This window comes from Camponotus floridanus, unplaced genomic scaffold (assembly GCF_003227725.1).
Source record: "Camponotus floridanus strain SB8 unplaced genomic scaffold, Cflo_v7.5 scaffold228, whole genome shotgun sequence".
NCBI classification, from domain to species: Eukaryota; Metazoa; Arthropoda; class Insecta; order Hymenoptera; family Formicidae; genus Camponotus; species Camponotus floridanus.
The window spans coordinates 118,689-190,777 of record NW_020229357.1 but is presented as its reverse complement, the minus strand read 5'-3'; the positions used below and the strand labels follow the sequence as shown (position 1 = coordinate 190,777).

Genomic DNA, 72,089 nt, shown 5'->3' with positions numbered 1-72,089 from the left:
TTTCCCAGTTGATAGTAATCATGCATACGTCTACAGGTTTGGCGGGTTATTAGTTCAATGTAAGAATATTTCCCATTATGTACATCCATAGTGTGGGAGAACATTCCACATTTTTTAATTAATCTGTCGATCTCAACTTTGCATTGTATGATTCGGGTTGATTTAAAATCATTAATTTGCAATAATTGCACGTAAATTGAGCTAGAATTAATTTGTTTTTGAGGTATGTCGCATTCTTCTATATTTAATAAAGATAAGGTCGTTAGATTCGCTGATGATGATCCACAATCGTATCCTATTATTCCGAACGTTCGAAGAAACTGCATTATTAGGAGTATTATTATTGCAATTAGTCTTCTGGCTCTGGGATCCATCTGAAATTGTATTTAATTATTGTTTAGTTATTGGCTTTTCGATGGCTTGATGTGTGAAATTCGTAAGCGATTAGGATGTACTATTCGATTATTTTTTCTTTATTTTAATTTTTATATTATTTTTGTTAAGAAGTTCTAAAACCTCGTGCGGTCCGGTATATTGATCTCCGAATTTACCAGGTTTAGGACCTTTTAATAAAAATACTTGGTGTCCAGGCTTGAAGGTCTGTGGATTTATTTTCTTGTCATAATGATCTTTTGATTTAATTTTTGCTTGAATAACATTATCGCGAACATTTGTCTGAATGGCATGAAGTTGTGTAACGAGATTTACTAAGTATTCGTTGTAGCTTGCTAGTTTATCTTCTGAAGTAAGAAGTTCGTTGGATGGAATTCTAGCTATTTTATCGAAAACTAATTCGTATGGAGTATGTTTAGTTGCTTCATGTACGCTAGTGTTGTAATTGAACATTGCAAGACCAACCCATGTGTCCTACTGTTTTTGTTCGTTCGCATATTGTTTTAAATCTCCTAATGCATGATGAGATTCAAGGATCCGTTTGATTGAGGGTGGAAAGCTGTTGTTCGAAACTTGCGAATTTTAAATAGTTTAGCAATCTTTTTTAGTAATTCGCTAATAAAGTTTCGTCCTTGATCCGTTAATATCGCTTTTGGTGCTCCGAGCACGCAAATGAATCGATCTACGAAAGCTTCTGCGATGGTCTCGGAAGTCTGATTCGGTAGCGATATTCTCATACAATATTTCGTTAATTGATCTTGTAGCGTTAAAATATATTCGTTGCCTCTCTCGGTTTTCGGTAATGGTCCTATGATATTCATAGCGACCTTGTCGAAAGAAGATCCTCGTGTGTCTGTAATTATCATAGGCTGTTTAGTTTTGACTCGAACGAGTTTTTTGAGTTGACATTGTAAACATTGTTGGATGTATCTTTGAACGTCTGCTTTCAAATTCCCCCAATAATAATTATGTTTTATTCTGTTGTAAGTCTTCGTAACGCTACGGTGTCCTCCTGTGGGTAAGCAGTTCATCTCTCCAATAATGACAGTTCGTAGATCTTTAGGTGGATATTTGACTAATCCGTTGCATATAATCAATTTAATGGGTATGTTAACGAATGTTGACAGAAGTCGTGATTTAACATTATTCCATGGTACATTATTTATTGTTTCCGTTTTTGCAATACTAATTGTTTTTCATTTTAAATCTTGAATTATGTCGCGTAGATTATTTATGGTAATTGATATTTGGTTTAAAGTCATTGTAGGACCTTCCTGTTGTCCTTCTATAATAGGCAGAGCTATGTGGAAGTAGTTTTTATATTTTATGGCCTTAGGTTTGCATAGAATAAAGGACCCAAGATTTGGCAGACTATTCCGCTCAAAGAGTTTTTGTGAGCCTGAGTTTAAAGGTTTTCCGTTGGTGTCAACAAAATACGTTATCTTTTCGTAAGAATAATAATTCGCGACTTTCTATGACATTACTTTTGTTTTTGATAGATCTTGTTCTTGCTTTCCGTAAATTTAGATTGATAATTTCGTCTTCGTCTTTTTCTTCTTCCTCTTCTTTTTCTCTATCTTCGTCTTTGTCTGATGGGTTTGTTCTTCTTTCGATATCTTGAAAATTTTTATTTTGTTCCTTTTGGTTTATAGTTTGGCTTCGGGTTTGTTGTATTCGATCTCGTTTAGGTGGTGGTGATTCGTTTTCTTCGGTAGATGATGTGGCATTAGTATGGTCATAAAACGGTTCATCTGTTTCAGTGTCTGAAAGATATAAATGAAAATCGTCGTCTTCGCTTTCTTCCTCGTCGTCAGATTCTTCTAACATTCTAGAAATTTTTTCTGCATCTTGCGAATTATTAGGATTCAGTGGCTTATCTTTTATAATATTACATTTTGTTTCCGTAAGATTTATGGGATTCCGTGATAATGCATCTGCATTTACATTAATCTTTCCAGCTTTATATACAACATCATAATCGTATTCTGCTAGTTTCAGTCTCCAGCGTATTCGCATGTTTGCGTCTCGTGCATTCTTGAACGTTAAAGGTTTATGATCAGTAATTAAAGTAAATTTTCTTCCGTATAAGTATGATCTAAAATGTTTTACACAATAAACTATGGCTAGGGCTTCTTTTTCATAAGTGTCATATTTTACTTCCTTGTCTGTTAGGATACGTGAAGCGTATGCGATCGGTCGAGCTCGGTTTATCTCTCCTTGTGATAGAATTCCGCCTATGGCTATTCCTGAAGCATCTGTAGTCAATATGAATGGTTTCGAAAAATCAGGATATTGCAATACAGGTTCTTCGCATAACTCTTGTTTCAAGATTTGAAACGATTCTTCTTGTTCGGATGTCCATTCGAAATTTGTGTTATTTTTTAATAACGAATGTTAATGGTTTGGCAAATTTAGAGAAATTAGGTATAAAACGTCTGTAGTATCCAGCAAGTCCTAGAAATTGTTTAATGTTTTTTGGCGTTTTCGGCCTTGGAAATAATTTTACCGCTTCTAATTTTTTTGGATCTGGTTTTACTCCATCTTTGCTAATTACGTGTCCTAAATATGTTACTTTCGATTTCAGAAATTCGCATTTGTCAGGCTGTAGTTTTAAATTAGCTCTTCGAAGACGTTCTTTTAAAGCGTTGTATTTTCTTTCATGTTCTTCTAATGACTTGGCATAAATAACTATGTCATCCATATATACAAATAATTCTTCGCCTTGTAGTCCTGTTAATACTAAATCCATTAAGCGTTGAAAAGTAGCCGGAGCGTTTTTTAAACCGAAAGGCATTCTATCGAATTCGTAATGTCCGAAAGGAGTGGTAAAAGCGGTTTTGTGACTGTCGGCAGGATCCATTTTTATTTGATGAAATCCGAATGCGAGATCGCATATGGAAAAATATTGCGCTCCCTCTAATTGATCTAATATATCAACGATATTAGGTAGTGGGTAAGCGTCTCCAATAGTTTTTTCATTTAAGGTTCGAAAATCGAGAACCATTCTCCATCGTTTATTTCCTTTAGAATCGTCTTTCTTAGGCACGATCCATATAGGCGTATTGTAAGGCGACTGCGAATGTTTCACTATGCCTCCTTGTAGGAGGTCCTCTACCTGCTTGTTTATTTCTTCTTTATGTACTTGCGGAAATCTATATTGTCGAGTATTTATCGGGTGAGTGATACATCGGTAGTCGTTATTTAATGTTGCAAAACGTGAGTTGCAGTTAAATTTTCTCCGGGAATGTGGAAACGATCTTGACTATTTGCTATTAATTTTATTATGTTTTCCTGTTTTGCTTTATTTAAATGCTCTAATCGCAATAAGTCGATAATTTTAGAGAGTCGATCTTCCTTAGTTTCCTCAGAAAGTACCAAGCAATTATGCGACTCAGAGGTTGTAATGTCAATCTCGTGTTTGGACTTATGTTTTTGCGTAAATTTATCTATTATTTCTTGAGGTTTATTACATAAGGACGTAGAAAGTTTCGAAGACGGCTTATTCTTGCGATTAATTTTTCGAGAATTTTCGGTATTTTTAATGTTCGAATTATGTTCTTGAACCTCTCGGATGAGGTCTTTTATTGTAACATGGGAGGTTTTCAATTCATATTTGTCGTTTTTTTCTGTAAATAATCCATCTTTTGGAGATGTAAAGTCCAGAGAGAATAAATAACTTCTTTCCTTTTTAAGGATAAGGTGTCGATTTTTGTAGTGAGGTTTGGTAACTTCCCTCCGAAATTCCAGAATTATTTTTTTCTAAAGAGGTTTAGTAATTTCCCTCCTTGCAATCGACGGGGCTGGAATTTTCTGACGAGGTTTGGAAACTTCCCTCCGAAATTCCAGAATTATTTTTTCCTAAAGAGGTTTGGTAATTTCCCTCTCCAAGAATGGTTGGATTATTAAAATTTTCAGAAGAGATTTGGTAACTTCTCTCTTCAGGGATTGTTAAATTATTAGAATTTTTATTTGGATAAGTTTTATCTCCTCCTTTAACTTTGATTCTTTTATTTTGATCTATCCTTTTTGGATTTTATTACCGATTTCGGCATCTTCATTAAGAATAATATTATCATTGATTTTGAAAGCATCTTCATTTATGAGATTAACTTGAGCTTCGTTGATTTTTCTGGAATCTTCCAATGATTTTGTTGATTTCTCCTTGTCGAATATTTCAATGTTCGAATTATGATCATCGAATAATTCGTCTAATGGTTTTAAATGTAATTTTGGCACACGAACTTCCACCTCTTCATCTAAAGTGCTTATGATATTCAAATAAGCCTTTCCACAAACGTTTTCCACTATTGTATCCCCTAGATAAATTCCATGCTCTACCTTTAACTTCGGTATGTATCCTATTTTTATTTCAGGATTGACTATTCTTACGTAAAATAATAACTCGGATCTTGGTTGCACTGTAATAGTTTTGGGGGAGAAGAAAGGCACATTAATTCCAGAAATGTCTAGATGTCCCTCTGCGTAATCTATTTTTGAAGAAGTTTGCTTGAAGAAATCATTTCCAAGTATTCCGGATTGTGGAATCGGAAAGTCGTCGGATACAATGTGAAAAGATACAGATATTCCGAAAAGCGTTAACATAATTTCTCCGAGTGTGTAAACAGGGTAGTTATTTATTCCATTTAATTTCAAAATATTATCGAATTTTATATTAATATTTATAGGTGTGAAATGAATAGGTGTGAATTTTTCTTTAATTATATTCGGTCCGGATCCTGTATCTAGCATGAGAGTTATATGAGCGGATCCTTTGGTGAGCTGGACCTGAACAGTAGGCACGCGACTGTCTTTAGCAAGGGTCACTGTCACAGGTCGTACATCTGGGTTTCGTCGATTTATTTGGCGTCCTGCTGAGTGGACGGGTGTGAAGCTCTCTCGGGTCCCTGTCGCACACCCGACGTCGAGGGCCCATTGTAGTTTCCCTAGTCTTTTTCTTTCCGACAATTATTACTCGCGATCCGTAATTGACAGTTTTCAAGAAAATGACCTTGTTCCATACAAAATCGACAAAAAGAGTTGGTTATAGGTGTTAAATTTGTTCTTGTGCGGCAATCCTTAGCGACGTGTCCGATTTTGTTGCAAATTTGACAAGTAGTGGTAGTTTTATTTGTCGAATTGCGTTGTTCATTTTGTTTCTTCCAACAATTATTAGCGGAATGACCAGGTTTATCGCAGCATTGACAAATTACAGAAGTTTTGTTGGCTTGATTATTGTTGTTGTTTTGACGACGATAGTTTCGCGTCATGTCCGTTTTTAGAACATAATTGACAAGTTATAATTCGCTGCTGGATTACATCTACTAGTTGGCAATATTGAGGATCGCGCAAGCGACATTTATCTGCACCGTGTCCGCGTTTTTTACAAATTTTTTTTTTTTTTACAAATCAGAATTTCGGTTCCTAAGGTTCCTGAATTTGACCAAAGAGGATGACTGCGTGAGCTTCCTGCAGTTGCTAGCCACGTGTCCTTTCTTATAACAGATCTGGCAAGTTTCTCGTATTCGCGGTTTGTTTTGACCTGAGTTAGTGTCTTGTCCCTGCCGTAAATCTGTCATTACTCGAGGCTCTCTTTCTATCCTTAAAGCATCAGCGATGGTTCCATGCACGTCTAAGTCTCTCGCAATTCTTTGTTCTATTTCGGGTTTGAGCCCTCGGATAAAACATTTGCACATGTCTCCTTCTAATGATGTTTTTATATTTTGGTCGTGTAAGGAACGACTAGTACTGCGGTATGCTTCTAAAATTTGTTTTCCCAGCAATTTTACTCGATTTGCATACGTGACTACATCTTCTTCATTTTTTTGGTAAACGCGTCCTAATTCTCCTTATAGTATATATACATTTTTAGAAGGTCCGTAAATTTGTTTTAAATATGAAGTTAAATTGGATACTGTGTCAAAATCTTGGATGGTTCGTCGGGCTTCGCCGACTATTCGGGTTCTTATAACTTTGGTAAACTGTGCTTCAGCTTCTTTAGGTAACATGGATTTAGCTTCTTCACATCCTTCAATAAAATAACTTAGCGGAATGTTTTTACCATCAAAAAAAGGAACGGCTTCAACCGCGTATTTTAAGGTAGCAAATGAATTTTGGTGAGTCATGGTTTTGGACCTATCAAAATCTTTTTCTGCTTTATAAATAAGAATATTAGTAAGTGTGTAATATTCTTGGCAAGTTATATCGCCGGAATTGTCAGAATTTGGCTCGGGCGTGTCGGCTGTTAGAATAGTATTGTGTATGCTTGTGTCTGTGTTCTCTAAAGAAAGATCAAAATGTCTTGGTATAGATCCTACGGTTCCTTTTGGAGTAGATGTATGAGGTAAACCAGAAGTAGATGATGTAATTTCAATTTTAGGTTTAGATTTTTTCTCTTCCAAAGCGAGTTTATAGAATTTTTCTACTTCCTTTTTATCGGCTTTGCCTCGAGTCCCGTCACTCATTCCCGTTTCCTTGAATCGCACATATCAATCTCGGACGAGCCCCCAAAATTTACGTATGTTACGTCCAGGCCCGAGGGAGCATGGGCCAAAGGAAGGGCGTAACACTTGTATCCCGAAAACAGATGCCTTAAGAGCAAGTGTCTCGGGTCGAGCGAACCTGCGGGTGAGCCAAAGATAGGTCAACGACCACCAGGGGTCGATTTTACGCTATTTCTGGTCCAAATGCCCGCTCGTCGGTCCCCTTTTTGGTAAAGGAACTTAATCCTTTTTATCCGGGACAGGACCAAGTGCGATTCAGGAGCGTGGGTGATGAGGGGGAATAGATTGAATTGAATGCGAGGAGATAAATTTAATTGAATTTATTATACATGAAAAAAAAGAAATTATTTAAACATTTTGATTATAATTGTTTATGCTCAAATACAATATTAAGTGTGAGTTTGTGTGTGTGCGTGGGTGTATGTGTGCGCGAGACGGAGGGAATCTGGTCAGAATCGGGAGGTTATCTTTCTCGGAAAAATTCTATGGGAAGGACGATGGGGTAAGTGGTGAAAGGAGTAAGGCAGGGGATAGCAATAGCGGGAGGGGCGGTGCGGAGAAAGGCCTTAAGGGTTGGAATATGTATAGGGCCAGGGCCCAAGGTGAATTGATCAGGGCGGATGGAGTACAGGTATGGAGCGTAAGTTGAGGCAAGAATTACAGCTACGTTCCGATTGCTAAGATCGATATCGGAGAAGATAGGGGGAAGAAGAGCGGGAGGAGAGAAGAGATGAGAATCTGGGACCGGTGCGGGGGATGGAGAAGGAAAGGATGATAACGACGGGAAATCAGGGGGATGGTTAGGTTGAGTGTCATATACAGGAGAATAACTGGGAGGAAGGGTTCCAGGAAGCAGATACGGGGAATAATTAGGGGGAGAAGTTTGAGGGGACGGATATGAGGAGTCTCGCGTATCTCCTTGGATGCTATTTAAGAATATTCGGGTGATCGGAAGATTTGTGTTAATTTCATCTAAATCAAGTATAAATGAAGGGTCGGCCACAGCCCGAGCTAGTAATCGGCAGGTACGGCGATTGCGGCAGTATCGGAGCCGCTTGGCTTGGGTTCTAGCGGATTTCCTCGAAGCGGGTTCCACTAGAGAAGCGATTACAATAAATAAAGGAAGTAGATGGGGGGAGGAGTTCGTAAATAAAAGAAAAAAAACTTACTATTTTATGAGAACGAGAATAAGTCGATTGTAATTGTTGCTGGGCCCCCTTGGCGTCGAAGATAACGAAATATTTGCGCTGACTCGATACTATAGAATACGAGTAACTGCTGCAGGGCTTCGAAAATGACAAGATACTTGCACTGACTCAATATTGTTAATGATGATAGCAAGGAATATCACGGAGGGTTGAAGAATATTTTTACAAGTGTCGATTTGTCCGAAGTTCGGGCTTATATATCGTTTTGGATTACCCTCTCCTAGCGTGAGGAATGAGGGTAGTTGACGAATAGAAACCCTTGTTAGATTTCCATGGTCTCCTCCCTGCCCCTACTTATGCATTTTAGAACAAATATAACAAGTCAGAATTTTATTACATTATTTCGCGAATAGGAGAGCATCTTCCAAAACGGGGGACTTAGGATTCTCAGTATCGGAGATGGTAGTAATTTATGCTTTGCAGGATGCGTCTGCTAAAGACAAAGGGATGATTTTTACTACCCCCTTGAGATAAAATTGGGTACGTGTCGCGACATCCGGTCACTCGCGTTTTATGAATAGTTTTTTTTATTTTTTATAGCTTCTTTAGATTTTATGAGTTTTTTCAAGTGATCAGAAAACATCAAATTCATCTGGCTGACTGCCGCCTTAGCTAACCGGATGCTACTCTTTATAGCCCGTTAATATCTGACTGTTATTTTGGAGCATTTACTTAGGATCCCACTTCAATTTAACTATCATTAACGATTTTGGAAGCCGTGCACGTGTGCACCAGATACGGGAAAGAAAAGAATTGTTAGCTCCTCTGGACGTAACACTACATATTTTATAATTTATGCAAAATTAAGAAATTATTTCAAGCTCCATAACTCAAAAAGTACTCAAGGAAAAAATAATTTATGACAGTGTTTTGAAAAGCTTTGAAGGTAAGCTACAAGAATATGTACAGGAAAACAAGTTTCCTTTTAATAAATTAAAGGTGACCTTTATGTGACTTTGAGAATACTTTTCAGGGTAATAATAATATGCAATTTGCTATATGAAACCCTACAACTTTGATATTTTTTTACGTATGAAACATTTTTTTCCAAAATCTCGTTTTCAAGATATTTCAGTCCGGTATTTTTTACGCACCTTGTATATTGACGCGATGTATCGCGGAGCAAGTCGACTCATGTTCGCATGCAGTGATGCCAGAATAGATACGCTGGCATCACTATTCACATGCGTGCGTCTGTCTATTGCACAGATACTCGGTGTTGCGCGGTGCAGGACGTACGTAACGAGAAAAGCGCGCGCGACTGTTATAACACGTTACTGTTATAACCTGATCGTATCGATAAAAATATAGATATAGTAAAAATATAAAGTATAGATATAGTGAAAAACTAATAAAAGAAGTTTTGATTTGTGTAGTTTATTTGTAGTGTTATAGTTTTTAGTGTATTATAGTGTGTCTACATAATGGGACGAAAGGATGACGAAATACATTTGCCTCTGACTCGGCGCAGAGCTTCCTTCAAGAAAGGCTGGGTTATAAGGTGAGCATATTTCCATTGATACATATATGTGCATACATATACGAGGGTAGGGTGAAATGTTTCAGGCCTTACATAGAAATGATGTTATTATGCTTATTTTTTTGGCGGCGTTGCATGATTTCATATTTCATCAAATTACTCCGAAAGTTTCAAGTCGATGCGCTACTTAGTTTAATCAGTCAAAACTAAATGAAGTAACGCATCAACTTGAAACTTTTGTGATAACTTGATGAAGGATGAAACCATGCAACGCCACCAAAAAAATAAACATAGTACGCCATGTCTATGTGAAGCTCCAAACTTTTCACCCTATCCTTATATACATACATACATACATACATACATGCATACATACATGCGTGCATAAATAAAATATGTCCATAAATTTTAAAAATAATTATAAATTTTCAATGAGAAATATTTATAAAATATATAAATATATTTTAAATAATATAATAGATGTTTTTTAAAAATTTTAACAATGCTGCAGAATGTAAGAAATAAAATAGTAATTAAATCGAAAAAATATATATAAAATTATATAACATTATATAACATTATATAAATATTTTATACATATTTAAAATATTATGTTTTGAAAATTTATTCTACTTTATATAAAAGTTTAAATTTTTTTCATAAAGATTAAATTTAAATTAATTTCATAAAGATATTATTACAAAGAAGATTAATTTTAAAAAATGTAAGAAAAATAATATTTAAATAAATTTGGAATTACTGCTACATGATATTGAATATTTATAAAATGTTCGTGTGCTGGTAATTTTTATAAATACTTTTATAAATACTTTTATAAATACTTTGCTCCAGATACGGTATACATGTGCGTTCTGAAAAAAAATCCAGAGGCGATCTATTCGTGTGCTGGTAATTTTTATAAATACTTTACTTCAGATACGGTATGCATGTGCGTTCTGAAAAAAATCCAGAGGCAATCTATTCGTGTGCTGGTAATTTTTATAAATACTTTACTTCAGATACGGTATGCATGTGCGTTCTGAAAAAAATCCAGAGGTGATCTATTCGTGTGCTGGTAATTTTTATAAATACTTTACTTCAGATACGGTATGCATGCGCGTTCTGAAAAAAATCCAGAGGCGATCTATTCGTGTGCTGGTAATTTTTATAAATACTTTGCTCCAGATACGGTTTGTATGTGCGTTTTGCAAAAAATCCAGAGGTGATCTATTCGTGTTCTGGTAATTTTTATAAATACTTTGCTTCAGATACGATATGCATGTGCGTTCTGAAAAAATCCAGAGGCGATCTATTCGTGTGCTGGTAATTTTTATAAATACTTTGCTTCAGATACGGTATGCGTGTGCGTTCTGAAAAAAATCCAGAGGCGATCTATTCGTGTGCTGGTAATTTTTATAAATACTTTGCTTCAGATACGATATGCATGTGCGTTCTGAAAAAATCCAGAGGCGATCTATTCGTGTGCTGGTAATTTTTATAAATACTTTGCTCCAGATACGGTATACATGTGAGTTCTGAAAAAAATCCAGAGGCGATCTATTCGTGTGCTGATAATTTTTATAAATACTTTGCTTCAGATACGGTATGCATGTGCGTTCTGAAAACAATCCAGAGGCGATCTATTCGTGTGCTGGTAATTTTTATAAATACTTTGCTCCAGATACGATATGCATGTGCGTTCTGAAAAAAATCCAGAGGCGATCTATTCGTGTGCTGGTAATTTTTATAAATACTTTGCTTCAGATACGGTATGCGTGTGCGTTCTGAAAAAAATTCAGAGGCGATCTATTCGTGTGCTGGTAATTTTTATAAATACTTTGCTTCAGATACGATATGCATGTGCGTTCTGAAAAAATCCAGAGGCGATCTATTCGTGTGCTGGTAATTTTTATAAATACTTTGCTCCAGATACGGTATACATGTGAGTTCTGAAAAAAATCCAGAGGCGATCTATTCGTGTGCTGATAATTTTTATAAATACTTTGCTTCAGATACGGTATGCATGTGCGTTCTGAAAAAAATCCAGAGGCAATCTATTCGTGTGCTGGTAATTTTTATAAATACTTTACTTCAGATACGGTATGCATGTGCGTTCTGAAAAAAATCCAGAGGTGATCTATTCGTGTGCTGGTAATTTTTATAAATACTTTACTTCAGATACGGTATGCATGCGCGTTCTGAAAAAAATCCAGAGGCGATCTATTCGTGTGCTGGTAATTTTTATAAATACTTTGCTCCAGATACGGTTTGTATGTGCGTTTTGCAAAAAATCCAGAGGTGATCTATTCGTGTTCTGGTAATTTTTATAAATACTTTGCTTCAGATACGATATGCATGTGCGTTCTGAAAAAATCCAGAGGCGATCTATTCGTGTGCTGGTAATTTTTATAAATACTTTGCTTCAGATACGGTATGCGTGTGCGTTCTGAAAAAAATCCAGAGGCGATCTATTCGTGTGCTGGTAATTTTTATAAATACTTTGCTTCAGATACGATATGCATGTGCGTTCTGAAAAAATCCAGAGGCGATCTATTCGTGTGCTGGTAATTTTTATAAATACTTTGCTCCAGATACGGTATACATGTGAGTTCTGAAAAAAATCCAGAGGCGATCTATTCGTGTGCTGATAATTTTTATAAATACTTTGCTTCAGATACGGTATGCATGTGCGTTCTGAAAACAATCCAGAGGCGATCTATTCGTGTGCTGGTAATTTTTATAAATACTTTGCTCCAGATACGATATGCATGTGCGTTCTGAAAAAAATCCAGAGGCGATCTATTCGTGTGCTGGTAATTTTTATAAATACTTTGCTTCAGATACGGTATGCGTGTGCGTTCTGAAAAAAATTCAGAGGCGATCTATTCGTGTGCTGGTAATTTTTATAAATACTTTGCTTCAGATACGATATGCATGTGCGTTCTGAAAAAATCCAGAGGCGATCTATTCGTGTGCTGGTAATTTTTATAAATACTTTGCTCCAGATACGGTATACATGTGAGTTCTGAAAAAAATCCAGAGGCGATCTATTCGTGTGCTGATAATTTTTATAAATACTTTGCTTCAGATACGGTATGCATGTGCGTTCTGAAAACAATCCAGAGGCGATCTATTCGTGTGCTGGTAATTTTTATAAATACTTTGCTCCAGATACGGTTTGCATGTGCGTTTTTATAAAATTATTATAAAATATTTCAAGCATTTTTGTTCATAAAAATTATGTACTGTATTATAAATAATTTTTGTAGCTATTCGATCAAAACTAATCAAAAGCACTTATTTTTCAGAGATTAAACGTTCATATATTTTTCAACTTTTTATTATTTTTTAATATTTTACAAATACTAATGCATTAATTTTTCTTTGCAGGCGGCAGTTATTGAGGCAAATCGAAAAAGAAATAAACTCTAGGAATGCTTGCGTTAGTAAGGGTACTAACAATGAATCCATTGATTTTAAGAAATCGGTGGAATTACTTCCCGATATGATGGATTCGAAAGTTAGTGCCCAAAGTATTCAATGCCTAGAGTCAACTTCAAAGTCAGGTATGTATTATGATAATGTTAACAACTGCAACGATAACAATACACTTGTTATCAATAATAAAGACCTTCTAGATCCTTTTTGTATCGAGGAAAATTTGCCCGAAGGCCGTCGCATTATCGATATTTCTTTTATGTGGAATGAAATCCATAGAACTTTCGATAATCATGCACGAGGAATAGAGTGCCAATTTAAAGATTGGAAACTCATAAATTCTTATCGTCGTGGGCTCATGACGCAATTGTTCTTCAAATGCCAAATGTGTCATTATGAAGCTAACATCTGGTCAGAACCCACAAATCCAAAAACATTGGACATAAATACGGCTGCTGTAGCAGGAACTATCACAGTTGGAATTGGTTTTGCCCAATTGGAAGAACTGTGTGCAGCTATAAACATTCCATGTATGTCCGAAAAAACTTAAATGAAATATCGAGAAAATGTAATCGATGATTTTGAGACAACAGCTATGGAAAATATGAAAATAGCTGGCGAAGTTGAAAAGCAACTCGCTCTCGAAAGAAAAGAAACAATAAATGGTATTCCGTATATAACTGTTATAGCGGATAGTAGTTGGATGAAGAGATCATATGGCAACGCCTACGATTCTCTTTTCGGCGTTGGTGCAATAATTAGTTACCGCACAAAAAATATTCATTTTGTCGGTGTCCGCAATAAATTTTGCACATGTGATATAGCGGAAAGAAATAGAATCGAACTAAAACACCATAAATGTTACAAAAATTTTGAACGCAAGCTCCACAAGTATGGAGAGCGATGCCATAGCAAAAGGCTTTAAAAGTAGCCTGGATATACATGAAATGATCTATAGAACAATTATTGCCGATGGTGATAGCAGCGTATATCAGACCATCATTAATAGCAGACCATATCGCGAACAAATGATCACTGTGAAAAAAATTGAATGTACAAATCATTTGCTTCGCAATCTCTGCAGAAAGTTGAGGATTGTAGCAGAAACAATTCAGCAAAAAATGCAAAGAAAGCGTGGTTTCGTTTATCTACGAAATATTGTAAAAAACAACATTTTAAAGATACGAAAAGAAGTGATAAAAGCAATCGATTTACGAGGAAAAGAAGAGCAACCTGACCATTATAAGGCTATGGAATTGCAAAAAGATATATTAAATATTCCTAGCCATATATTTGGTGAACATAAACGCTGTAAAGAACGCGGTCGTATTTGTGACTGTGCTGACGAAATGAAGAAAAATTATGTACCGTTTCTCAAGTTGCACGGTCTTTATCAAAAAATAGAGAGTGCTATGATATATATTTAAGCTCTTATTCTGACAGCTTATTGCTGAAATTAACGAATAATCCTGCAGAATCATTCAACTCGATAATCTGCAAAGAAATTGGTGGAAAGCGCATCAATTTTGATAATCGAGGCTCCTATAATGCTAGAATTGCGGGGGCAGTTGTGCAATATAATACACAACAAGTTCTCACGCAAATGCATCAAAATATATGTAAAAGTGTTCCTCCCATTATCGAGACTTTGGAAAAGCAACGACAAGCAAAAGTTGCAAGAACCAGAGAATCTCGAGAAATAAATGGAAGGCAAAAAAAGTTTAAGCGGGAATCAGGAACAGATTGCTATTATGGTCCGCAATTACAAAAACCGGATCTCTCACTTGATGTTTTTAAGCAACTTCGACAAAATCATTTGGAAAAGTTGCTTGAAAATGCCAAAAATTGGAAATAAATTGAACGTAATACAATGGAGCAAAATGAATCTGATTTGTAGTACTCATTGAGACAGGAAATGTTGACGGCGTCTAATTTTGGAATCGTATTTCGTATGAGACCGACAACGTCTTGCACCTCAATTGTAAAAAATATTTTATTTCCTCCTTCAATCGATACCGCGGCAATGAAATATGATCGCGAGAAAGAAAATATTGCGAAAACAGAATTGGCCATAACATTAAAAAAAGAGATTAAAATTACTTATGGATTATTCATTGACATTGAAAATCTATGCTTAGGTGCTTCTCCTGGATGGACCTCATTGATAAAGATGGTCTGATAGAAATAAAATGTCCTCTGTCAGCTGAGCATTTAACAGCGAAAGAGGCCATAAAAACGCTGCCTCAATTAAAAGGCATCTTTGATAAGAAAAATTCAAATAAGATGAATCAGAATCATCGATTTTTCTATCAAATTCAAGGGCAGTTAAATATAACGCAGCGAGATTATTGTATTTTCGCTGTATGGACGCCAAAAAGCATGAAAAGTATGTGTTCATAGAGACAATGTATTTTGGAATAATAAAATGCTGCCCTTTTTAACACGTTTCTATTATGATTGCATGCTTGCAGAAATCTTTGATAGTCGGCATAATAGGCATATGCCAATTAGAAATCCAAAATACATAATTGAAGCTCAACAAGAAGCAGCGAAAAAAATAATTAATCGAAAAAGTCTTCGACAATGTAATTTAGAAGACGAAAACATTATCCAAAAAGATGAATGTTTCGAATCTGAAATAAATGTTTCGAATATTTTACCAATGGAAGCAACTATTGTTACTCCTCCGAGTGCAGAACAAGACGATTGCATCGTTGTTAGTTACTCCAAAAATAGAGAACTAATTGAAGACGATATAGCAAAGCAAAGAGAATGTTTAGATAATTCAATTGTTCCTTTATATATAGTAAAGGATAATGTTTTACCTATAGAGAGCAAAATAAATGATGAATCTTTAAACCTACTTTTACGCATTATAAGAGATGATTCTCATTTTGAAACACAAGTGTGCTATATTTGGAATATCCTCATATAATTGTAGCAAGTCGTAGCGACAAAAGCTTACAAATTATTGGAAGAAATTGTAGTGATCATTGGCGATGTATTTTTTTGACGGCACCAAACTTCGAGTGTAACTTACGATAGTTTACTTGGTTGTACATACGATAAATTATGCCTAAAGAAAAAAATTATATTCATCGCCGTTATCCACAAATAAATAAAAATAATATAATATTTAAAAAGGTTCAAGCACAACCTGATGGTATATCCTGTGAAATTTATGCTGCAGCTTTCGGTACAACTATAGCCTTAAGAGGAAATCCTTGTAAAGAGAAATATTCCACTAATGTGAAATATATGAGGCAACATTTTTTAAAAATTGTAGCAGAAAATAGACTGTCGCCTTTTCCAAAATGAATATCGTTGGAAAAATACATCTCAATGCAAATATCTCGTTTGCATATATCGGAGAGACGAAAAAAATACATATATTAATGGTTGCGTCTCACAGGAATGGGCGATGGAGGGGCCCATTCTATTCTCGATATAAATGTATTATTTCGAGGCAACAAATATATTGTGAATATTTGTATTTGTAAAAAATAGTATTTGTAAATTTTACAAATATACAATATTACTTCAAATAACTTGCACAACACATTTAATATTATTAGCTTTTGATTATATCGATTAGTAAACGAGCTGTACATAATTTGTAATTTGTTAAAAAAATTATACGCAAATATCCTTTTTATTGTATATACAGAATGTCGCAGCGCATTATAAATAAGCGCTTGTAGAGCGCAATAAATTGAACAACAGTCCCATATCATTTTGCACGATTTTTGCAATAATAACAGAAATATTGAATAAAATCGGACGAATGTGTGTGTGTGTGTGTGTGTTTGAGAGAGAGAAAGAGAGAGAGAGAGAAACGTTCGGCCACTCGTGCTATAGCATGGGCCAGACATTTTGTCGATACGCGGCAAGAGGACGGTCAGCGGTGTGCAGTTGCCATTGGTTACACCGCTATTGCCGGCCGCGCTAACCGTCCCTTTGCCGCGTGCCGATTTTATTCAATATTTCTGTTATTATTACGATAATCGCGTAAAATGATATGGGACTGTTATTCAATTTACTGCGCTCTACAAAGCGCTTATTTATAATATGCTGCGACATTCTGTATATACAATAAAATGGATATTTGCGTATAACTTTTTTAACAAATTACAAATTATGCACGACTGGTTTACTAATGATATAATCAAAAGCTAATAATATTAAATATATTGTGCACGTTATTTGAAGTAATATTGTATATTTGTAAAATTTACAAATAATATTTATAAATATATTCACAATATGATTTTATTATACATATCAGTATTTTGACAATATATATATATTTTATATATATATTTTTCATATATTTTTATACACTTTATATATTGTCATATACACTACTCAAAAGAAAATAGGGAACATTTTTTGTATACTGAAAAATGGCTATATTCAAACGATTGTAACTCAGCGAAAAAGGATCGTACAAAAATTAAAAAAAAAGCGTTTTGAAGCTCAAAGTTTCAACTTTAACGTACAATTGATAGTTTTTAAAGATCTTTTTATGTTTCCACTACTATGCCCTAAAAAAGGACACACCGTTTTTTTCCTTAAAATTACGTATTTTTGACGCTCTATAGCTAGATAAGAAAAATTCACTCGATAAATCCAACTCAATTTCCAAAAAGCATGACATATTCTCTACAAAATGTTCTTTTTAAAACTTTCCTACGATTTTTTTGGATGAGTTACATGATTTTGAAGCTAAACCTGTATTTTTCAGAGCAATTGTCGTTACTCGGCGAAAAATCATCGTACAACATTTTTAAAAATAGCATTTTCAAGCATGAAGCTTCAGCTTTAACGCGCTATAGATAGTTTTAAAAAATTTCTTCATCTTTTTAGTCCTGTGTCCTAAGAAAGAAACACTGTTTTTTCCTTAAAATTACACATTTTCGACATTCTGCAGTTGCTGTAAAAAATTTTTTCTCAAAAAATTTAGATCAATCTCCCTAAAAACAACTTTTTTTCTACAAAATTCTTTTCTTAAAAACTTATTTATGATTTTTTTCGGCCGAGTTACATGTCTTTAAAACAACCTTAAATTTTATTAAAAAATGACGTTTACCGTCGGTATTAGCGTTACTCAATGTGCACCACGTGGAAGTTGCCGGTCGGGTTTTGCACATCGTGTGTGTGTGTATGTATGTGTGTGTGTGTGTGTGTGTGCGTGCGCGCGTGTCTCACACAGCAGAGATAAGGACCCAGTTCGTCACTTTTGCAGTATTTAACGACTCCAAACCCTCTCTACTGTATGTATGTGTGTGTGTGTGTGTGTGTGTGTGTGTGTGTGTGTGTGTTTAGTATTGTGTATTGTCCCCTCTCTGCTCAATTACAGCTTGTAATCGCTCTCGCATGTTTATGCATCTCCGAATTAATTCCTGCGGAATTCCGTTCCAAATTTGTTTCAAAATTTCCCCTAAGTCATTGAAATTTTGCGTCCATATTGTCATTCCATATATGCTCGATTGGATTTAAGTTCAGGCTGTTTGCGGGATGGTCCAGCAACGTAATGTTGATAATCCTGCCACCTCCAGCAATAACGAGTGTGCGATACGTAAATGATGTTTTACGTCCTCACGTTTTGCCTCTCCATCATCGAAATTTCATCTTCATGCATGACAACGCTCGTCCTCATACGGCGAACATAATTCGCCATTTTTTTCAAGAACACAACATTACGTTGCTGGACCATCCCGCAAAGCCCGGACTTAAATCCAATGGAGCATATATGGGACGAGATGGAACGACGATTAAGACGTCGAGAACAACAGCCGCAAAATTTCAATGACTTAGCGGAAATTTTGAAACAAATTTGGAACGAAATTCCGCAGAAATTAATTCGGAGATGCATAAACATGCGAGAGCGATTATAAGCTGTAATTGAACAGAGAGGAGGCAATACACAATACTAAACACACACACACACACACACACACACACACACACACACACACATACATACAGTAGAGAGGGTTTGGAGTCATTAAATACTGCAGAACTGACGAACTGCAGGGTCCTTATCTCAGCTGTGTGACACACGCGCGCGCGCGCGCACACACACACACACACACACACACACGATGTGCAAAACCCAACCGGCAACCTCCATGTAGTGCACATTGGATAACGATAATGACGGCGGTAAACATCATTTTTTAATAAAATTTAAGATTGTTCTTAAAGACATGTAACTCGGCCGAAAAAAATCGTAAATAAGTTTTTAAAAAAAGAATTTTGTAGAAAAAAAGTTGTTTTTAGGGAGATTGATCTAAATTTTTTAAGAAAAAATTTTTTATAGCAACTGCAGAATGTCGAAAATATGTAATTTTAAGGAAAAAATAGTGTTTCTTTCTTAGGGCATAGAACTAAAGATAAAGAAATTTTTTAAAACTATCGATAGCGCGTTAAAGCTAAAGCTTCATGCTTGAAAATGCTGTTTTTAAAAATGTCGTACGATGATTTTTCGCCGAGTAACGACAATTGCTCTGAAAAATACAGGTTTAGCTTCAAAATCATGTAACTCAGCCAAAAAAAATCGTAGAAAAGTTTTAAAAAAAACATTTTGTAGAGAAAAAATGTCATGCTTTTTGGAAATTGAGTTGGATTTATCGAGAGAATTTTTCTTATCTAGCTATAGAGCGTCAAAAATACGTAATTTTAAGGAAAAAAACGGTGTGTCCTTTTTTAGGGCATAGTAGTGGAAACATAAAAAGATCTTTAAAAACTATCGATTGTACGTTAGAACTGAAACTTTGAGTTTCAAAACGCTTTTTCTAAAATGTTTGTACGATTATTTTTCGCTGAGTTACAAATAGCCCATTGTTTGCAAATAGCCCATTTTTCGATATACAAAAAGTGTACCCTATTTTCTTTTGAGTAGTGTACGAGGTGTGTTCAAAAAAAAGGTGACTTTTTATTTTTCTCGAAAAATATATATTTATTCATCAATATCTATTTTGTCCCCTTCAAAGTAATCCTCCTCAGATATTATACACTTGTGCCAGCGCTTTTTCCAATGTCGATGTCGGCATATCAGTTGGCTCATGCCATGCAATTTTTTCGGATGTTTTCGGCATGCAACGTGTGGCGGCGAAGTTTGTTCCGAAATTGCTGAATTTCGACCGAAAACACGTCGTTGTTTGTTCGTGATTTTTTGGCCAAAGTCAACACCGTAACCATGCCTGAGCCACCGTATTCACCGGACTTGGCTCCCTGCGACTTTTTCCTGTTCCCAAAACTGAAAAGACCCATGAAAGGACGGAGATTTGCCACGATTGAGGAGATAAAGACCGCATCGCTGGAAGAGCTTGAGACCATAATAAAAAGCGCATATCAAAAGTGCTTCGAGGATTGGAAAAAGCGCTGGCACAAGTGTATAATATCTGAGAGGGATTACTTTGAAGGGGACAAAATAGTTATTGATGAATAAATAAATATTTTTCGAGAAAAATAAAAAGTCACCATTTTTTTTAACACACCTCGTATATATATACATATATATAAAGACATAACTAATGAGAGCAACATTAAAATTGTGCAAATGTATGCAATAAAGATAGATCTGTGCTCTACAATCGTTGCTTGTACGAAACGATACATCAGTGAAAATGCAACATTTTTTGTTCCAATAAACACAATTAACCACAATGTAACGAAAAGCTTTGGCATTGCTTTTTCTAAAATATGCATGACTTTTTATTCTAAACAATTCTGTCGGTAACATAACTATAAGTGTTGATAATGTACCGACACTTTTAGTTATGTTAAAATGAGAGCGCCTACCCGTCGGAGTTCGGCTGCGACTCCGGCATCCTCTTAAAGGTTGTTTTGATTCTTATTATTTCTTTGTAAAGGAAAATTCGTATTTTCGCATTTGGAGAATTGTGAGAATTGTAATGGTTGGGCAATCCTCGAAGAATTTTGGGAGGGACTCCCAAATTCATTTTGTTTAGGGAATGGTTTTACATCCGAGACCCGAAAAGAAAGTTTGGATAGAAAATAGTTTGGAGCCCGTGATAGATAGGGATAAAGATAGAGGTTAATTATCTTAGTTACTGCTCTTTCTTTTTATTTTACTCAACAGGAGTGTTTTCTGAATTGAAGACCTGACCGAGTCTAAGAACAACGGAGATTGAACAACAGAAATTTCAAAGAGAAGACTGCCTCGCCCACGGTTTTTGAGCCAAAGAGGTGGTTTTCCCGGCTGGTGGGCCGGAGGGCGAATGCTGAGGCAGGGACTTGGGGAGTCCTTTTAGGACGGTCCACGATAGATATCCCCCTCTTGTCCGAAGTCACGGGAGGATAAGCACTGGAAAAGACTCGCGCCGGGAACAAGAAAGAAGATAGCTAGAATAGGAGGCTGTCCTGAAGTCGATTCTTGAGAGCCTGGCCAGCTCTCTGGAAGGAATCGATTGGAAGCCTACTCAGTGGATTGGGGCCTGGTCGGAACGATGTTCGGTAACCGGAAGCAGCAGCTCAGGGAGAGCAGGATATCGTTCGGGGTCCCTGGAAGTCCACGAAGATTGGTCATCGAGCCCCTCGCTGATTGTCGAGACGACAATCTTGAAAAGGAGGGACAGTGTTAGGCGCGCGCCCGAGTCGTTACGGCCCTGCCGTTGTCCGGATCCCGTTGATAAGAAGATTGTTTGTCAACAACAATAGTCAGTGAGTTTGGAGCCAGCTGTCAAGGTGTGCGAACGCGTTTTCTTTCGAGCCGATTCTTTGCGCTATTTGTGCTATTATCCTGTGTTATTAACGTTATCGTTTGTGTTATTGAGTTGCATTAAAGTTCTTTTGCTTTCCAGAAAGTGCTTATTTATTTCACGCGCAAGCGGTCGATTTATTAGTGCGCGCCTTCGATATTTGTCGAAGTCCTCGCCGCGGGCGTAACAATATACATATATCAAAATAAAAAAAAATTGTCAAAAACATTTACCATTATCTGTAACTGTTCGTTGTAATGCTTCAATATTTTCTTTTTCATTATGCATTTCATAACGCGTTAATACAATTCGCGGTATCATATCTTGAAATGGTAAAAACACAATGATAAATTTCTATGTTCTCTGATAAATTTATATAATGTACAATATACGAAACACACGTACACACAAAATCTCTTTATTCATTTTACAAATAAGATGTTTTAAATAAAATTTCATTTTAAAAATTCATTTTACAAATAAGATGTTTTAAATAAAAATAAATAAAATACAACATAACCTAACATAATTTCCGGATAATTTCTTACTGGCTAATGCCATGGTATTTTTTGCTCTTTTTTCGCATTTCGTGTCCTTAATGAATACATTTTAATTCATCAAAAGATTTATTTGTATAGCTATTCGATTATCATTGATACAAACTTATGGCGACTAATTCTATAATAGTATATTGTGATACAAGTGAGGAAAGTTGGCAATTGCACACGAGCGCAAAGTAACGCACGAGCCGAAGGCGAGTAGAACACTAACTCCCGGGAGAGAGAAATGATCGACACTCATCTTACTTATAAATATATTTAACAATTATTGTACATGGATAAAGTATATAACAGAGACGATAAGAATATAATAGAAGAGATTAAATGTAGAATATACACAAATAACAGAGCTTGATAATAGATATAAATCTCAAAGAAAGGACAAAAGTAATATGATCTCTATACAAATAACACAAAGGTCGATTATAATCGATACGGAAACAGACACATATATAATAATACATATGACTAAGAGATAATTATGAGATCAGAACGACAACGAATATAATGGATTACGAACAGCGATGAGTAAAGTCAATCGGTAATTTACAGAGAAGTAAAATATAACGACAAAATATAAGAATACGTATATGATTTCAGAGATCGCCAAGAGGCACGAGCTTCATAAAAGATCGCGATATAACTCGAATCGAACTTCATATAATAGTCAGTAACCTGCGGTAATCAATTCAAATGTAACGACGGTTATTATTAACGGTAATTTCCTATCAGCAGATACGAGTATTGCTCGCAATATTTATCAGTATCTTCCCGACCTTTCGTACTCGGCTAAAACAAATTCAACTCTCAAGTAATATCAAACAGCACGAACGTTAACGGACATAAATTTCGCGAATGATTCAATTTTTGCTGAGTGGATTTCGGATATATAACAACTCTCACTAACAGGTAACAACTCTCACTCGTAAAGAACGATCTCGCGCAAATCCCACTATTCTCTACGTAATACGACAGTGCCGGAATTTCGTGACCATACTAAGATTCACAATTCGATACTCCACGTAACGATATAACACGATACGAAACGAAACGATACGATACGATACGGTACGATACTAACGATATGGTAAATTGACTGTCGGTGACGATCCCCCTGAGAGGGACATATCCGCGATACCCGGGACCAGCTGACGTCACGGTAACGGAAAGCTAGGAAAGCACGAAGGCTTCCTACAGTAATTCGGTATCTAAATCGACATCGCTCTGCGACGGTAACGAAAAGTACGATACCAGCTGTATCCGGGAATATACTACGGCTACCTGAGCGTCGGCTTACAATAACGTTGCGATGCTCAAGTCCTGGATAAGTCGTCTCCTCGCTGGGAACGTGTTAGCTCTAGCGTAGTTCACCGAACAGTGACTCGAGATTAACGCTCCGCGAAGTCCTCGAGTCCCGTACCGATTTTCCGTGCATCCCCTCGATTTTCGGCAGGAAGGGGTCGATACTCTCCGCCCCTTCGAATCTCGTTCTGCTGGACGGCGGGTAGCTCTCTTGCGGACGCTAACTCCGACTTTGACGATATTCAGGACGGTATTTTCTTTTCAGTAAATCGTGCAGTAAACGTGGCGGGCTGGCCAAGCCGTATCCTCGTCCGTTTCCAGATGTACCTCCTCCCCCCCAGTCTGCAGCCTGTTCGCTATTTCTTCGTCCGGATTTTTCCGTCGTCGTTTCTCTAAAAATAGCGGATATTAACACAATATTCATATACGGATAGCGGCGGAGCGGGATCTTGATACATGACCTTCCTGTGGAGCGCAGGCATTGGTTCGCTACTCTCTTCTTCCTCTCTTCGGTAATTGCATCCTCCGGGATCTTGCTGCACATCATTTCCCTATCCGCTCGCTCAGATTTACGCGCTCTATTCACTAAATCGGATAACGAGGTCTCCTTCAGATGCGAGGGACGACTCTCTGCACACTTCTCCCCCTCCCCCCCCCCCCGGCAGGGTCATTGTGACGGAGCTCAAAAGACGTCATGTTATAGTTAGTATATTATAGATTTTTAGTATTAGAATGAATTTCGAAACGTAGCCCAAAATTAATTAACTATGATCAATTATTCTAAGAATATTCAACTGTGATTGATCAATTTGTTTACGATTAATGTAACCGACTTATTTGGTACGTTCCATTTAACGCTCCAACACACTCATGACCATTATTTATCTTTATTTAACTTTCGATCAACAAGGATGAAATAATACTACGAACATTACCGTTAAATAGTACATATTGCAAAACAGGCTTTAGACTACATTCCACTTGATGATCGCAACACTCGCAAGCATAATGTGTCTTTGTTTTGTTTTTAGCGAACAATAAGGATGAGATAATTCCGCCAGCGTTGCGATTAAATGGAACGTAACCTAAATCGTAATATATATTGCAATAAGATCAAAATAACGCCAATAATATGTCAATTTTTAGGACCATTTTTAGGGAACACAGATATTTGCATAAGGCATAATGTATAATATCCTCATAAAAATGAAAGGCTGATTGGTTGATTCGCTTATGTATTATAATGTATGCAAAGGCCTATGTTTTTAGAGCTATTATACATATGCAAATCGACATAGCTACATATGTGTAGCATAAGATGGACCAATGAGCATTAAGTCGTCATCTATTAAATTTTTATAATTTTTAGTCAATTTTTACAATATTTCTACCGTTATATAACGCACGTTATGCTCAATTTCTGCTGTGTTGTTCGAAATTAGCTGAAATGGCTTATTCTGCTAGAATATTGATAAAAGTGTGCCACAATATAAAGCACAAAAATAAATTGCAAAACGTGCTCTAATTTTGCTATCTGAGTATTTTAGCTTTATATTCGTTTTTCATTTTTACTAGCGTTAAAATAAATAAAAAAAATATTAAATCAAACGTTGCGACACCAGATACATAAAAAAACAAAAATCTGAATCCGATCGATTGATAATCACTGTGTTCAACGCGACGTTACTAACAGGCCCAGTTCCACATTTTATTCTAATCGAAGTTTAGCTCGTTAAAAGAGCATTTACGTTGCGTCCCAAAGTCCGAAACCCATTGTATCCAATCGGACGTCATACATCGGACATTGAACACAATGTAAATTCTCCTTTAACGAGTTAAACTTCGGTTAAAGTAAGTTGATCTGGGCCTAAGTAGCTTATCCAAAATTCCCTGTAAAGTAAACTTTCTGTTAAGATATTTAATAAACTAAAGTCGTAATCATACAAAAATTTAACGGCATTTTTTTGTATAATATGAATATAAGCTTTTGATTGCAATTAGTTTGAATAAAATCGGTGTAGTTATCCTAAGAAATGACGATCGAATATTAGAATTGTGACATTTTTCGTTTTTATCCTCCTTTTCTCAGTTCTGATTCACGTATATATGCTCGTACGCACACATAAAACGCACACGTAAAACGAGTTCGTTCCTTAAATGTCGTTCATACCGTGCATATACGATCATTGCTTCAGTGTGTCATAATGCTTTAAGAGACAAAATTATATTGTGTATATGCGTGCATATGTGTGACTTTTAACTATTTTTCCCATATTCTCTGCTAAAAATACTATTGGAATTTATTTTTATGACGCCAAAGATATGGGAATCTAACCATATTTTTTAATTATTATTAGCAAATTAAAAATTATTGTCAAATGAATTAAAAATAGCTAATTTAAAAAAAGAAGAATATAAAAAGGTATTGTATTATAAATTTCGTTTTGTATTTAAAAATTTACTAGTACGTCCTCAAAATTTACCAACTGTGAATTTTTTAAATAATATATTTTTTTCTTTTTCTTTGTTTTCATCGATATATATGAATTTTAGTTGTATACTGCAGCATTATGTGCTTATAGAAATAATCAATTTTTAATTAGTGTAAAGAAATTGTTCTCATATTTAATGTGAAAAATGAAGGATTTTTGAGAAGAAATTGTAATAATTTATGAAAAGACACGCAGAATATAATTTGAAGACATATGATAGTAACTTAAAATGCGATTTGCAATATAATTTTACTTTTTCGTATTCTTCTTTTATTAATTATTTTCAGAAACATCCATTTAATGTGAGAAAGATAAAATGAGTTTAACTAAAATTAGAAAGATAAATAAAATGAATTTAACTAAAATTAACAAATGTATATGATTGGTCTATTTTAAGCATATATATTAATAAACTGAAACGAGTTGTGTAATACAATATCTCTTTTATTTTTCTTGCAGTGCCTCTTATATTTAATATTCTGATATATTAATAGTATTGAGAAACGAAGATAAAGAAAATTGTTTTAAAGTGCTGTAGCTAAAAATTTCTTTTAGAACTGTAACAATAAATTAAAATAAAGATTGTAATATAATATAATTTCAAGTCATATAACTCGAAAAGTATTTAAGAAATACTTTATTATAATATTTTGGAACGTTCTCGAGATAAGCTACAAGAACATACAGTGAAAAATAGGGAGTTTCATTTAAAAAAACAAAATTAAACTCTATATGAGTTGAGCTCCCTTGATTCGCTCACTCAAATTAATATCAAAATCAGATATCTTCCTCCGAATCCTATAACTTTTGTTTAAAACATTTTTTCATCTGATCAGTTTTTGCGACGTTAATCAAGATGCACAATTAAAATGGGACAATGGGTCATTATGAAAACATATATATGTATATACATATATATATATACATATATATATATATATATATATATATATATATATATTACGTATGGGCCTATTTATGGGGGCATGAATGTATAAAATTGATTTTTTATATTTTTCAATGCAATTTGACCTTAACAATATCATCTTATAACTATATATATATATATACAGAGTGTGTCATTTTAAGTGATGTAACTGAATATCTCAAAACCATGGCGGTTTTGGTGTAAATATTTTTGTGACGACGAGGCCGTCACTAAGTGCGCTGCGCCAATTTGGCACCAGCGCCGCCGATTGAACACCTCGACCGAGGCAAGAGCCGCGGATTGAGGATCGCGGCCTACTCCACCGCTATGCGCATGATCGCGTGGGGATATCGTGTAGGGGTAACCAGGGTATATAAGGTGGCCGCTCCGGCAGATCGCTACCTATTCCTGTCTCGACTCTTGAGATGCTCGAAACCACAGGGCACCCTGGGCACTCGAAGCTTACCGAGCTCCTATCCTCGCTTTCTGGTTCAGAACACTCTACCGTGCCCGGTCGGGTGTACTCGACAACCAGGAGCTCCCGTCGAGCCACGGACGATCCGGTCTAGGATACGGGCGCTCCCGTACTCTGTCGGTTGCAACCGACGCCCGGACTGTCCAGGTTCCAACCTCGCAACCCGAACACGGCTCCTGAACGAGCAGCCGTTCTCACGGCTCCTGGACAATAGCCGTTTTCACGGCTCCTGGACGAGCGTCATATCAACGGTCCTAGAGGACAGCCGCTTCCGCAGTTCCCAGACGACAGCCGTTCCCACGGCTCCAGGACGACTGCCGTATCCACGGCACTAGAGGACCACCGTTTCCCCGGTTTCTGGACGCCGACCACCCACTCTTGGAATACTAGCCGTTTTTCACGACTCTTAGACTAATAACCTGTTGTAAATAAAGATTGGTCTCCGCTATCCTAGATTCCTAGCCGACTCTCCTTCTCGCGGCTGTCAACGAATCGCTTCACCGTCTTCAAACCGCGCCAGCCCGCGAGCTTTACTTTGGGGGCCCTGATTAACTTCCCTAGTTTAGGTTGCTACCGGGCCCGGTCGGTTGCTACCGATGTTCAGTATCCCGGCGTACTACAGGGCACCCATGTACGCCACCCTGAGGGCGGGTGCTCCCGTCCTCGGCCGACTTCGATTGGCAGACCCTGCTGGGTTCCATGTCCGTGCCTTGTTGCACGCGACCACTCATTAGGTCTTCCGCGTCGCGAGCTTTACTTTGGGGGCCCTGATTAACTTCCCTAGTTTAGAGCCCGATTGCTACCGGGCCCAGTCGGTTGCTACCGATGTCCAGTATCCCGGCGTACTACAGGGCATCCGTGTACACCACCCTGAGGACGGGTGCTCCCGTCCTCGGCCGACTTCGGTTGGCAGACCTTGCTGGGTTTCGTGTCCGTGCCTTGTTGCACGCGACCACTCATTAGGTCTTCCGCGTCGCGAGACATACTTTGGGGGTCCTGATTTAACTTCCCTGGTCTAGAGCCCGGTTGCTATCGGGCCCGGTCGGTTGCTACCGGCGTCCAGTATCCCGGCGTACTACAGGGCACCCGTGTACGCCACCCTAAGGACGGATGCTCCCGTCCTCGGCCGACTTCGGTTGGCAGACCCTGCTAGGTTCCATGTCCGTGCCTTGTTGCGCGCGATCACCTGTTCGGGCTTTCGCGTCCGCGAGGAGATCTTACGCGCTACGCGGCGGGTAAGCACCAACCGCTTTGTAATTACCAGATTAAGGCGTGTTCCGTTGCACAGTTAGTGCGCGAGTCCTTGTAAATAATTAGGATAAGGTGTGTTCGTAATTCCGTTGCATAACTAAGGCGCGATTTGTTGTGATTAATTAGTAAGCTTAAGGTGTGCGTTTTTAATTTCCGCGCGGGCTCATTACCCAGAGCATGCCTGTCTGTCTAATTGTAATTAACCTGATTTTTGAATAAAATTGGTATTAAACCGTACACGTGTGATTTTGCGAGCCTGAGCCTCCCTTTCTCCCGAACCCTGACTCCGACGAGCCGATCCGCAGCGTCGGGAAAAGTGCTCCGTTACATTTTAAAAATTGTATGACAACACAATAAGAAACTAGCAAATAAGAGCCACCACCGCGGATGGTAGTGCGTAAAATTTTTCTTATATTATTCGCGAAAATTTAAACGTGCACAAGGCATATACATATATTTTACTTGGTGCATTTACCAAGATATAGATTCTCATAGTTTTATTAACATTAGACGAGAGAAATGTGGGTGTGGGGCTGAATAGCTCAGTGGTAAGAGCAGTCACTCGGCAAGTGAAAGACTCGGGTTCGATTCCCGATTCAGCGACTTCACCTCGATATTTTTCTCGTCTCTACAGGGGGGTAAAGAGATGGTTTATGGAATTCTCAAAAATGAGAATCTATATCTTGGTAAGTGCACCAAGTAAAAAAAAAATATATATATATATATGCCTTGTGCACGTTTAAATTTTCGTGAATAATTTAAGAAAAATTTTACGCACTACCATCCGCAGTGACTCTTAGGGTGCGAACCCATGCAGCGGAATGGCGTAACGCGGAACGAGAGCGGAACCAATCACAAGCGTTCAGTGGTTTTCATCGTTTTTGTCGATTTTCCGCTGTTTTCAACGGCTTTTAGCGGAATGGATTTTAGCGGAACGGTGCTAACTGTATGTACATTTAACCTCAAAGTGTGCAATCAATGCAATCAGTGCAATACATGTGATATAATATATATTAAGATAGAGAATAATATATTTACCATGAGTACGAATACGAAATTATCACAATTAGTAAGTAATTATCACAATTAGTAAAAAAATATTTAAGTTTAATTATTCTTGTATGCACGTACGTATTTGGATTTGTGTTACAATTTTTACATTACAACTTTTCTATCTTTTTCTATTTTAAAGCAATAATCTGTACTAAATGTATTTACAATTAATCTGTGCAGAGCAAGAAATGTGGATATTGTGGATGGATTTTAACAAATAACATGGATGTACTTCAACATGCACCATGTTTTTCTGATTATGATGAAGCTATTAACACAATAATTATTGATGAAAATAACATTGTGACTATAGGTAAGTTAATTTTTATTTTTTTAATAAATTTTGAACATTATTTTCTTTTTTCTTTTTTTTTCATGTCTTGTTCTTATTTTTTCTCTTTTTTTATCCTTCTCGCATTATAGCCAGATCTATTTACAACTACTAACAATAAGTAGAGAATAATGCCTGTATTATTGCAACATATGTATATTTTTCAGGATATAGACCTGGTATTGAAGTCAATTGTTCTAATTCACAAGATACAGATGAAATGTTGATAGCATGTGTTTCTCAGAAACCTGCTTTATATGATCATCGATTACCAGTTTCTGAGCGAACAAATTTGAAAAAAAATGCCTTGTGGCAAGAAGTTTGCAATATGATGGGAGGTATGCATAACTATTATTTTTAATTTTTATTGATCAATGTTATTATTTTTTACACATAATTAACATAACACAATTAAAACAATTAACATATACAGATCAACTGTTTTAATATAATGTTAAGATCATTATTTTAAATCTTTAACTGACTACTTTAACTGACTCATGTATTATATATAAATAATATTGTATGTAAAAAAGTATTATCTCTTATAATATTTTTAATATGACAGACATCATGGACGTTACCGCTGCCAAAAAGAGATGGAAATATTTAAAGGACTGTTATGCAAAGGATAGAAAGAAAAGCAACGAGTACATACCAAGTGGATCAGCAGCTCCTAAAGCACGGAAAAATACTTTCCGTTTTTACGAGGCCATGAGCTTTTTAAACGATTGTATGGAAACAAGACAGTATGTATCACTCTCTTTAGGTTATTGCACGTAAAATGATTTTATTGTAACATTTTATTTAGTTTAGTTTTTTCATTTCTTATTTATTGAGAATTTCTAACATTGAAATAGCAGTGAAGCTGCTCTTACCATATATTATTAACAATAAATTGTTAATTAATTTTTTGACTTTTATTTTTTTATTTTATTAGAACAGTAAGCACTCTGCCCAGAAATTCATCAGTCTCAAACAATCCATCTGTATCAATATCACAGGCATTGACACTACGGGCATCATCAATAGCATCGACTTTTAATATGTCGGAGAATGGGAACACTGCATCATCTGAGAATGCAGAAGAATGTGCTACATTAAGTTCTAATTCCTATTCATCGAAAAGTATGTACAATTATTAATATTATGTTTAATAATATAAAATTTGCTTTAAATGTTTATTACAACTTGTTTTTCTTATACACAAACGTAAATTCGTATTATTATGCAGTTTTAGATTTTATCCAGCTTAGACTTATACCAGCTTAGACTTTATCAAAATTTATTTAAAAAATAAAAATATAAAAGAAATAAAATGTATATTTCACAAATTCTTATAATTTTATGAAATATACATTTGGTTTATTTTATATTTTAATTTTTTAAATAATTTTTGATAAAATAATCTAAATCTACATAATGATACGAATTGGCATATTATGAATTATAAAAGAAAAAAAATATTTATTTTTAATTTTTAAATTTACAAAAAATTTGAATTTAAAATCAAATATTTCAAAAAAATTCCGTTTTTCTTGGATAAACATATTTATTTTTATTATTATAACTTTTTATCATAATTGTATACATTACTTGTTTCTTTTTTTTTTAGAAAAAAAATCAAAAAGAGATTCTAACAGTTTAGATGAAGTTTTTTTAACAACACTAATGGCCGAACCAGCGGCACAAAATGATCCAACCTCTAACTATGCACTGAGTTTAGCTGATGGGCTTCGCCGACTTCCTTACAATGAAAGAGCAAAATTGCAGATAGAGTTTCTGAGCAGGGTAATGGAAGTTCAAAACAGATTAGGTAATTACACATACATAATAGTATATATGTATGTAATAATAAGCATAATAAGTATGCATGTATAGGACTTATATGTACATTTTTATTGTTTTACATTTATTTATTTACATTTATTCTATTTTTATGATATATATAATATTTTTATTTCAGATTCAGAAATGTGTCCACCCTAACGCTACGATATATTTGCTAATAAGTGATTAAGTGATATTACATTATAAAATATAGTATATAAGCGATAAAATATCAGATGTTTTATAATTTTATTAAGTTTAATAAAGTTTAACAAAGTTTTATTTTATTCACTATAAAATATGTGTACAAATTCAAGAATAGAAAAAAATAACATTTATATTTAAAAATCATTGCTTAACACCTTATCCCACTGCCAATCGACTGCACCAGTGTTCATAAAAAAATCGGTATAATGCTCTCGCACTTGTACAGCATATTGACTTTGTGCATATTGACTGTTTTCTCTGAGTGACTCTGTTTCTGTAAATGCACCTGCATAAATCAAATTTGTATTTTCTTCTTGGTTATTTCTGCAGTAAGTTCTTTCTGCTAAAGGTAGTGACGCTTCAAATTGGATTATAAAATTATGCAAAGCTGTTGTAGCTTGCACAATTTTTATCGCTGTTGTTAAAGAGGTATTTATTGGTTTACGATAAATTCTCCAACGAGCTGCGAGCAATCCAAAAGCGCTTTCGACTACTCGTCTCGCTCTACTTAAGCGATAATTAAATACCTTCTTTCTTAGATCAAGATGTGTATTTCGGGGAAAAGATCGCATTATATATGGTGTTAAGGCAAAAGCCTCATCTGCCACTAATATATATGGAAGTTCCGGTTTATTCATTTCTAGTTGAGTTGGTTTGGGTAAATTCATATTTCCATTTTCAAAACGGATACCAATCTCACTCTTTCGAAATACACCTCCATCGCTTTGTCGACCTTCAGCACCAATGTCCAACAGCAAGAAAGAATATTTAGCGTCGCTAATCGCCATTAAATTTATACTGTGGTCTCCTTTATAATTGTAATACGTGGATCCACTATTCGGTGGGGCCTGCAAACCAATTAATTAATAGCGTTTTTCATTGGCAGAATTAGTGCGCACTGAGTGTCGTTCTAACTTTTTTTAATTCCAGTGAACAATAAAGATAGAACGACAACCAGTGCGCACTAATTCTGCCAATGAAAAACGCTATAAAATTCATATTCAAAAATTGCATTACATACAAACACACACACACACACACACACACACACATAATACGTATATAATATATATTTTTATAATATGTACAAAAATAGTATATTTACCTCAACTTTAACATGTTTACCGTCAAGTGCTCCAATACAGTTAGGATAGTTCCATTGTTCTTCAAAGTCTTTAGCTACCATCTGCCAATTTTCTGCTGTTGGATTGAGAAAAACTTTTTCTTGTAATTCATCCCAAATACATTGACACGTTTCAGATATAATTTTTGATGTGGTATTATTTCCTACACGGAACGCATACGACACGGATGCCATGCTGTCTCCACTGCTTAAATACCTTAAAGTAAATCAATTCTCAAGGAAATCGGCTTTGGAGCCATCGCGGTTGTTCGTGGGAAATAATAATTTTTAAAGTACTCTTCTCTACGCGGAGAAGAAAATATTTCAATGAATGTACACCGATCTCTTTTGGAGATACTTAGAAGTGTACATTGTTCTTAAATTGAGAAATAAAATGTACAGATCATACCTTAAAGTAAGTTCCAGTCGTGTACGTGGTGGAATTGGCTCTCGAACTGCATACTGTTTCTGAATTTTTGGTCCAACAATCTCCAATAGTTTTTCAAATAATATCGGTGACAACCTCAAGAAATTACAATACTTTGGGTCATTGGAGTTTAACATTTCTACAATTAAATTATCACTGGCGCCTTGTAAAAATCTTCTTTCAGGCTTGAAAATAGGACGCACCCAAAACTTTCTTTTTTGTTTTTCTTTTATATTCTCACGTTCTTTTATTTTTTTATATATTACATATAACTTGAGTAGCTTTCTTTGGACCGCTTTTTGATCTACTGCAACTTGTAATCTTGATTTCTTCCAATATTGATATATGCAGAATAATGCAGTTTTAGAATTCATTGTAACCTATAGATCCTAGTCAACATATATAAATTAACATAAAATTACAATATTTATTTTAAGAGTATACAGAAGTCAGAAGCGAGTGTAGTGAAATAGTCTAGTAGACAATCTACATTTTTACTTTTTATAAATGTTGTAGGACAAAATTGCAAAATCTGACTTTGTAGTGACCTGTGAAACTATACAAGGAATAATATGAAAAAAAACCTGAAAAAATATTACTTTTTCGAGTCAGAAAATGGAATATACGGAAGTGCACTGTCTGATTTCCATTTTCTCAAAAAAGTTATATTTTCTCATAAATTTTTAAAAATATAGTTCTTGTATAGTTTTGCAGATCACTACAAAGCCGGATTTTGCAATTTCGTCCTATAAAATTTATAAAATAAAGAAATGCAGATTGTCTACTACACTTTACTACATTTATTTCTGATTTTTGTATATATCTATTTAATATTTTATTATAAAATATATATTGCCCCGGTTACAAAATTATATAATTATACATTTCTATTATCTTTAATTCTTTAACAATAATTTATTAATTTCTATTCTATACTACCTTGTTTTCACACGCTGCACCGAATTTTAATGTATGTATATACGGTTCCGTCACTTCTGTTACGCAGATTCCAAATTCCTACATCCCCATGGAGCGGAATGAACGTAACCGAAAAAAGCAGAACGTCCTTAAAACGAGTTATAAATATTGCTTTTGCCATTTGTTTGTATTATTATGTGCATAAATATTGAATTAGATATATTTTTCATTAAATTGATTAACCAAAATGTTAAAATTTGTCAAATGAACTTCAACGTGTTTTTACTCTTTTTGAAATAACAACTCGTGATTGGCCTGCGATATTTTCATTCCGCTCCATGGGGATGTAGGGGATGTTGAAAACAGCGGAAAATCGACAAAAACGATGAAAACCACTGAACGCTTGTGATTGGTTCCGCTCTCGTTCCGCGTTACGCCATTCCGCTGCATGGGTTCGCACCCTTATTTGCCAGTTTCTTATCGTGTTGTTTAATACATATAAAGCTTAATTCTCTGATTTATTAAAAGTTATATGGTTTTAAGGGGCCATAAGATGGTGTCATTGGTTTTACCTTGAAAAGTCGTTTGAAGGTCACGTAAAGGTTACCTTCAATTTCTTAAATGGAACACCCCATTTTTTATTATTTATTCTTGTAGCTTATTTCTAGAGCTTTCCAAAACACTATAATAAAGTATTTCTTCATTGAGTACTTTTTGAGTTATGAGGCTTGAAATAATTTTTTTAATTTTATATAGACTATAAAATATCTAGTAAAATATTCATTTTTCGATTATCTTATCTTAATACTTTTATATACAAAATAATGAGAGGAATTAATTGATGAAAAGAAGAAACATAGTTGTTTCGAAGAAAAAATATGTAATTTAGAATTAACAATAATGTAAATGCAGCTTTCGGATTTAATTTTAGTCTCGATTTCGAGCACCGGTTCGTGTTTGCGAAGCGCGAGACGGCGTGTGTTTTTGCGGCGCTTTTTCCGCGAGAAATTCTGATGTTCCTAGAATGCTCGGGTTCTCGAAATCGACGGTCGCTTTCGCGGAAATATTTATTTCTCGACGCCGCGATTTAAAATTCGCGTTCGGTCTATTACAATCGATGCGCTTTAATAACGACGGCGGATGTCGTGATATTAAAATACGCAGTGGCGTTTAAATATTTATTTCTTGATACCGCGATTTAAAGTCCACGGATGTCGTAATACTAAGATACGCAGTGGCGTTTAAAACGACGATGACGGTGATAGCCGGAAAAAATGTATGCGCTTGACGGTGGTAACGCGTGGTATAGGATTGCGTCGCGAAGAATGTAATACGCGGTGCAGCTGGATCTAAAACACTCGATCAGGGGCAGTTCAGAGCTCCACCTTCCGTGAGGGTTCAGCTGCGGATCAGGTAGATTGCACTTGTACGTCGGAATCGAGATCACTCGTTTAAGATGGACTCGCTCCACCTTTTTGTTCTCGATAAACTCGTGCTTTGTAGGATTTTCTGGATTTTGCTGCTGAAGCGTATTGTGGAGAGCGGATCAGAAAAATGTAATGATAATCCGAAATGTGGCTCTTTTTATACGGGCTAATTGCCCGCGTCGGCGCGCGGCGGTATAACCCCTTCCGAACGGGTTTTCGGAAAACGGTGCGGTCGGGCCCGCTTGGAGAGGTTCGGGTGTGCGCCGAACGCGGGCTTTTGCCGGTCGGCGGTTCGGGTCACGTCGGGTATAATCGGCGATGTTCGGCCGAATTTGAGTTAACGACTTCGCATTTAACAAAGTAATCTTAAAAAGGTGGGCGCACTGCGCCCCTGCCTCTGCTCGGCGGATGTTCTGCCGGGCGGCAACTTCCGGCGGGTATTATGCCGGGAATCGTAACGATGCACCGAGATGCATCATTACACGTCTTTGAGCTTATTTCGTAACAATTATCGTGGGTTGAATGTGTCGCGGTGCGAGAAATTCAGCTATTATCGAAATTTTAGTCGATTGCGCTAAGAGCAGCGTGAGTAAAGAGCTGAGAAGTACAGCGCGAGCTGCGTAATCTGCGTCCGATGGCTATCGATAATCGATTGTAGTAACAGTGCCCGTCGCAAGCGAGATCAATCGTTTTCGCAAAATCTGTAATTATTCTCGCTCAATTATTAGGCAAGCTGTCGAACCTTTTGCTTGGAATGGCGAGCTAAGAAATTACGAAGAAAAAGACCGGTACGATAAGACGACGATTTAGGTGCCGAAATTTCATTCCATTCTGGGAAATATTATTCGGTCTGGCAAACTCATGCCATAAAAACGGACTCGAATAAATAACAGAAATGCTTTAGCGCTCTCTTATGTTGTCGATTTCGAGCAAACATTCGATCCGATTGAATATTATTAATAATTATAAATAATTATAAATAATAAGCTCACAGTAAAAATTAACAAAGAGGTAAGAATAAAGGCTTGAGAGCTTTTAATGGAACTATTAAAAATTATATATTAATCGTAAATACTTAAATCACATAATACAGAATAAAAAATAAGTGTAATACAAAATTATATATAAACATGCTTAAATAATGAACGTGTGCGGACTTTTCGACTTGTTTTCAAGTCATCTTCAGCGCAAGAAATAGAAATGAGATTTAACATGAATGTGTGTTATTAACAGTGAAACGGATAATAAAAAAGCAATATAAATTCTTTGTCCAGTGCGATAAACTTAAAGTTGTTGTTAAAGTAAGGTGGTCCATCACTAGTTGGCAAATTAGGAGGCCCACAATTAATATGATTCAATATTAGTCTCATGTTTGTATGGAAGTTAATTCAGGTCATGTAAAATAAGCTTGTTAAACTCTAGTAATTGGAAAAGTCAAATTATATGTCAATTATTAAAAGAACAAAAAATTATGAATTATTATTGTTACTACCGCTATCGATTTGACCGATTATGTATTTGGTTTTCTCATCTTTTCGAATTAATTGTGAATATCCGTTCTTACTTTGATTTATTATTTAATTTATTTTTATATTATTTTCTTATTAATAAATTTGTTATATAATATTTCTTTATTAAGTCCGCGTAATTTATTTGAGTGTGAGTCTCTCGTGATTGTCAATTTCCTTCTTGTCTGTTGAATGTCGAATTAGCTAAGTCTCGCATAATCAATTGACTTTTTCCAAGACCCTATCCCTCTATCGTTAAGCGAGCCCATGGCGAAATAGACTAACGTTTTTCGCGTTCTTTGGCGTTTAGCGAAAATTGATGCATGAAAGACCGCATCTGACTTAATTTCGAGGTATCGAGACGGCCTTCGCTTCGTCGCGGCTCGCGCGCGAACACCCTCCATTCCTGTTTCTCCGAGCGCGAATTTTCTATCTTCGTTCAATATTTTTTTTACGACGTCTCTGCTCCCCGTCACGATCTCCTTCCTCTAACATCCCGAGGAGGAATTCATAATAATAAATTGAAAAAGCAACGACGCAATATACAGAGTGTCTCACTCTGTATATTTAAGTGTCCACCCCAAATATCTCTCTCATTTTTGATTTTAGAAAAAAATGGTTTAAATTGATTTTAGAAAAAAATGGTTCATGTTTTATATGGTTTCAAGGGAGCCATAAGATGATACCATTGATTTGATCTTGAAGAGTCATTTGAAGGTCACGTGAAGGTTACCTCAATTTTTTTAAATAGCACCCCTTACTTTTTATTACATATTCTTGTAGCTGACCTCGAGAGCTTTCCAAGACACTATAATTAAATGTTTTTTCGTAAAGTACTTTTCAAGTTATAAAGCTCCAAATTTGCAAAATTGTGATAAAAATACAAAATATTTCGTAAAACATTCACTTTCCGAGAGTCTTATCTTACATGATCCAGCCAGTCAAGGTCAGATCCGAGCATGATCCAGCCAGTTAAGGCAAGATCCGAGCATGATCCAGCCAGTCAAAGCGAGATCCTGTATTACCTGATAATCAATGAACTGTAATAATTGTGAAAGTGCAATTGTCAATTTTTGGTATTTTGGCGCTTTTTTTCTTTATAATTACGGCTGCTTATCCACCTGCTTATCCAAATGAAATTGTGGACATGATTCGTATTTTGGGTGAGGCCAGGAATAATTACTCGGCAGCAGAAAGGCTTTATGCTGAAAGATTTCCAGACAGACGCCATCCTGATAGGAAAGTAATAAAAAGATTCTGCGACAGAGCTGAATAGGGTTTTCTTAGAAGAAACCGGCGAAAATCGAACCCTGATGAAGTCACATCATTGACTGTTATAGGTGCCGTTGGTTTGAATCCTCAAATCTCTACGAGACAAATTGACAGGCAACACGGTATATCTAAATCAACAGCCAATCGTGTGCTCAAGTTCAACAAGTTTCACCCATATCACATTTATCTAACTCAGCAATTGGAAGAGAGGGACTACCAACGCCGTGTATGTTTTTGTAACTGGGCTCGAGATCAAATCCAACAAAATCCAAATCAAATTATTTTTCTTCCAAGACTTGACCAAATCGTTGATCTTATTGATCAATTTGTTTAACGGATCCTTATTCAAAACTTTGTAAGTGGCTTGATCACTCAGCAGCAGATCCATCTTATTAAAATAATCTTTCTTATCCATAGCGACGGTAATTTGGCCCTTGTCAGCGCGTGTGACCATGATATCCTTATCATTATCCCGTATGAATTTTTTTACACAATACCAAAAAAACTAAATAATCTGATTAGACGCGGTAAAGACAGATTACATAATAACGACAAGACAAGCGTTGTATACAAATTAAATTGCAAAGATTGCAACATATCATACAGGTCAAACAAAAAGACATCTACGTACACGAGTGAGGGAACATTGTAATAATATAAAGTTACATGTTTCTAATCACTCTGTGATTACCAAACACAGATTGGAATCTGGACACGAATTTGATTGGTTGAAACCCGAAATCTTACATAGCGAAATGTATGTTCGAAAAAGAGAGATTGCTGAGATGTTTTTTATTAAGAGATCGGATAATCTCATCAACTTACAGACAGACACAGACAATCTAAATAATATTTATGATAAAATAATAAAAGTCACTTAGTTGTGTCTCTCCCTCGAGATTCGTTTAGTTTTTCGACGAAGTCTCATACGGACGCATCAGTCTCTCTCGTTTTTTGAATTTAATTAGATAACGTTTTATAATTTTGACTCGTGATGGTTTTTACAAGTGCTATGTTTGCGTCTTGATTATTATATTTCATCGGTAATTTTGTTTTACTCTTTATTCTGTTTGTGCTTTTATGTATTCAAACCGTTAATTTAATGTATTTTAAATCCTTCCAGTATATACTTGATAAGGACCACAACCATATGGTCGAAACGTCGTACTAAATAAAGAAAATTTCTGGCTAGTTTGGTCGAATATATTTTTTCAATAATCCTTTGATTATTTGACTAGCGATTATACCTTTTCTACATTTTATATATATATACAGGGTGTCCCTAAATTCGCTCCCACGGAGTACAAGGCGTGATACTTTAGGCTAAAAGAAATAACTTTTTCCTTTAGCAAAATTGCGTGCGATAAGTAGTTTTTGAAGGAGAGCAGGTTGAAGTAAACCAATAGGCATTCTGGTGTAAGTGGCGCTCAGGGTCGACGCGCGCGCTTCGTTCACTTGTATCAAATTCTTGACTAGTATTTACAAGTAATGTTAAAACATTAATGCTTTGTTATAATTAGTTTACTATGAATTTATTTTTATCTTAATTATGATTTTATTTTAATCATACATATAATTAGTTAGATTATACTTAAGACTCAAATAATAAGAATCAACTTGAATACTGAACCGTGATCTTTTTCCATATTGTATTCTTTTATTCACGGTTCAGTATTCAAGTTGATTCTTATTATTTGAGTCTTAAGTATAATCTAACTAATTATATGTATGATTAAAATAAAATCATAATTAAGATAAAAATAAATTCATAGTAAACTAATTATAACAAAGCATTAATGTTTTAACATTACTTGTAAATACTAGTCAAGAATTTGATACAAGTGAGCGAAGCGCGCGCGCCGGCCCTGAGCGCCACTTACACCAGAACGCCTATTGGTTTATTTCAACCTGCTCTCCTTCAAAAACTACTTATCGCACGCAATTTTGCTAAAGGAAAAAGTTATTTCTTTTAGCCTAAAGTATCACGCCTTGTACTCCGTGGGCGCGAATTTAGGGACACCCTGTATATACAGGGTGTTCAAAAAGTCCCGGTACGGGGGAATAACTCGAAAAGTAAGGGTCGGACAAAGAAACTTTTCCGACAAAAGTTGTAAGGCTTACTCCGAGCTTTTATCTCGTGACCTTGAGTTTGACCTTGAGCTTGACCTTCAAGATTATTTGAAGGTCAAAGTGTTTTTTTTAAATGGGAACCCCTATTTTTGATTGTATATTCTTATAGCTGACCTCGAGAGCTTTCCAAAACACTATAATAAAATATTTTTCCCTCAAGCATTTATCGAGTTATGAGGCTTCAAATCATTTCTTAATTTTACATAAACCGTAAAATATCTTGTAAAATATTCACTTTTCGATTATTTTACCTAAATACTTTTATGTACAAAATAATGAGAGGAATCAATTGGTGTAAAGAAAACATATAGTTGTTTTTAAGAAAAAATATGTAATTTGCAATTAACAATTCCATATTTTTTCTTAAAAACAACTATATGTTTTCTTTACACCAATTGATTCCTCTCATTATTTTGTACATAAAAGTATTTAGGTAAAATAATCGAAAAGTGAATATTTTACAAGATATTTTACGGTTTATGTAAAATTAAGAAATGCATTGAAGCCTCATAACTCGATAAATGCTTGAGAGAAAAATATTTTATTATAGTGTTTTGGAAAGCTCTCGAGATCAGCTATAAGAATATACAATCAAAAATAGGGGTTCCCATTTAAAAAAAACACTTTGACCTTCAAATAACCTTGAAGGTCAAGCTCAAGGTCAAACTCAAGGTCACTCTTAGATGCACCGTTTGATTTCCCGAAACTTTTGTTATTGACGTTTTTTTCTAGCACGCTTATTTTCCAAGAAAATCAGGTGTGTCCATACTTTTGGGACACGCTGTATATACAGGGACCATTTTAATCTATAATGGAAAATATCTCGGAATGTTGGTGAGATACAACAAAATGTTTCAGACAAAAGTTGTATGGTTTCTAGGGGGACATAAGATGGTACCATTGGTTTGACCTTGAAGAGTTATTTGAAGATCACATGAAGGTCACCTTCAATTTCTTAAATGGAAACCTACATTTTCTCATTACATATTCTTGTAGCTTATCTCAAGAGCTTTCCAAAACACTATAATAAAATATTTTTTTATTGAGCACTTTTCGAGTTATGAGGCTTGAAATCATTTCTTAATTTAACATAAACCGTAATATATCTAGTAAAATATTCATTTTCCGATTATCTTGCTTTAATACTTTTATGTACAAAATAATGAGAGAAATCAATTGATGTAAAAAAAACACATAGTTGTTTCAAAGAAAAAATATGTAATTGTTAATTGCAAATTACATATTTTTTCTTAAAAATAACTATGTGTTTTCTTTACACCAATTGATTCCTCTCATTATTGTGTACATAAAAGTATTAAAGCAAGATAATCGAAAAATGAATATTTTACTAGATATATTACGGTTTATGTTAAATTAAGAAATGATTTCAAGCCTCATAACTCGAAAAGTACTCAATAAAAAAATATTTTATTATAGTGTTTTGGAAAGCTCTCGAGATAAGCTACAAGAATATGTTATGAGAAAATGTAGATTCCATTTAAGAAATTGAAGGTGACCTTCATGTGACCTTCAAATAACTCTTCAAGGTCAAACCAATGGTACCATCTTATGTCCCCCTAGAAGCCATACAACATTTGTCTGAAACATTTTGATGTATCTCACCAACATTCCGAGATATTTTCCATTATAGATTAAAATGGTCCACCCTGTATATACATATATACAGGGTTGGGCAAAAGTCCGGAAACGGTCAAATATCTCGAAAAGGATCAACTATAGCGAAAAATTGTAAATAGCAAAGTTGTAGGGCTTAAAAAAATGTACCTAATGATGACTAAAAATTTTACTTTGAGTGGAGGACGAAGATCATATAAAAGTCAAATTGAATTTTTTAAATGGAACCCCCTATTTTTCATTACATATTCTTGTAGCTTATCTCGAGAGCTTTCGAAAACACTATAATTAAGTACCTTTTTATTAAGTACTTTTTGAGTTATAAGGCTTGAAATAATTTCTTAATTTTACATAAACCATAAAATATCTAGTAAACCATTCATTTTTCGATTATCTTACACCTTCATACTTTTATGTACAAAATAATGAGAGGAATCAATTGGTGTAAAGAAAACACATAGTTGTTTCTAAGAAAATATATGTAATTTGCAATTAACAATTCCATGCAACAACTATGTGTTTTCTTTACACCAATTGATTCCTCTCATTATTTTGTACATAAAAGTATGAAGGTAAAATAATCGAAAAATGAATATTTCACAAGATATTTTATGGTTTATGTAAAATTAAAAAATGATTTCAAGCCTCATAACTTGGAAAGTACTTAATGAAAACTAACTTAATTATAGTGTTTTGGAAAGCTCTTGAGATGAGCTACAAGAATGCAAAAGCATATAGGGTGTCCCATTTAAAAAGTTGGAGCTGACCTTCGCGTGTCCTTCAGGTGGCTCTTCAAGATCAAACTAATGACACCATCTTATGTCCTCCTTGAAACCATACAACTTTTGTCTAAATCATTTTTCTCTATCTTGCTTAGGTTCCGAAAAATTTAGGTGGTCGGATTAAAATGAAACACCCTGTATAATAATATGTAATAATATTTTTTTTCAGTATTTCATTATCTTTTTTAATCTATCTATATTATTATCCATGCATAATACTTTACATATAATATTGACGAATTATTAGCTTTTTTTTGTTGTTGCAAATATCAATATTTTTAATAATTAATAATTTCACAATTGTCAAAAAAAAATTGCGCGTTTTCGCTTTTATATTTATCCAGGAATGGAGAAATCAACGTGCACGGTAGTTCAGTTTTCAACAGATAACAGATAACTGTTGAAGCAATACCATCGAGCTGGATTGAACACAACAAATGTTATTGGCCTCCATTTAAATTTGAACAGATTATCACAGCAATTCGGAAAAACATGGAACAAAATACATGTTGGCCATGTTACGATATTATAACGTTTCGAAACAGCACTTATGGTGAGTAATATTTTATTATTTTTTTTATTTGTAAAAAATATTTAAATTAATATTATTTTTCTAAAATTAAAGTAATATATATTATGGCTATTGCTCATTATAATGTAATATTAATTTGCATAATTTTAGATGATTACAATGTAACGAGATTAAAAACCAAAAAAGCCGAATACACATCTGCATCTGATTTAAATTCAGAGATTGAGGGCATGAAAAGAAAAAGAATAATAAATCGTCTGTACGTAGCAGCGATGACGATTGCGATAAAAATAACAACTCTTCAACAAAACAAAAACAAATAAAAAGTTTGTTTCAATAAACAAACATTTTCTCTACTTATTGTGTAAATATTAATGTTTTTATACATATTAGTATACTCTTTGTCAAATACATCATATACAGGGTGGGGCAAAAGTTCCGGAACGGTCAATTATCTCAGGAAATATTGGTTTATTAAAAAAATGTTTCGAACAAAAGTTGTATGGTTCAAAAAAATCTATCTACTGATCTTATTAGTTTGACCTTGGGTGGCGTTGCCAAGGTCAGGTCAAGGTCACGTCAATTTTTTTAAATTAAACATACCATTTTTGATTCAAGAATCTAATAGCTGATGTCAAGAGCTTTTCAAAACCCTATAATAAAGTATTTTTTCGTTAAGCACATCACAAGTTATGAAGCTTAAAAGTTATAGTACCGCCGGCATTAGCATTACCCAAGATATACCACGCGGAGGTTGCACGGTCGGATTTATATCTTTTTTGTTTTGTGATATGTGCGTGTGTGCGTGTATGTGCGTGTACGTGTGTGTGCGTGTGTATGCGTGTACGTGTGTGTGCGTGTGTGTGCGTGTGCGTGCGTGCGTGCGTGCGTGCGTGCATACGCGCGCGCGCGTGCTCTCTTATGTGTTTCTAAATAAATGTTCATTAATTTATTAAGTGTTCAAATTGATGTCCTCCTGCTTCTTGGCAATATCCTAAGCGAAAATAAAATGTATCTGTGACGTTTCTTAAAGTTTCCGGTGTTATTAAATTTGAAATGTTTAATATTCTTTCCCTTAAATCGTTCACGTTGGTAGGTTTCGTTTCATAGACTCTACTTTTCAAATATCCCCAGTAGAAAAAGTCTAACGGGTTTAGATCGGGAGATCTCGGTGGCCATTCTATCGTGCCTCTTCTACCAATCCATCGACCAATAAAAGTTTCGTTTAGAAAATTGCGTACACGCAATGCGAAATGAGCTGGAGCCCCATCATGCACGCACGCACGCACGCACGCACGCACACGCACACACACGCACACACACGTACACGCATACACACGCACACACACGTACACGCACACACACGCACACACGCACATATCACAAAACAAAAAAGATATAAATCCGACCGTGCAACCTCCGCGTGGTATATCTTGGGTAATGCTAATGCCGGCGGTACTATAACTTTCAAGCTTCATAACTTGTGATGTACTTAACGAAAAAATACTTTATTATAGGGTTTTGAAAAGCTCTTGACATCAGCTATTAGATTCTTGAATCAAAAATGGTATGTTTAATTTAAAAAAATTGACGTGACCTTGACCTGACCTTGGCAACGCCACCCAAGGTCAAACTAATAAGATCAGTAGATAGATTTTTTTGAACCATACAACTTTTGTTCGAAACATTTTTTTAATAAACCAATATTTCCTGAGATAATTGACCGTTCCGGAACTTTTGCCCCACCCTGTATGTATTATATTATAGTGTATTTGACAGAGTATATACTAATTCATACTTAAAATTATTTTCTCAGAGAACGAAATGGTTAAAAAAAAGACCAGAAGAGCTATATATTCCGAACACTCTGAAGACTCTGAAGAGTCTAATAGCATTCTTCCAAAACATCCGCAAATGACAGGTAGATAGATAAAATAAGTATTCAGTTCGTTATTTAATTAGATTATACAGGGTGTCCCTGAACATGTGCTCACTCATTTGTAAAAAGGTAGAGCACAATAAATTAAATAAAAAAATCCTATTATATGTAACGATTTTTGTAATAACAATCGAAATGATACAAACAATCATATCCATATACTCTTGAGCCGCATAATTCATTTTGCACCTTACTAATACGTAAAAAAAACGTACAAGACAATAAGTGCAACAAACGAGAAAACAATTAAAAATCGGAAATTCTGCCCATGGTGTCCTCATAATAAAGTATCTCAATTAATCATCGCTCGATCCTGGTCGATAAATGTATGGGCAGGGAGTAATGGCAAACAGAGTGGTAAATAATCTTGTATATTAAGAAATCTTTTTTCTCCCGCACTACTCTCATAATAGTTATTGCCGATTTTTAGATCGGCCCATATTTTTTTCTGCCACGTCTCGATGGACAAACGTACGCGGAATTTATTGAAAATGAATTGCCAAATCTGCTACAAGACGTTCCACTCTGCGATCGAGAAACAATGATGTTTCAGCACGATGGAGCTCCTGCACATTATCGCCGACAAGTACGGGAAATTTTAAACGCGCGCTTTCCGGATAAATGGATAGGTCGAGGTGGCCCAATCATTTGCCCGGCACGGGGGGGATCTCCAGATTTAAACGTATTAGATTAATTTGTTTGGGGCTACAACATTAGCAGGCTAAAAACATTAGCAGAACACACGCGTGATAGAAATGAAAATGAGGCAGGCGAAGCGATTATAGCGGCCTTTAATGATATTACGCCAGATATGGCACACCGAGCGACGCAACAAATAGTAGAAGAGCTGAACTCTGCTTACAAGTACGAGGAAAGCACTTTGAGCATTTGTTGCATTAAATGATGAGAGTGGATTAGGCCTATTGGGGAAACCACTAAAAAAAAACACGCCAGCTATCTACCTCTGGTGTGGAAACGATAGTATGTTTCCTTGCTACGAAATAATTTTATTTGAAAAATGATATGAATGAAGCACGATTCTTTTTTCACACGATTACAAATTATATTTGTTATGTCATATATCGAAAAGTATAATACGGAAAATGCTTCTTGTATCATTTTTATATTAATGGATGGTTTATTTTGATATAATATGATGTTCGAATATTTTCATACGAATATTTGTTGTAGCCCTGACAAAAGAAGCAAAAGAAATCGATAAAAAAAGCTGTTATCTATTAATTGTAAATAATACATTAATCAAAAACTCATAAATTCACGATTCAGATTCCTTACATTTCTTTCCTTTTCCTATCTTATTTATAGCATCTAAATCTAATTCAGCTTCGTCTTTTTATTGTATTATACATATCTCTTATCATACATAAATTAATTATAATCGCAAACAATGCCAGAAATGAGACGCGAGATATGAATCTTGACGCGATGCAGTGAAACGTGAAAATGGCGATAGCGGTAACCATGGGTAGCGGCGCGCTGTCCCTCCTCCCGCCGCGTGCCGGCAGACAATGTCTGACACGGTGGACCGTGCTATAGCTCGAGCGCTCGAACGCTTCTCTCATTCGTCCGATTTCAATAATTAATATTTCGATTGTTATTACAAAAATCGTTACATATAATAGGATTTCTTTATTTAATTTACTGCGCTCTACCTTTTTACAAATGAGTGAGCACATGCTCAGGAACACCCTGTATATAGGTGCATTTAATTAGAATATATATATATATATATATATATATATATATATATATATTGCGACGTTTCTTCAATTCAATTTAATTGATTCGCCACACTCCTCGAGGTGTTGGAGGGGAGCGTGCGCGGGGGAGCGAAAACGCCGACAAAAAAAAATAACGAAATTAATACACTCGCGTTCTGAGGAACAGGGATGGAGGACGTTCTCGCGCGAGCCGCGGCGGAACGGAGGCCGTTTCGATATCTCGATAAGTTGGGCGCCTGATGCGGTCTTTCACGCATCAGTTTTTCCACGAAACTCCAAAGAACGCGAAAGATAATAGTCTGCTTCGCCACGGGCCGATTAGCTCACCTAACGGCAGAGGGGAGGGGTTTTGGAAGAAAATCAATTGATTATGCGAGACTTCACTAATTCAAAATGCGACACAGGCACAAAACGGGTATCGACAACCACGAGAAACTAACACTCAAATAAATTACGCGATTTTAACAAAAAAATATAACAAATTTATTAATAGAGAAATGATATAAAAGAAAAATGTAAAAATGAACACGAATAACAGATCAGTTTGGAAACGTCGGTTCACAATAGATTCCAACGAAATACGAAAGCGAGATACACAAATTAATTCTAGCACGAATAATAAGACGTTATTCAAAGCAAATGTTCGCTTGAAATCGACAACCGAAAACGAGAGCGCTAACACATTCCTGTTGTTTATCCGAGCCCGTTTTTAGGGCCGGAGTTCGCTGAACGATACCTTTCAGAATACAAAAGATTTTCGACACGGAAATATTCGCGGGTAATATTCATCCAAAACGTATCATAATTTCGGCAGCCAAATCGACGACTTATCGCTACAGACCCTTCCTCACAATTTACCAGTTCGCAATTCTAAACGACAGCTTAATAATTCGACAGCATAATTAACCATAGATCGGAAATTATTAATACTTTTGCAAAGACGGATCTCGTATGCGATAGGAAAACGATAATTTCAATATTCGATAGCCGACGGCAGCCGGAGATTTTTCTCGGCCAGCGTTTCGCCTCTTTCTTCCGTGCAAGCAGCTCAGATTTTACTCTCGGTCGTACTTTGGCGATTATTTCGCACCGCGACCAATTCGACAGATACAAATTATCATTTATTACGTTCTATTCGACGGCGTAATAAGCGCGACGAAGACGCAAATACTCTATTACTATTTATTACGCTCTATTCGACGGCGTAATAAGCGCGACAAAGACGCAAATACTCTAACGCACACAATACAATAAAATACAATATACGCTCACACACACCCTTTAACAACCGACGACGACATACACGCAATCAGACATCAAAAATCGCTTTGAGATAATTTACGGAATATTCCACGCGGCAACGACAGCGGTATGACAACACGGGCGGTATACGCTTTCGCGATCCTTCGCGCACGCGGTCGATATTCGGCGGTCGATAGCTAGGCGTAATGAACACCCGAAACCCGGAGAGAGACGAACGTTGTCTTATCAATTTAATGCCTACGACGCGAGTGTCCGCTTTTCCTCGGTCGCTTGCCTCCGATCGCCCGAAAATTCACCAAATATCGACGGCTCGATACCGAGCCGGAACGATCGCGAAACACGAAAATGGCGACGGCGGCAGAACGGCCGACCCGCGGACCGAATCGCGTATGTGGCTCACAAATAAAAGATGGGCAACCTCACCGATACTTCTCCTCGCGCTGGGGATGGTCCTCGGCCTCGTCCTCTGGGATATCTCGTCAATGGCGACAACGACTTTCACTTAACGACAACGATACGACAATCTAACTAACTAGGACGAGCTCCCGCACCAGAATGATCCCTGGATCTCTGCAGCTAGGGTCGATAGCGTCAATGACCGCGTAGAGGGGTGCGCAGCCCCGCATCTAATCAGGTCGCGGCACGCGAGTGATCCCGGCGCCTCGCGAGGTGCGAGATATTGAGGCGCCTGGCGCGAAACGGCCTCAAATCAAAATTACGTTGTCGCGGGCCCCTTTCTCAATGGCCCGATGGAGGCTCGGCTGTCGTTCTCGCCTCTGCGGGGAAGGTAGCGCCAATCAGCCCTTTGCCCGGTCCTGTCAGAAAGGGGCGAGGTTGCCCCCTTGGCGTCTGGTTGCTTGATCTTCCGGGCGCTATTTCTTCCGCTGTCGGTCGCTGTTAGGCGCCATGTCGCCGGTCGCCCGTAATCCCTCGCTGCCCTCTCGCCCTCCGAATCTTCTCCGGTGGGTTGCCCGAATTTTGCTCGTTACAAAAAATGATACTTAAAATTAGTAAAAACATAATGATCTGGGTCGTCTCTCCAGGGATCTACTTCTGGGAAGTCCACCTAAAGAAAGATCTCAATCCGAAGCTGACTTCGCTTCGAGCCTTAGAGGCAAATTAGATAGAATCCATTTCGAAGTTAGAGGGCGGATGGACATAAAATCTTCCCGAATGAAGAGCTGGTATGACCGCAATGCCAGACAAATTCTTTTTCAAGAGGGAGAGAAGGTGTGGTTCTTTAATCCTCGAAGAATTAAGGGAAGAGCTCCCAAACTTCAATCTAATTGGGAAGGCCCTTTTGTAGTAGTGAAGAAGTTAAGCGATGTGGTGTTTTGCATACAAAAATCCGTTAAGCATAAGAAGAAGATCGTCCATGCGGATAGATTAGCTCCTTTTTCTGAGAGACGATAGGGTAGATTAGATAGGGAATAGCTTGGAGCCCGTAATAGAAATTAAGATAGGAATTAAGTTTCTATTTTCCAGTTATTGCGCTTTCTTGTTATTTCTTTTAACAGGCGAAGTGTTTTCTGAATGGAAAAGGAGAAGGAAAGCTGATGAGTCGTAAAATGGAGATTTAATAACGTAAACTCCCAAAGAGAAGACTGCCTCGCCCATGGTTTTTGAGCCGTGGTTTTCCCGTGGGCCGGAGGGCGAATGCCGAGGCAGGGACTTGGGGAGTCCTTTTGGGAGGACGGGTCCACGGTAGATACCCCCCTCTTGTCCGAAGAAAGTCACGGGAGGAGAAGGACCAAAAAGGACTCGCGCCGGGAACAGGAAGATGGCTGGAATGGGAGGCTGCCCTGGAGTCGGTTCTTGAGAGCCTGGCCAGCTCTCTGGAAGGGATCGGTTGGGAGCCTGCCCGGTGGATTGGAGCCTGATCGGAACGATGCTCGGAAACCGGGAGCAGCAGCTCAGGGAGAGCAGGATCGTTCGGGGTTCCTGGAAGTCCACGATGGTCATTGAGCCCCTTGCTGATTGTCAGGACGACAATCTTGAAGAGGAGGGGCAGTGTTACGCGCGCGCCCGAGTCGTCACGGCCCTGCTGTTGTCTGGATCCCGTCGGCAAGAAGATTATTTACAAACAACGACTGTCAGCTGAGTTCGGTTCCAGCTGTCTGGCTGCGCGGACGCGAATTTGCATCGAGCCGCTAATTCTGTGTTGAATCGTTTTGTGTTATCGTTTGTGTTGCCCTGTGTTGGGAATTAAAGCTCTTAGTTACTTTTAAAAGTGTTTATTTATTTCGCGAGCGAGCGGCCGATCTTTTCGTGCGCGGCTTCGATATTTATCGAAGTCCTCGCCGCGGGCGTAACAATATATATAAAAAAATAATTAATTTTACATTTCAAACTTTTATTACTCATTAATCTCATCTTATAAAGTTTTAATCCTATAAAGTTTTAAATATTTATTTCAACAATAATTATAATGGTAAGGGCACTGAAAATGACAACCATTTTAGATCCTTTTTTGGATTGTTTTTTGGACATCCGAAGTAGTGAATAACCGACGTCTTATGGACGTCCAATGGATATTCGTCGGACTTAATTCAGACATCTTATGGACGTCCAAATGTCCAAACTCGAATGTCCATTGAACGTCCATAGGAGTTCCATGTGCTATCTAAGAACCTATAGCTTATTTATATATATGTCCTCGAAATAGACCATACATATTAAATCATTTATAGTTTTGAGAAAGACGATATAAATAATTACCAAAAATAACTATATCGACTAAATAATAATCACTTCTAACTATATGCATATACATAGGATCCATAAAATGTCCTCAAATTATATCAAAGACATATATATATATATATATATATATATATATATATATTATATATAAGCTTTATATAAAGATTGTAAAACGATAAATTGTAATAGCATCATCAATAATGTAGTAACTCTATTTCCCGACCATTCAACGTTACCGACTTCACATTACTTATTCACTATCATATAATTTACACTACACTTATTGATTTTATATATTTATAGAATCAACACATTTATTAATTTAACACAGTGCTGGGATTTACTTGCAATTTTCGGCCAGATTTTTTAGCTTACGTCTACTGTTCCCTTCTTACCGCTCGCGCCGCTCGTAATTAAAGAGCGCTCAGGAATGTGCACGTCACAAATGTAAATGTGCAATCTATCTATCTAAGTTCTCTTTATAATAATTATGTTTTGAAACAAATATTTTAAATTGTTACAGAATATATACGTAATTAATAATAGAATAATTATGTTTATCATTAATAAACAATAAAGAAAACTTAGATAGATTGCCACATTACATTTGTGACGCGCACGTTCCTAAGTGCTCCTCAGATACGAGCGTTCGGCGGTGCGGTCGCAAAGGCGCGAGCGGTAAGAAGGAAACAGTAGGCGTAATTTAAGAAATCTGGCCGAAAGTTGCAAGTAAATCCCAGCATTTTCTTAATATGTTTATGTAAATTATTGTAAAGCGATGGTACCTAGTTCAATTGAGGAAGCGATAAAAAGCAGTGAAAGTAAAAATTGGCAAAAGGCTCTGGATGTAGATGGAAAGTTTGAATAAAAATAAAACTTGGGAACTTGTAGAAAAACTTAAAGATAAGAAAATTATTGAATGGATATATAAAAAGAAAAATGAGAATGTTTATAAAGCTAGATTAGTAGTTAGAGGGTTTCAATAGGAGGAATATGTAGACAACATTTATTCGCCAGTAGTTAAAATGCAAATACTTAAAATATTATTAACTTTCTGTTGTCAAAATGATTTTATAATAGAACAAATGGATGTAGAAACGGCTTTTTTAAATGGAAAAATAATGTCTGAAGTTTATGTTAATCAGGTTATGGGGATAGTACAGGTAAAGTCTTTAAATTATTTAAAGCATTGTATGGTTTAAGAGAAAGTCCTAAAATGTGATATGAATGTTTTAACAAATTTATGGATGATTTAAATTTTAAAAGAAGTAACTATGATTATTGTTTATATGTAAAATTTAAAAATAACGAATACATTTATATTCTACTGTTTGTTGATGATATGCTAATTTGTAGTAAAAATCAGGAAAGAATTCATGAAATTAAAGAAAGGCTATCAAAAAGATTTAAAATGAAAGATATGGGTAAAGTAAGAAATTATATAGGAATTGATATTGAATATGATGTAAAAAATGTGATGAAGCTAAGCCAAACTAAATATATTGAATCGTTAGCAGAAAAATATAATTCAGAAAATGCAAAGTTATATAATACACCAATGGAAATAAATTTAAAGTTAGAACCTGCAGAAGCAGTAAACATGAATATTCAATATAGAAAAGTGATAGGTGAACTTTTATATATTAGCACAGGTACTAGACCAGATGTTGCATATAGTGTAAAACTATTTAAGTAGATTTCATAATTGTTATGATGATACTCATTTTAAATATGCACTTAAAATGTTAAAGTATTTATATTTGACCAAAGATTTAAAAATGACTTATAATAAAAATGAAAAGTGTGACACAATTGACTGTTTTGTCGATGCAGATTGGGCAGGTGATACTGTCGATAAAAAGTCTATGTCAGAATACGTTATAAGATTGTTCGGAAATGTAATTTATTGAAAATCAGAGTTCAGTTGTTAAATCGTCAACATCTGCTGCGTATGTTGCTTTATCTGAAGCTGTAACTGATGTAAATTTTGTATGTGAAATGTTGAAAGAAGCGTTTAATGTAAATGCGAGTAAACCTGTAAAAATGTATGAAGATAACTCATGAGCGTTAATTATTGCAAAGTGCGGAAATTTTTCAAAAAATTCGAAACATATTGAAGTACAGTATCACTATATTAATGAAAACTACGCAAAAGGTCAGATAGATATAATTAAAAGAGTTTGAAAATAATATTGCTGATATTTTTACGAAGTCGTTGTGTAAAGCAAAGTTTGCAAAGTTCAGAGAAATGCTAAAATTAAAACTCTGAATCTAAAAGGTAATTAGAATGTAATAAAATAAAATATAAGGAAGCCTGTTGGATATATAGTACATTTGTACTTTATTATAAGTGAAATAGTGCGTATGCTGCCATCTATAGTGATGCATGAGCAGAGTGTGTACGTAGTACTACTCGAACAAAGGACGGTTGGTTGGAATCCGAAAGTGTAACTCGGATGTATATGATAATAAAGAATATTCAGTTTATATTAATTGTGTGATTTAATTATTATTGGGACCTTGAATAAGTTCTCGCTGTTTTCCAACAGATGGTGTTACCAGAACTGCGTGCGTGTAATTTAAGATGGTAACGCATCTATAGGGAAGTACTATAAGCAAACTTGAAATTCAATGTGTCATTGCACCAAAGTGTAAACAACTTTTTTTTTTCATAGTGTTAACATGTCGAGTTTCGTGCCAAAAAAAGAGTATTTGCGAGGAATTTTACTGCACTACTTTATTCAAAAAAAATCACACAGAATTCTTGTTGAGACTTACGGCGACCATGCTCTGTCGGAAACAACATGCAGAGATTGGTTTAGACGCTTCAAAAATAATGATTTTGATGTTGAAGATAAAGAACGCTCTGGCGCACCGAAAAAGTTTGAAGACGAAGAATTGGAGGCATTACTTCATGAAGACTCATGTCAGACGCTAGATGAACTTGCAGAATCATTAGGAGTTGATCACACAACAGTTTCGAAACGTTTGAAAGTATTAGGAATAATTCAAAAGCAAGGACATTGGGTGCTATACGAGTTGAAGCCGAGAGACGTCGAACAGCGTCTTTTCACATGTGAACAGCTGCTTCAAAGGCAGAAAAGGAAAGGTTTTTTGCATCGTATCGTGACTGGCGATGAAAAATGGATACACTACGATAACCCTAAGCGTAGAAAATCATGGGGTAAGTCCTGCCATGCATCAACATCGTCGGCAAAGCCGAATATCCATGGTTCGAAGCTTCTGCTCTGCATTTAGTGGGATCAACTGGGTGTAATTTATTATGAGCTGAAATTATTCAAGCCTCATAACTCGAAAAGTGCTCGATGAAGAAATACTTTATTATAGTGTTTTGGAAAACTCTCGAGATAAGCTACAAGAATATGTAAAAATATATAGGGTCTTTCATTTAAAAAAATTGAAGTGACCTTCATGTGACCTTCAAATGACTCTCCAAGGTCAAACCAATGGTACCATCTTATGGCCCCCTCGAAACCAAACAACTTTTGTCTGAAACATTTTTCTCTCCCGGGCTTTTCGAGATATTCGAGATATTGGATGGATTAAAATGGGCACCCTGTATATATATATATATATATATATATATATATATATATATATATTGCGACGTTTTATTCAATTCAATTCAAATGAATCGCGACACTCCTCGAGATGTTGGATGGGAGCGTGCGCGGGGGAGCGAAAACGCCGTTAAAAAAAATAACGAAATTAATATACTCGCGCTCGGTGGAACAGGGATGGAGGACGTTTTCGCGCGAGCCGCGGCGGAGCGGAGGCCGTTTCGATATCTCGAAAAGTTGGGCGCCAGATGCGGTCTTTCACGCATCAGTTTTCGCGAAAAGCCGAAAGACGTTAAAAACGATAGCCTGCTTCGCCACGGGCCGACTAGCTCGCCTAATGGTAGAGGGAGGAGTTTTGGGAGAAAGTCAATTGATTATGCGAGACTTCAATAATTAGAAATGCGACAGACTCAACGACAGAAATCAACAATCACGAGAGACTAACAAATAAATCAAATAAATTACGCGAATTTAACAAAGAAATATAATACATTTATTACTAGAAAAATAAAATAACAATACGAGTGAATAATAATAAATCAATAATAAGAAATGGATCAATATTAAACAATAAATCAGCAATCAATAAGAAGCGATAGCTCAACTGAAATTAATAATTCCTCACGGAGACATTGGATCGCTATGATTCCCGCTAAAAATGAGAACGAATCATACAAATCAAGTTGAAACGACGGTTCACAATAAATTCGAACGACGAAGCGAAATATACCATACAATTAATCCTGGCACGAATAATGCGACGGTATTCTGAGCAAATATCTGCTCGAAATCGACAACTAATACGAGAGCGCTAAGACAATCCGGTTGTTTATCCGAGCTCGTTTTTATGGCCAGAGTTCGCAGGACTGAGCGAGACTTTACGGAATACAAAGGATTTTCGGCAAGGGAATATTTGCGGATAATATTCACTCAAACGATATCATAAGTTCGACAATCAAATCGACAACTTATCGCGACCGACCCTTCCTCACGATTTTCTAGTTCGCAATTCTAAACGACAACTTAATAGCTCGACAGTCTAATGAACCAGAGATCGGAAATAATTAATACTTTTGCGAAGACGGATCTCGTATGCGACAGGCGAACGATATTTTCGATATTCGATAGCCGACGGCGGCCGGAGATCTTTCTCGGCCGGCGTTTTGCCTCTTTCTTCCGCACAAGCCGCTCAGATTTTACTCTCGATCGTACTTTGGCGATTATTTCGCACCACGATAAACTCGACAGATACAACTTATCCTTTATTACGCTCTATCCGACGGCGTAATAAGCGCGACGAAGACGCAAATATTCTCTTAGCCTTTATTACGCTCTATTCGGCGGTGTAATAAGCGCGACAAAGACGTGAATACTCTAACGCACGCAATACAATGAAATACCATAAACGCTCACACGCACTCTTAACAATCAACGACGACATACACGAAATCCGACATCAAAAATCGCCCTGAGATACTTTACGGAATATTCTACGCGGCGACGACAGGACAGGACCACCCGGGCGGTGTACGCTTTTCGCGATCCTTCGCGCACGCGGTCGATATTCGGCGGTCGATAGATACGCGTAATGAACACCCGAAACCCGGAGAGAGACGAACGTTACCTTATCAATTTAAGGCCTACGACGCGAGTGTCCGATTTTCCTCGGTCGCTTGCCTCCGATCGCCCGAAAATTCACAAAGTTATCGACGGCTCGGTACCGAGCCGGAACGATCGCGAAACACACAAAAATGGCGACGGCGGCAGAACGGCCGACCCGCAGACTGAATCGCGTATGTGGCTCACAAATAAGAGATGGGTAACCTCACCGATACTTCTCCTCGCCCTGGAGATGGTCCTCGGCCTCGTCCTCTGGGATATCTCGGCAACTGCAACAACTTAACTCACACGACAACGACTATACTAGAGCGACTAATTAGCTCGAGCTCCCGCACCAGAATGATCCTGGGATCTCGCGGCCCAGGGTCGATAGCGGCGTCAATGACCGCGTAGAGGGGTGCGCAGCCCCGCGGCCAATCATATCGCGACACGCAAGAGATCCTGGTGCTTCGCGAAATGCGAGGTATTTCGGCGCCTGGCGCGCAACGGCCTCAAATTAAAACTTTGCTGTCGCGGGCCCATTTTCAATGGCCCGGTGGAGGCTCAGCTGTCGTTCTCGCCTCTGCGGGGGAGGTAGCGCCGATTAGGCCTTCGCCCTGTTTGGCCGAGAAGGGGCGATGTTGCCCCCTTGGCGTCTGGTGGCTGGATTCTTCGGGCGCTATTTCGTCCCTCGCTGGCCGTCGAGAAACGCCGAGTCGTCAGCCGTGACGTAAGATCCCTCGATGCGCTCCTTGCCATCCTGATTTTTTCCGGCGGGTTGCCCGCAATTCGCTCGATACAAAAGAAATGACGAATAAAATTAATAAACGCAACAAAAATAACAATAATGCTCGTCTCTCCGGGAGCTCGATTTTGTTCTCTCGGCGTAGATTCTGGCGCGGCCCGCGCCCCGTTAAAAATATCGGGGCGGATGGACGCGCGACAGGACGGCAACGTCACACCCCCCCCATGCCAGGAGAGAACATATCGGCTTCGGTCACCCATCATGGCCACTAATTAGATGCTACCTTCGTCCGCTCGCACACGTTCGGGCGACTAAATTCCCCGGAGCCGAGGAAGACACGAACACAAATGGTAACACAAAAAAAAATTTACCGCAACTTCTCACTAACAAAAAAAAAACAGCGTCAAGCGACTAGCCATCGCTCTCCATGATTCTGGCTCGCGGGGTCGTCTCTCGCGGGGTTCGCGGTCCCGCTGATTACAAGTCTTCGCGAACGACGATCGCGACACTACACGCTAACGCAACTAAAATGAATTGCGGCACGAAAAAGAAAAGGAAAACTATAAACTCAGAAAGCAGCAGAAATCTATTTATTCTCTCTCGCGATATTACATAATAGTTGGTCCACGAGAACGACAACCAACGAAAGAGCAGAGAGAAAAAATAAAAAAAAACTTTGGATGCGCGGAATAGACGACAGCGTTAATATGGTCCCGGGCGGAGGTTACTCCTTGCTCGGCGGCCTCTAGGGGGATCTGGCCCTTAGTGGCCTACTCCTTTTTTATATGGGCTTTGCGCCAACCATCCGGCGCGGCAATTCGGGCAAGACTTGACGGTCACCCCCGGTATGCCACATCTAAAGCAGAAGAGCTTCTTTTCTTCTTTCGGACACTCTCGGGCCAAATGGTTATGAGAGCCATAATTCCAGCAGCCCTCTGGTGGACTTGAGGACTCTGGCGATGGAGGTCCGGCGGGAGGCCTCGGCCAATCCCAGAGGTTAGGAGAATCCTCTCGCTCCCAGGGGTTATCCCAGGGGAATTCCTTCTTTATCTCTCGATTCTCCGGGAACGTGGAGTCTGGTTCGGGATCCCTCGGGGTTACCTGGACGGCTACTTCGCTGCCCATCTCCACGGCGCGTTGGGTACTCGCGTCCCGGGTCGTGACGACAGCCTGCACGTCAGCTTCGAGCTGCGCCGGGAATTCGCGTACCACCGCGCCTCGGGTGGTGACGCGGCTCTCCATGACGCGCCTCATTTCGTCAGCCATTGCCGTCCAGAATCCCGGACGTAACTCGTCGACAGCTTCGATGACATCGCGGTAGGTTTCGCGGAAGTCTTGCGACATCCTTCCTGTTAGCGGTTAGTATTTTCGTTGCCTGGGAGATCAGGTGGAACATTATATGATTTCAGGTCCTTTATATGTACTTTGCCTATCGATCTCTGAGCGCTATCATGTAATTCGTACACTACCGGCGACAACATTTTCGCTATCGTAAACGGACCGTGGTACCTAGTCGCTAATTTCGCCCAAATATTCTGAGCGGCCGACGACAACACATGCTGCCGCATCAGAACTTGCTCGCCAATCGCAAAACGGTGATCTCGTCTTCGCAAATTGTAATAATGCGCCTGTTTACTATGCGCGGCCTCTAAATTTTCTACTACCCAGTTCCGTAAAGCCTGAATTCTTTCCATGCGCTCTTTCCAATTCGCGGGATTCGTCTCCGCGACTTCGACGGCTGGCTGATGCCTCCCACGCACGGTGTTAATCGGCGGCGGCTCTCTGCTAAAATTCAAAAACGCTGGAGTAGCTTGTAAAGAAGTATGATACGCCGTATTGTAAGCGAATCTGTACTCAGCCAAGTGTACGTCCCATTCGCGGTGATCGTTCTCGAGAAAAGCCGTAATCATAGTCTTGAGTATCCGATTAACTCGCTCTACAGGATTAGCCTGCGGATGGTACGGAGGTACCATCGGAGGTACCGTAGAGTGAACTATGCCGTGTTCGTCTGCAAACGCCTGCAATTCGCGATTGATAAATTCCGTGCCGTTGTCCGTCAAGAGTACTCGCGGCACGCCCCAACGATTTACGACTAATTCATTCAATTGTTCACGGATCTTTTTGCCTGTCGCTTTCCGAAGCAAGCAGCATTCTATCCATTTGGTAAATAAATCTTGAATTACTAGAATGTACGCGTTACCGCTTTTACTCGACGGAAACGGACCCATAATATCCGCGGCTACCACCGTCCACGGAGTTTCTACAGCTCGTCGTCCCATCAAACTCATCGGCACATTTTGCTCTACCTTCGTCCTCTGACAGACGTCACAGTGTCGAACATAATTGACGATCTCTTTGAACATACGCGGCCAGAAATATCGCGTCGCTACACGCTGATATGTTTTCTCGACTCCTAAATGACCGGAACATGCGGAACATCGTGAGCCTCGTTAATAACGTTCGCGCGCGCTTCTTTAAGAAGTACTAGCTTCCACTGCTCGAGATCGTCGACAACCTGCGATAGGACAGAGTTCGGTTTTCGAAAATAGAGTTGGTCGTTTTCAATTTTCCAGCCCGAATTTTAACGTGGCTCACTCTCCACGTCTCGAACGCGTGCATCATACCAAGTGTCTCCGGTAATTGCGACAGCACATAATTCGTCGGTAGTCTCGTACATACGCGACAACGCGTCAGGAACATGATGTAATGCTCCTTTCCGATGCTCGATCGTATAATCGTCTTCTAATAATTCTAGAGCCCATCGCGCTAAACGGCCTGTAGGATTTTTTAAATTATGTAACCATCGTAGGCTGCTATGATCTGTGATGACTTTAAAATTATATCCTTCAAGGTACGGCCTAAACTTTTTAATTGACCAGACGACGGCTAGACATTCCTGTTCGGTCGTAGAGTATTTCTTTTCGGCTTCCGACAATGCCCTACTCGCGAACGCGATCACATGTTCTACGCCTTCCGATTCTTGTGTCAAAACTGCTCCTAAACCAACCGAACTATCGTCCGTTTGCAGCGTAAACGGCAGCTCAAAATTTGGACACGACAGCGTAGGCGGCGACGTTATGTACAATTTAATCGATTCGAATGCAGATTTTTGTTCATCCCCCCACTCCCAAGAGAAATTCTTCCGGAGGAGACGAGTTAGCGATTCTAAACGCGTTGCACATTGCGGTATAAATCGGCGATACCATGACGCCATACCAATAAAACGTCGTAATTGTTTGATGTTCTTCGGTGGCGGATATTCGACAATTGGCGCGGTCTTGTCAGGGTCAACTTTAAGCCCTTCTTGTTGTATTAGAAATCCGAGATATTTCACCTGAGATCGGCAAAATTTACTCTTTTCCGGATTTATCGTTAGACCTGCCTCCCTAATTCGATTTAACACGCGTTTCAGCCAAGTTAAATGCTCTTCAAAAGTACGCGTTACGACAACAATATCGTCTAAGTAGGCGAAAACATGAGGTTCCATTTTCGGGCCTATGAGCCTATCAAGTAAACGTTGAAATGTCGCGAGGGCATCGGTGAGGCCATACGGCATTTGGGTGAAATGAAATAACCCTTTACCCGGTACTGTAAATGCCGTTAATTCGCGACTGTTTTTCTCAAGCAGAATCTGGAAATATGTTTGGCTTAAATCGATAGTCGAAATATAACTGGCTGATCTTAGTTTATCAAGGATTGCGTTCATGTATGGTAATGGGTACGCATCCTTCTTCGAAACACTGTTCAATTTCCTAAAATCGAGACAAAATCGATAGCTGCCGTTAGGTTTCTTTATCATTACGATCGGACTTGACCACTCGCTTTTAAATGGCTCAATAATTCCTGCCGCTAACATTTTATCGACCTCCGCGTAGATCGCTTCCTGAATTTTTGGCGAAACGGGATAATATCGTTATTTAATCGGATTATGCCCGCCAACATCAATTTTATGTTCGGTTAAATTAGTCGCTCCCGGTTTATCCGGATCGCCTACGATATGATTCTTCAAAAATTTAGCTAATTTATTATTTTCGAACGACGACAACTCATGTAAACAGCAGCAAATAAACGGATTAGATTTCGATAGCCGAACTCGTTTGATTTTGCGAACACGGGTTGTTTTCGCGATTGACAGACTATTTTCTCGCGGGCTGTTATCCGGCTTCGATTCCTCTACATTTGCGCTTCCGCACGCGGAAAAATCACTTAATTTGCAACCAACAGAATTCTCGACTAAATTTACATGACAAACGGAATTTATTGGCTGATTCTCGAAACGATACACCTTGGCTGGTTCATCTTCAAAGTACCATTCTTGGCATGCAAAATTTACTATTATACTAAATAAGCTCAAAAAATCAAGCCCCAGAATGCATGGGATTGCTAAAGACGGCAAAGCATACGATTTTAACGAATTACTCCTACCACATAACGAAAAAGGAAAATCCACTTCCCCCCTCACACGTGTCGTTTGGCCGGTTGCCGTAACTACTCGTCGGCCATCCGACTTTCGAAATTTTAAATTCAACCTGTTCACTAATTCGACAACATTAGATCCCAAAAAAGTACGAGTCGAACCACAATCCACTAGAGCGCTAATTTCATTTCCTAATAAATTAACACGAATAAATAACATTGACGGGATGTCACGACACCCAAAAGCACTGAACGAAAATTCACGAGAACAATTAACGACACGAAAAGGGGGTTGGGGTTTAACAGGAGTCGGGTCCCCCCCCATTATTCGACTCCTCTACTCTTTTCCCGAACAGTCGGGACACGTTCGTAACGTTACTTCCGCTCGACCGCAACGATAACAGTGCATCCGCGGAGCGGCTTTACAATTTTGCGAAATGTGACCTACGCCCTCACAATTCCAGCACTTTCGCGTGGAATTTCGCGAAGCTGTCGAATTTGCGGCTGTCGCCCCTGATGACGACGAAGCCTCTGGTGCGGCCTCCGTCTCGGTCGCGGCTCGAGCTGTGCGATTTTTATTTCTCCTCTCTTTTCGCGAATTCAATTTTGACTCTGATTCCGCCTCAGATGTACTCAACGCGGCCAGAGTTTCGCGGCCTCGCGAGGGCTGTTTCGTATTACGCGGTGCATGGTATGCAAAATCCGGAAACAATGACTTCTCCGGAGTCGGGGGTGCTCCATAACGTTGCGACAGTAAATAACTAGTTTCTACGCGAGTCGCCAAATCTTCTAAAGCGTCTAAGCTTCCCACCTCATTCCGACGGACGGACTGTTGTAAGCGCGGTAATAAATTTCGAAACGCGCTGCTTACTTGCTCAGATTCAGTCCATGGTAGAGACAACCGATCGAACATAGTTCGAATACATGAAAAAAATCAGCGACCGACTCATGTTCTCCCTGAGTTCTTCGCATTATTTCTTCGCGGAGAGCAAATTGAAAATCTGGATCCCCGAATCGCGTTCTCCACGCATCTTTAAAAGCGTTCCAATCCGTCAGCCGATTGCGTCGACTACGGAACCAATAAAGTGCTATGCCGATTAAAAAGAACGGTAGGCAACGTAAAATGTCTTCGTCGGATACGGGAACTAACTCGCGACCTTTCTCAATTCGAAGTAAAAAGGTTTTCGCATCCTCCCCACGCGTACCCAAGAATTTCAGATTCCATTTACGCATGACATTATACGCTGTCATCGCGGAATTCCCAGTGTATTCGCGCGAAAAATCTCGTCCTCTCGAACGCGGAGTATCGCGAGAGCCAGAGGGTACGCTAAATCTTGCCTGATCCATCGGGCTATCAGGTCGAGCTCTCGCATCCGTAGGGACTTCTAAAAGTTCCTCGTCCGACATTTTGTCTATATTAAATTTTCTATCTTTGCGCACGCGACGCAGCAAACGCGCGGTCTGAATTGAATAACTTCCTTCCGTGGAAAGTTTACGCCGCTGTAATTCTTCTAATTGCTCGCGACTTAACACGAAGATCCAGTCGTCCTCGGGGTCGACTTGACTCATACGACACAGAGGGAAAAACTCGAAACAAAATAAATAAACTCGAACTCAGCAAGACGTGGCCTGATCACCGCGATAATACACGTCGATAGCTCAATAACACAAGACAAGGCCGTTAATGTTTAAATAATCGAAGGTCGACAACAAATACGTAAAGGTCGGCAAAAGAAATGTTCGAACGAAAGTAGTAACTACCATAGAAATGAATATACGACAAAAGAAAATTGACTTTGAAATGACTCGACAAATAATTTTGCTCGCATAAGCTCCCCGAACTTTCTCTTTCTCAACGCGTGCCCCTTTTTCAGGCGCTAAAATTTCTTTTGTTTGCAACGTGGCCCCACGTTGGACGCCAAATTTTTGCGACGTTTTATTCAATTCAATTCAAATGAATCGCGACACTCCTCGAGATGTTGGATGGGAGCGTGCGCGGGGGAGCGAAAACGCCGTCAAAAAAAATAACGAAATTAATATACTCGCGCTCGGTGGAACAGGGGTGGAGGACGTTCTCGCGCAAGCCGCGGCGGAGCGGAGGCCGTTTCGATATCTCGAAAAGTTGGGCGCCAGATGCGGTCTTTCACGCATCAGTTTTCGCGAAAAACCGAAAGACGTTAAAAACGATAGCCTGCTTCGCCACGGGCCGACTAGCTCGCCTAATGGTAGAAGGAGGGGTTTTGGGAGAAAGTCAATTGATTATGCGAGACTTCAATAATTAGAAATGCGACAGACTCAACGACAGAAATCAACAATCAGGAGAGACTAACACTCAAATAAATTACGCGAATTTAACAAAGAAATATAACATTTAAGTAGGTATACTATGTCAGTTCTAACTCAGGTCCTCTCAGGGGGGATGAGGCGCGAGGGGAACCGCGGTGCGGGGGGGAGTGACGTCACGCGCGGGGAAGGAGGAACCGCGGCGCGCGGAGGGTGACGTCACCCGCGGGGAAGAGGGATCCGCGGCGCGAACGATGGACGAGGGGATCCGCGAGGTGAAGGGGGATCCGCGGCGCGACCGATGGACGAGGGGGTCCGCGCAGTGAAGGGGGATCAGCGGAAAGAAGACGGTGGTGTGAGAAGGACAGCGCAACGTATGGGAAAAGGACAGTGCAAAGTGTGTGAAGAGGACAGTGCTACGAGTGCGACAAGGATGGCGTTAACGTGGGACAAGGACGGCGTCTAGGTGGGAGAAGGACGACGCAAAGGTAAGTGAACAACGAGTATATTCTAAGCGAAAGAGAGAGAACGATAATATCGAGAATAACAACGCGTGCGAGAGAGAACAACGCGAGTGAGAGAGAACGCATATGAAAGAAAGAACGATAGCGCCAAGACGACGTGTACAAGAGAGAGAACGATAATATCGCGAGACTTACAACTAGCGCAAGAGAGACGCAAGGATGGGAACGCATGGAGAGGTACATAAATAATTAGATTTTTTTTATATCAAAATATAAAATATAAATTTATTAAAAATGTGTGTATTTACAATTGTGTGTGTGTGTGTGTGCTTAAATTATGATTAATATAATAAGAATAATAAAATATAAGAAATAATAAAATTTAAAATATAATTAAGGGTGCGGGGGGGGGGGTGAGGCCGCTCCTGGAAAGTTAAGGGGTCGCTCCAGGAAGTTTAAGGGGTGATGCGCCAGGCTGAGGAGGCGTTGCGCCGGGCTAATGGGAGACCGCTTCTGTAAAAGAAAAGATACATATTTTATTAGATTTTAATAATTTATTTTAGGATACTTCATGATATAATATAAATGGTATGTTACGTATTACGTATTAATATAATGGTATGTAATATTCTCCATTCTCGTCTATATGCAATAGTTTCAATTTTAATTTTCGCACAGGTTTGGATTCGCATATCTGTTTATCCTCTCGTTGACTGTTCATGTACTCTCGTGAACTCTGAAATTAAACATAATAATTGTAAATGTTTTAAATTTATTACACATCAACAAAAATATTTTTACCTTCAACGTTTCCAAACCTTCCCGTAGCTTATTCTCACGATTATCTTCTTCTATCTTTTCAATCTCGTGTAGTAGTTCAAGGTTTTCACATAGTCTATTTCGAAAGCATTTTAATATAGTGTGATTGAGGTCTTTCGCATTTATACAAAATCTTGCATCACATTTTTTAACTCTATACACACAAACATCTCGATGTTGGAGAAATGTCCTCAACGAATTTGTGCGGGGTTTTTTTAAGCCGAGCTCTTGATGTCTTATAAATTGCACAACTGAAGTTTCCAGATTTTTCTTCGAAAATTGTTCCCGCTCTATTTGAAGTAACTCTTCAACATCACTAATCAGAAAAGGGATTTCAGGTTTTCTCTCTATCGCATTTTCCTCTTCAACAGGATCCATCAAATCATCATCATCCATATCTTCATCGTCGATGAAAATTACGTCTTCTTCGGCCATTGCACTAACGTAACACACAAGACTAACGAAACGCAAAGAACAACGAAAGAAATGATACTCTAGTGCAGCAGACTCCTCTTCATTATATATCTTTTTAATATCTCGCGTCTCATTCCAACTAGAGCATCGCGTCTCATCTACCTCAGCATTTCTTTACATCTTTGGCGGAGCGTGTTGAGAAAAAATTGTCGACTATTCTTATTCATATGGAAGGAAAGAAATAAAATCATAGATTGAATAAAAATAATTATTTATTGCACGCATCGTAAAGGATATCATTTACAGCACATGTTAATAATTCGCAATCGATCAATGATTCGCTGTCAAAGACATCACTCTCACGTATCGTTTTTACAGCATCGCATACAGTAGTAATATTATTACGTTGTAATACAGTTTCAAATTGTTTAAATTTTTCATTTACGAGATACGTATTCTCGCATAACCAATTGTGCATATGATCGATACAATTTTCAAAATTAAATAAATGTAATAATGTTTCTGGTTTCATGTACAAAGAATTTTCGCATAATGTGAGTTTTACAATTTTCGATTGATACATTTCAATCATTAAATCTCCAATGGGAGATCCTTAATGGGGGAGTAGTCGATTGTAGAAATTGTTCAACGTCTGCTTGCTTCCGCATCAACAAATTCCACGTTGAAAAGGGCAACACTATTTGATTGCCTCGATTATCGCCGAGAATCAGTTCCACGTACGATACAGCTCCAACGCTTATTCCAATGTCCAAATACTTGTACGACGTCGGGGTTAGAGCGTACCTTCTTCCAAGTATGCGAGCCGCACAACGAGGCTGAATACTATAAAATATAAATAATTATACAACAATATTAAAAATCATAAAGTAAAAAATTTTTTAAACGATTTAAACTTACGTGTCGCATTTCTGCTTCTTACACGGTGGAGTTTCACCGTTTCGAATCGGAACGTAGAAATTCATATTTCTTCAGCGGTCAACCTTTCATACGCGCGATTGATGCAATACTGCAATCGTATTAAAATCAATATCAATTCAAATAGTATCCCAAATTATGATGTAGAGGGGATTATTGCTGACGCAACATTTTAATTTCCTCCAAAATTTTGTCGCGCCGATGTACGGCTGCGATGACATCATTATCTTCGGAACAAAGAATTAGCTGAATTTGCAAAAATCGAGCGCCGATGTACGGCTGCGCCTGATGCAATCACGTTAAAATTATTCAAATGTACGTGACAAATAGTGAAAAAATAATTGCCAAGGTTAAAATGTGTATCATCCCTAGACAAAGATTTAGCTGAATTTGCTAAAATCAAGCGTCGATGTACGGCTGCGCCTGATACAATCGCGTTAAAATTATTCAAATGTACGTGACAAATAGTGAAAAAATAACCGCTAAGGTTAAAATGTGTATCATCCCTAGACAAAGATTTAGCTGAATTTACTAAAATCGAGCGCCGATGTACGGCTGCGCCTGATGCAATCACGTTAAAATTATTCAAATGTATGTGACAAATAGTGAAAAATGACCGACAAGGTTAAAACATGCATCATCCCCAGACAAAGATTTAGCTGAAAGCGCTAAAATCAAGCGTCGATGTACGGTTGCCCCTGATGCAATCATGTTAGATTTTTCAAATGTACGTGACAAAACGTGAAATTATCAAGGTCAAATTGCACACGGTACTACGGGGAATTTTTTGTAAGATGAAATCGTCCTAGAATGTTCGATGATAAAACAATGCATGAGACGATATATAAATCATGATAGAGAGACGCACCTCACCAGTAGCTAAAGTGCATCAGGACAGTCATTAGAAACGCTAAATTTTGCAAGTGTACGTTAGCAATATGGAGGAGCAAATTTTGCGAGAACAATCCGCTTTGCTTGATTCGTTGGAAAACTACATTGTGTGGGAGCAACGATGCGACGAGTACATCGAGTCGCTGGAAGAGCAAAGTCGAATCAAACGGCCGCGATTATCGATTGGAAATCGACAATCACTGATTGCTCGGATCGCGCGCCTCGAAGGTTTGAAAAATTCGGTACGTGGACGTTTCGTACACGTACGTGGGTGCCGGATGTAGTGCGCGTCAAAATGCACTTGTGTGGCGCGAAATTGATACGGCGTTCGAGAGTCGCGTATCGACTGGTGCGGTGATAAACTATAATCACATCGAACCACGATTTCTCGATGACGTCAGACATTGTGTTGGAACATGTGCAGGACGCTTTAAAAAAACACAACAGTGTAAAAGTGAACACTATATTCAACAGCGAATTTGTGTCGGGTGATAAACACGCGAATAAAAGTGTGAATACGAGAAACTATGAATTCTTTCGCACATCCGATTTACGCGAGTGGTACGAACGGCATGTTATCGAGTCCACCCTAGCGTCGCTAGAAGAGTTTCAGGAACGCGATAGCGGGTGGGCTTTGTCGCGAATACTGAACTTGACTGTAAATATTAACAAGTACAATCCCATGCGCGCGGGATGTCACATTAAATTGCCGCGGGAGATTATGATGAAGAGAGCGGTGGTTAATGTGCAATCAAAGGACAATGCGTGTTTCGCGTGGGTAGTGGTCGCCGCTCTGTATCCCGCTGAAAGGAACGCGGAACGAGAATCATCGTACCCGCATTACACGACAGTGCTGAATCTCCGGGACATTGAGTTTCCAATGACTGTGACTCAGATTAAGAAATTTGAACATGCAAATGACATTTCAATCAATGTGTACGGCATCGAAGACAAAAACATTGTCCCGATACGTTTTTCGGACCAGAAGCGGGACAAGCATGTGAACCTGCTGTACATTGAAGATGACAACAGCGTGGGACATTTCGCTTGGATCAAGAATTTATCTCGGCTCGTGAACTCACAACTAACCAAAAATTATCACAAGAAATATATCTGCGACCGGTAAGTGTATTTTATATTATTTGAAAATTATAATTTATATAAAAAATCACATTATTTAAGTGATTTATTTTTTATGTTGCCAATTTCAGGCTGCATTTGGTACTGTTGTCAAGTTTCTGTTCTGCATCTAATTAACTCGCACAATGAGGTTCTTTATATCTCTCGCCATGGAGATCTATTATTTTGATAAACGTCTATTAACTTTGCGTTTATGCGACATCGATTTTTGATTTTATAACACTTATCATTACAATTTTTTTTTTTATGGTTCCTACACCACATTATTATTTGTAATTTTTTTTTATGTTACATCATTGCGCTGAAGAAGGCTGAAAACAAGAGCCAGAAACGTCCGTACCGTACATTTTTTTTTATTATTATTTTTAATTATTTATATCGTACTTAACATGTTTATAACAATTATAGTTTACTTTATTAAATTATTATTACTTGTACTTGATCTTTAATAATTTATTTATTTACTTGCTCTCTATTGCCTATGTTCTTCCATTTCATTATTAAATCGAAGAGAGCTTTTTTCATTATTTATTAGATAAAGTTTATAATACAACCCAGGAAGACGCAAAAAATCAATTAAATGGAAAATCGGTTACACTAATACAAGACGGTTGGTCTATCCTTAATGAACCAGTTGGGATATCCTTAATGAACCAGTGATAGCAAGTTGTGTCTCCAATGGTGAAAAATCCTTCTTTTTGTCATCGTATGAAACTGATTCTAACCAAAAATCAAGTAAATATTGTCTGGATTTAGCTGTCAAAAATATTATGGAAGCCGAAAATGGATTTAGATGTACTGTAAAAAATTTCGTATCTGATAATGAAGCTAAAATGAAAAAATGCGCTGTGACCTCCAAAAGAAACTTAACACTGAATCTAACTTTTATTTCATTATTAACGGCTGTTCGGCACAGTATTTAAATTCATTATGTGGTGATATTTGTAAATTTCCTAATGTTAATTAAACATAATTAAGCATAATTAAACAAGTTGTAGAATTAAGCAAATATTTTAGAAATCACCATGAAAAAGTCTTTTAGCCGAATTTCAAAATTCTTGTATTCGACAATTACCAGGGGAAACCCACTGGAACAGTGTTCTAGAATGTTTAGAGGTTTTTAAAAGATCAATAGAAAAGTTGTAGTCGACCAAACTAGCCAAAAAATTAAGTTTATTAATACGACGTTTCGACCATGTGGTTGTGGTCCTTATCAAGTATACACTAAAAAAGATTTATAAATACATAAATTAACGGTTTGAATACATAGTAACGCACAGAGAATTAAAGTGAATTTTACAGTCCCCATGTATTACAGATATGTTGACGACGTTTTTACAATTGTACCACGCACAAAAATTGACGATATTTTAACCATTTTTAATAACTACCACGAACGTTTAAGATTCACGTACGAGAAAGAAATTGATTCTTCGATTAGTTTTCTTAATGTTAAAATCATTCGTTTGCGAACAAAACTTATCACCAATTGGTTTAGGAAACCTACATAGTCCGGGAGATATATTAATTTTTACTCAAATCACCCGTTTAAATAGAAAATTAATACGATTTATAATTTAGTTGACCATGCCATTTTACTATCTGACGACTGTTTTAAACAAGAGAATATTAAGTTAATATATGATACGTTAGTTAATAATTGTTTTCCTGAACATATTATTCATAGACACATTCGAAAAAGAATCAATTTTTTAAACAATCGCGACTGCAATGACACTGATGACGCCAATTCTACTCATCCAGATAAAACTCATTTTATCACCATACCATACGTAGAGAATACGAGTCAAGATCTCTACCGTCTTCTACGAAACAGTGGTTTCAACGTCGTCTACAAAGTAACAAAAAAACATTCAAAAATATTTAAAATATTGTAGGCTATAAAACCACTAGGCGCAGATCTATAACGCAAATTAATAATATGGCAATATAAATTTAGATCACAAACAATTTACAAAAAGAATTTTAATTTTAAAAAACAAAAGAAGGGCAAACGTTTCGATCTACTCCAGATCATTATCAATGCCCAGATTCGCAGAAGAAAGACATGTAAATAAGCGAAAAAGCAAAAAGAGCTACGAGGTCGTCGATGTACATTAGGTCAGCATATTTCGAAATAACGGATAAAGACGTCGCATATTTTTAAATTAATACATATAAAGCAGTTAAAAATTCAAAAACGCTCGGATTAACAAAATAACCGCAATCATGCTCGCCCGCACGTATGCTACTCACCAGAATAATGAAATAAAAACGCGGTGCGAAGCAAACACAAAGATACGTAGAAGCAGGAGTGCAAACACGCATCGTCAATATGTAGCAAAAATTCCAAAGAGTCTTCAAAATGTAGCAAAATTCCAAAGAGTCTTCAAAGTTTTTAAATTAGATTCCAGAAAAAGCAATAGTCCAAATCTGAAAAATAAAGCAAGCGGAGCAACACACGTACAAGCAAGACACAATGCAGTAAACCGACAAATAAAATCAGACAAAATAATAGCAATGTTAAAAACGCCAGAAATCTTTAAGATAGAATGCAAGAAAATTTACAATTAATTTATAAAGAAAGAAATAGTCGAGAGACGAATTAATTGAGAGCAAAGCCAATACCTTGTAAATAAAAACACAAGTATCTCACGCGGGATCTCGGATCGAACTGAGCTGCCATACGTAAAGGAATCCGGCGTGTGCCCCATCCCCCGAGCACACGAGAGGGGAGGAGGAGGAAAGAAAAGAAAAGCGGGAACGGATCTAAATATGAAAATTTGATATGTAGAAGAGAAATAAGAATTTGTTATAATTTAAAGGATTTAATGATGGGGAGGTAAACATTGTCTAATTTTTCGGTATCTTTCTGTATATTAAGCACATTACTTTGCCGTGTAATATGGATCATTTCCGAGATGGATCTTCTAAAATAAGAAGAATCTTGATCCAAGATTATTGCATTATCCCAAGCAAATTCATGTCCCTCTAATCTGTGCTGAGACACCACTGACAAGGGCTCAGATGGTCTATTGATGTTGGAAAAATGTTCATGTAAACGGGTAGAAAGTTGCCTGCTCGTTTGTCCAACGTACGAAGCCGAGCAATTATTGCAACAAATTTTGTAAACAATGTTAGAATGGCTGCTCGCCGATAACAGATCTTTATGTACTTTTATGTAACAGTTAAGCTTATTTAACACGACATAAGCTAGTGATTTATT

The 72,089-nt window shown here is 37.4% G+C and overlaps 2 protein-coding genes across 2 annotated transcripts; one reads left to right on the top strand and one right to left on the bottom strand.

Moving 5' to 3' along the window:
* Positions 1-30,106: 30,106 nt before the first annotated feature.
* LOC112637966 lies at positions 30,107-31,874 on the top strand (the record flags this gene model as incomplete). Its single annotated transcript, XM_025408740.1, has 5 exons — positions 30,107-30,119; positions 30,305-30,475; positions 30,706-30,886; positions 31,078-31,265; positions 31,753-31,874. Coding segments are annotated over exons 2-5 (609 nt in total), but the record flags the coding sequence as incomplete, so codon positions are not given.
* Positions 31,875-32,308: 434 nt separating this feature from the next.
* Positions 32,309-33,946, bottom strand: LOC105257599. The gene is made up of 3 exons (XM_011268332.2): positions 33,707-33,946; positions 33,280-33,514; positions 32,309-33,022 (listed from the first exon to the last, which is right to left on the bottom strand). The coding sequence occupies exons 1-3, from the start codon at positions 33,859-33,861 to the stop codon at positions 32,309-32,311; spliced, it is 1,104 nt and encodes a 367-aa protein (XP_011266634.2). The 5' UTR covers positions 33,862-33,946.
* Positions 33,947-72,089: the final 38,143 nt, after the last annotated feature.

Coding starts and splice junctions, on each gene's coding strand:
- LOC105257599 (XM_011268332.2), bottom strand. CDS start 33,861: ATGTTAAACTCCAATGACCCAAAGTATTGTAATTTCTTGAGGTTGTCA. Junction 33,515..33,706: donor CGACTGGAACTTACTTTAAG/GTATGATCTGTA, acceptor ATTTACTTTAAG/GTATTTAAGCAGTGGAGACA. Junction 33,023..33,279: donor GTAAACATGTTAAAGTTGAG/GTAAATATACTA, acceptor ATTGGTTTGCAG/GCCCCACCGAATAGTGGATC.